The following is a 69,352-nucleotide window of genomic DNA, read 5'->3' on the forward strand; positions in this document are numbered from 1 at the left end:
CAATTTTATTATGGAATATAATATGGGAACCAACAAGGTGGATGCTGACCCACTTCATATCTGCCTTGTTTAATCCTTCAAAGATGGAAACCAGAAAATATAAAATTGAAAAAATGAAACGGAAACAAATGTTCTTGAACATAATTTGTTTTTTAGCTGGAACTTAAACATAATTTTCTGTCAATTTTAAAACCTTCCCATTATTGATATCAATTTTGGCAGTTGAAAATGATTGTATGAGGTAGTAAGATGGTCCACCGTCAAATTATTGTTTTCTTTTGCATAATTGCATATAAATTAGTCATCACGATGTTCTAATTATGTAGAGCGAAGAAATAGAGATGCATCTTCCATATAAAAAAGTGATAATAAGACAATTGTAGCAATAAAAAATTAAAAAAGTGATAAGAAGTCCAATTAATTAAAATTCCATTTTCATTATTTTTTTAAAGTGTTTGATAATCACCATGCATTAGTGTTAAGGATATAAATGGGCGGAGTCAAATTAAGTATTAGGATTTCAAATTCATACATAAAATTTTGAAATTAATTATTTAAAGTTAATTTTAATGGTTTATTAAAAGTTGGAGTTTAATTTAGCTTCATTCCTTACCAGATAGAAACCCAAAAATTTTGAATATATAAATTATTAAATATGTTTTCATCACTGTATTATTATTACATTTTATTTATTTCTTTAAATGTTTTATAAATTAAATATTAAAAATAATATTTATGTATTATAATTTTTTTATATATTTAAATTTATGATAAAATATTCTTGTACATGGATTAAAAAGAAAAAGAAAAAAGTGAACTCTAGCTGCTCCATGAACTATTTAACATTGACTTGGATATATATAAGTTTTATTTACTATTTAAGATTGGTCAATTTTTCATGGGTCAAGTTTAAACAAGCTTAAACCGAGCCAATTACGAGTGGATTTGAGCCGTTCGAATCCACCCTAGTCATTGTCATATCCGAATCACTAATTCCGTCAAGAAAAAGATTAAAAGTTAGATTTGACTTGAAGGCAGAGAGGACCACTTGCTCACTTCATCTTCCATACACATTTATTTTCTTTTTCCTAAACACATAAACCGCACTCCTGCAAAGCCTAGAATTTAAGTACGGAAGTCACAAAATAAAGGAACCCATCATTTTCATCATTGCAAAATTGAGATTATTAATTAATTTCTTAAAAAATCTAATTATGGGGTTGAGCTTCAGTTTTACAATTGACAATGCAACTATGGTCCTAACAGATATAAATTTCTACCGAAAACAAGAGTCCTAACAAATATAAATGATGTAACGTTTTTTTTTTTTTTAATTAATAGGTGTGAATGATTTGTAGGTTACTGGACCTAAACTGCATTCAATGTATTCCGTTTTGGATTTTTGAAAAAAACTTTTTGGAAAAAGTGAAGGAATCAACTTTTACTTTTACTTCCTTATATTTATTTTTTAGGAAAAAATAGAAAAAAAAAGTTTTATGCATTCTTAGTATTTTTTGAGTATGGTAATGTGCATAGAAAGTTGGTAGGGAAATTTTGATGGTGTGGAGTCAAAAGTTTTAAAATTTATTGTATTATGGAAGACAATTGTTAGAAAAACATCTATATTGATGGGAGGAAAATTATTTTAAAAAAATTATACCATACAGATTTTGAATTATTTTTCAATAAGCAGATTAAAGTTAAAAACATACAAGATTTCAATTTTATTTTATTAATTTTTTTATTTTTATTCCACATATATATTCATATATTATGTATAATTTTATCAACAAAATGATATACTATAAGCGATATTGATTTTATTTTGATTTTCCATATTCAATATCAAATATTTCCCTTTTGGCATTTGGGTTACCACAATATTGTTTAACTGTACCCTTCATTTCATATATGTATAATATATATATATATATTTTTTCAAAATTTCTGGCTGAGCTTCCATTAGAAACTTTTGAAAGCTCTATGCAGGCAAAGACTTACCATATGGTGTGGAAAAATAATAGAGATAAGAAAGCAAGTTGGATTTTTGTATTTTAGCACATAAAAGTTCCACCAGGATCACAGTTTCAAAGGACGTCGATAGTCGATTTGATGCTTTCTTTTTTTTTTTTTTTTTTTTGGGGTAAATCGATTTGATGTATCTTTGTTAATTGTTTTTGGGATCGGATAATTTATGCTAATATAGAGAAAGCTTTTTATAGTCTGTACGTCTTTTCAAACTCAAACAAATACGCACCACAGGACTGTTGGGACCAAGCCCGGTGGTGACTATCGGAATAGATACAATGAGAGCTTTGCGTCCACATGATATTTTTTTCATATATATATATATATATATTCCTTCCCAATTCAATATTTCAAATAAAAAATAATTTTTTTAAAAAAAATTAATGTCTAAGGGGCTTTTCTATAGGATCCTAATCGATATAGAGGATTATTATTAAAAAAAAAAAAAAAAATCGATATAGAGGATTGTCTATATTTGTGAAAGCAAATGCTCGATTATACCACTTTGTCAAAATAAATAAATAAATAAATAAATGCTATGTTATGCCTTTCAGGCCCAATGGTCCATTTTTTAGGGCCCAAGATTGAAATCCCAACAGATTCTGTTCAATTTGGAATATCCGGAGGAGCAAATTTCTAGTATTTATTTTTTGTCAAAAAAAACAAAATCTAGTATTTATTTGTGGGAGTACAAAATTTCAAGACGCAGTTCTTGGATTCACATACGGAGTCCATTAAATGTGATTTGAGAGTTTGTACTTATAGAAGTATAAACCATCTTTTCCTCTAATAGTTTGAAAACTATCCAAAATCCTTAATTGGAAATAGGACATTTTTTTTTCTTATAAATAGAATAATTTAATTATTCAATTACAATAAGAAAGCTTAATTCATATTTCAGCAGATATATTAAAAATATATGTATAGAGAAAATGTTTTTTAATTTCAACATTTTTGTCTTCAATTGTTTCTCGTAGAACAAATCATATTTTTATGAACCGTTTTTAGCACTTATTTTTTTTAATTTTGATTTTATGCATCTAAAATATTAATCTGTTTCTACCTTAAATATTGCTGTTCTAATTTTGAACATGGAAAAAAAACACTCAAGAAAAATTAAATATTAAGGTTTTTGGAACTACTGGATGTTGTCAACTCTCTTCATTTCTTGTGAAGGTGGAAAATGCAAAAAAATAAAAACCTATCAAATTCTTTACAATGTATATCAATAAATATAATTATATTATATTTTATGCTTTAGCTCTGGCTGGGCCTGGACCAAACATTCTGACAAAAGCCCACGTGAAAACGCACCGCATATTCTGTGTCTGAACGCTGAATTAATTGGTCCTTGTTGTGTGACTCCCTTGGTTTGAATTTTCAATTTTTCATTGTGCTTCCCAACTTTTGTGAACGAAGCCATTATGAAAAATGAGACCCATTTAAGCATTTATCATGAGCTTTGAAATGATAAAAAGTCTAAAATTCGACTGCAAAAAGCTAGCTCTATAACTTTTATTGTTAAGGTGGGTTTAGTATTTGTCCGAGTCAAATTTGCAATTGTTATAGCCATATATAGATTTTTGGATTTGATTCATATATATTTTCAAATACTTTTTCATCGTATTTAGAAAACTTACTTTATTAAAACCAAAATTAAAACTTCATTAAGTAGTAAAAAAAATTAAAATTAAAATTTACCCTTTTCGGATCAAGATTAAAACTGTTATTCATTTAAAGAAAAACATTATGGATTTGAACTTTTAAATAAATAGCCAAGTCAAACACAACTTTTGGATTTATGGGCTTTGTCTCCTAAAAAAAATTAAAACCTATACCTGTTTTGATTCGTTTTTTTCATCTGTTGTCTTTCCTCTGTGTTATAATTTGTTCTCAGATTCTTTTTCCATATTCACAGGTTTACCTTTTAGCATCTTGCTGGACATGAGATTGAAGTGATAAGGATGAGGACGTGTTTGGCAGTCTAGCATTTAAGTATTCCAGCATTTTAGATAAAACAATTTAGAATAAGATAGGAGGTAGCTTAATTTGAATTTGACCTAGAATATTTCCTTTGTCAAAATAAATATTAGTTTTATATTATGTTTCTATCTGGCCATCAATGCAATATGAACCCCAAGATGCTTTTTCACCGACTGGTTTTTGCGACTATATCCCACGGCTGATGTCCTTACTAAAAGTAATAATAAGTGCCAACACGTTTTCTCCAACCCATCCAAACGCTTGCAATTTGTAAAACTTCCAAATTTCATCGTCAAATTTTAACTTGGAAAAATTTGTCTTCCATCCTTAAAAAATATCCACAATATATATATATATATATAGATATATCTATTTTTTTTTTATTACAAGGGAAATCTACAATATATTCGTGGTACATATATTCTTACACTCACAAATGCATGTAGGACTAATGGTTTATTTATTTTTTAATAATATTTTCAAATAAAATCGCACCGTATCAATAATGAATTGGAATAGATACAAAATATCTATATATATATATATATATATATATTGTTTTAGCTCACACTTCAAATTATAAAGGGCCTTGCCATCTTATTTTGTGCCACAGTTTGGGCCTTGACCAAATGTTGTATAACTAAGATTTTTTCGAAAACTAGTCATTTTTGGACAAAAATATCCTTAACCAAATTGAAAATTATGCAATATGTTTTTTCTTACCCTTTCCTTCTTCCTCTACACACCCGTTCATGTTTTGTGCAAGGGTTTCTCTAACAGGCCATAAACATTCTTTGCATCTCATCTACTCTCACTCTCATTTTCTTGTATTTTCTTATTTCTAAAACTAAACTCAAGTAAAATTTTTATCCTTTTTCTTATTAGACAAAACTGAGGAATATGGATATGTATTTTTTTTTCTCTTTTTTCTTGTATTTTTTGTTAGTTTTGGAATTTTTAAGATTTTTATTCAATATGGGTATGTAAGAAATTAATTTATAAGCTGTTGTATGTGAGTTTAAAGATACTTAGGTGACATATGGTTTGAAAATGGGAGAAAATTTGTGTAAAATTGAAAAATCGTGAAAAACAGTAAAAATGGAGAAAATTTGGTGAAAAAGATGAACTTCCACCATTTTCCTCCAGTTTGTCAGTTTTCGCAAGTTTTCCGCTAATTTTTCGCCAGTTTTTTGTCAGTCGAAAAATTCTATATTTGGCTAAAAAAAAAAAATAGAATCGACTTTTTTAATGCAGTTAATAAGTTTGTTTAGTATTATTCAAATTTTTATATATTTATTGATTTAGTTTAACGTTATTCATTTAATTTTATAGTAAAATGGAAAATAATGATATTGTAATTACAGTTTTATACAATAGAACATTGGTACAAAATGATGGTGGTAATTGGGAATATCGAAATGGTAAAAATATAATGGTTTTCGTTGGCAAGAGATGCACAAAATCAGAGTTAAAGGATGAGATTTTCAATTCTATTGAGATAGATCGAAATGAATATTTGCTAAAGCTAAAATGGATATATGGACGATGTGCAGAAAAGTTGGATCCTATAGAAATACATTGTGATAGGGATGTGAAATGCTTTTTTCAAGAAGTGAGGAATGGAGGGATGACAATGATGTGGCCTCCATTGTATGTTGAGGTGATTTCGAAAGTTGAACATATATCTAGAAATGTTCATCAAACAATCTTTGCTTCGGATAGTGGGAGTAATCTTCATTCTTTTGCTTATCCTCCAATTGATGTTTGTCTACCACAAGTTTCCAGTACTAAACCTATTCAAGCTACATCTCAGGAAATTATGGTTCAAGAAATTCAGTTTAGAGATCAAGTTGATGTTCGTGGGGCCTAGACATCATTTAACATCCACGAAGGAGTTGATGTTGGAGGTGACTATGCTGAACAGTTTCTTAACAATGAGGAGTATGAGCAGTTGCATAATATTGATCATGATGAGAATTACAATGCAGCAGGGGATGATGTTGATCATAATGATGTAGATTTTGATCATGAATTGCCGGACAATGATAATGATATGCATCCTGAAATGAACAATAAAGGAGTTGATGATGTTTGGGTTCATCGTGCTACAAGTGACCACATATCATTGAGCAACAGAAGTGGTTCTATGGCCATATTTTCGTCAAAGTTCACTGGCTATGAGAGCATTGTAGTTGGATAATTATTTCGCAACAAGCGTGACTTACACAATAAACTGAGTATCTAATGCATGCGTGAAAATAAGGAGTTTAAGGTGACACGATCAACTACACGACGGTATGAGGTTGTATGCTTGGAAAATACTTGTAAATGGCGACTATGTAAAACCACATTTAAAAATAAAGAAATATTTATTGTGAGAATTTTTGATAATGTACATAGTTGCTAGTTAAATATTGTACATCGAGGACATAAGCAGGCCAGTAGCCGGATTATTGGGCAATATATCAAATCTAAATATGAAGGGATTGCACGTGTTTACAAACCCAAAGAAATTCAACATGATTTTTTGTAGAAATATGGGATGAATATAATCTAATACAAAGCATGGAGAGGTAAAAAATATGCACTTAACAGTGTTAGGGGATCTCCAAAGGAAAATTTTGCTAACTTGCCTGCCTACTGTTATGAGTTAGTGTCGAAGAACCCTGAGACTCTTATAGGTATCAAAACAGATGATAATAACAATTTTGTATATTCTTTATGCCGATTGGAGCAAGCATTAGGAGATTTATATTCCACATAAGACCCGTGTTGGCTGTTGATGCGACTACATTGAAAGGGAAATACAAAGGGTACATGTATATTGCATCGGGCATGGATGCAATAAACAAATATATCCTTTGGCTTTCGGCATTGGAGATGGAGAGAACGAGCAAGCATATACATGGTTTTTCCAAAACCTTAAGGATGCCATTGGAGATTTTCCGGATTTGGTGTTTGTGAGTGATAGACACCCCGCTATTGAAAAGGCATTATGCAAAGTTTTTCCCAATGCATACCATGCACTGTGCACGTACTGTAACACCCCGTACCAAAAAATATACATGATTAAACAAGTTCGACCAAATTGACTAAGTTTGACTAAGTGAACAATATATGGGTTCAAGTTGACTTTTTCAATAGCCAATATTTTTATTTTTACTGAGGTACCATTGTGTAGATCTCATCGATATGATTTCATAAACTGGTGGCATGCCAAATTCTGAGTTACAGATAAAAAGTTATGGTTCTGAGAAGTTTTAAGCATAAGTTTTAAATCAGTGTCCAAGCCAGTCCTAATTTTTGTCTGTTAGTGAACCAAGGCTTTATATAAGCTTAGGTAAGTATGTCAAAGAGGAAACAAAGCCCAAAATACCAATTTCTTCGCTAAAACCCGAGAAATTCTCTCCTCAAATCCGTGGGTCCGAACTGGGTCATTTCGACCCGTTTACTGTCGAACCGAGTCACCGCCTTTTTGCCCATTTCTGGCCAACCACCACTTACACGCGCTAGCCAACTAGAAAGTTCACTTGAAGGTGAGTTCAGCCGTGAAATTTCACAACAAGAAGCGGCCGAACGCGCCCAGATCGGGCCAGCGAAGTCCGCGGCGGCCAGCGAGGTGGGTCGCCGGATTTTCTCATTTCTTGGCCGTTTCAGGCCAACCCATACACCTTTTCCACTATTTTTGACCCCTTTGAACTCATTTCTGTGGTTATTTTGTCTAGATTCCTCACCGTTTGAAAGGTCCGACAACGGAAAGTTTGGCCGACGCTTCAACAGTGTTTTCAGGCCACCGGAGGAAACTTTGGACCAAGGTGAGTATACTGATGAGTTCTTTGTCTCTTGGACTTTCCATCAATATAAATTTTGTGAATTTTGGAGGTCGTTTGATAATTTTTCTATTTTTGGATCAATTAGTTAATTTTCAAATAAGTTGGGGACTGTGTTTGGACAAAATTGGTCAAATTAGTTAAAATTGGAGTTGAATTAGTGAAATTGGATATTATTAGGACCCATTAGGTGGTTCAATTTTGAAATATTAGGCTTCGGGTGAAAATCTCCAATTTTGGGTACCAGGTCCTAAGGACACGCAGTATAGTTGGACTGTTCGGTGTCCAATTTATGCAATTTTGTAGTACTGTAAATTATTTTGAGACATTTGGATTATACAAGTGTCTCTGGTTTAGTCGTTTGGAGCCTGAGAAATATTTTATTATATTACAGGCACTCGAGTTGAGTCTGGAGGCAATCCTGTAGAGGACCAGACGTGAGATCTACAGTACTGTGAGTAGTTATTAGTTTTAAAAATATTTTAGGTATATAGTATAATATATATATATATATATATGTGGTTTGATTATTTTACTTATAAATATCATTTGATTTGAATGTTCATTCTATGGATGCTTGAGGATCTGCTTTTACATATATGTGTTATCATTTTATATGACTTTTGTCAATATTTTAAACGTTTGGCAATTCTAATGAGTTCATGAATGAACTTGTGGTATTTAAATATTTTGGTATTTGAATTGAGGTTTTAAATCACTTTGGAAATTAATCGATTTGAGAAGGCATATTGAAAATTATATGATTTTAAGCATGTTCAAATATTTTATAAATTTTTAGATGCTTAAAATCGGTTTATGGTGAATATATTTCACTGTGGTATTTTATTATTTTAGTAAGAAATCATGATTTGAAGTTTTTTTGAAATATTTAGACAAGCGGTTGAGCGTGAATATTAAATTATGATTTATGATACGGTAAGATACTGTATCGATTATTTTAAATCGATGTACCGTATAGTACCAGAGTTTGGTTTAGTATTATATTACAGTGCGCTAGGTTTATCACGGTGCTGTGACGTTGGTTTCATCCAACGGTTATCTATTATTACCACAGACTCTGAGGTCGGATATATCCGATGGTTTATTATTATTACCACGGTGCCGTGAGGTTGGTATCATCCAACGATTTATTATTACCACGGACTGAGGTTGGGTACGTCCCGATGGTTAATTGAGATATCCACAACACTTTTGTATATTGAGGGTTGTGAGATGGGTGCCTTCCATGGGTTATAGATTGGTACATCATTTGGTACATTGTGTACGTTTGAACATATTGTTGATTTACAAACATTGTGGTGATTTTTGTATTTTCAGATTTATTTGGTGGAACTGTATTTATTATATTTTATGCTCAAATATTTATATCTTGATTTGAGACATTTTATAATATTACAATGATCATTCATTTTATATTTGAGCATCGATTTTATGATATAGTAAATTGGGATATAAGTTTGGGTTTTGTAAAATGATTTTTAAACGGAAAACTTTTCCAACGAGTGGAACGAGAGGTCTTGAGAGAAAGATTTTTCAGAAATAAATTATTATTTTTCTATTATACTATGCCACTCACTGAGATTTTTTTATCTCATGTTTTATTATTTTAAATTCATTCCCTTAGGCCCAGGTAGCTAGTCGCAGTCTATCTCGCGCACAGCTTATCATTTTTTTCCTTCCACGACATCAGCCGTATTTATCTTTCCTTTATCTACTGTTATCTTTTGGATTTATTTATTACTTATTTGTACTCCTGGACTTCGTTGATACTCATAGAATGCTTTGATTTTAGATATGAGACTCAGTAGAGATCATGGTACTTATGCGTGTAGTTATGGCCTGTAGTACAGTAGGCCAGTTGTAGACTTTACGCTGTTGTGGATTTATTCTTTTTTTTTATACATATTAAAGTATTATTGTTATCGCTTGTGTTTGTTGTCCATGTTTTAAGATAAGGTTCCATTGGATATTCTCTAAGGATTGTCCAGTGGGACTTCACTAGGCGGGGCCACTCAGGGGATCCTAGGAAGGTTTCCGGGGCGGAACCTGTCACGTACCATATAAGCAGAAATATTAAAGTAAATAGACATGTGAAAGATGAAATAATAATACAATATTTCATGCTTGCAGATAGTGCAAATTTGGTTGAAGATTTTGAGTTTTATATGAGACAAATTGAGGCAAAAAACAGTAGGACTGCCCAGTATATTTGATCATGTGACCCTACAAGGTGGGCATGTTTTCTTTCTCCATGTAGAAGGTACACTAATATGACCACCAATATTGCAGAAAGCTTAAATGATATTTTACTAGATGCTAGAAAGATGCTAATAGTAGCATTAATTGAGTACATACGGGATTTACTGCAAAGGTGGTTTTATGAGCGACGTATTGTAGGTGCAAAATTGACGAACCTGTGACTAACCATATGGAAGAGCAACTCAAACTCTGAAATTTGGAGTCTATCGGACTACGTGTGAAGGCCGTTGATCTACATGAATTTCTTATGAAAGGTGGGAGTTTGAGGGGTACAATTAATCTCCAATAAAAAACATGCTCATGTAAAGTCTTCGATCTTGATCAATATCCTTGTGATCATTGTATTGCCGCTTGCAAAGAATGCAAAATTGCTCCTTATGGCATGTGTTCTCATTACTACACCGCGGATGCATATCGTGCAGCTTATGCTGAGTCCATTTACCCTGTGTTAGATGAAAAACAGTGGCATGCTTCGGATGATATGGCAAGTCATATTGTTCTTCCACCTAGATGGACACGTAGGCGAGCCGGTAGGCCGAGGATGCCACACATACCATCCGAAGGTGAAGATGTTATTGGACGTAGATGTAGCCGATGCAGTGGTGTTGGCATTATAGGCAGAGATGTACGAATCCATTATCTTATGCTTTGAATTATGAAGTTTTAATTTAGCGTTATTGTTTAATATGTTTTGATAATTATTTTGTATCTTGGATATTATATTTTCTATTCAACGGTGGAAGATTTATTAGCCATTTTTTTTTTCCTTTTTTGAATTTAATCCCAAATGAAAAGAGGCTTTCTGGAGTGGATTTTAAATCTTTAGTTTAAATCTCATTTTATGAAATGTTCAAATGATTTTGAAAAGAAAAACAAATATATATTATTTTTTCTTTTCTTTTAAATGGTTATTGATTTTAAACGTCAATACATTTTTGTTTAAAGCCATCTTCATCTTATATAATATTTATCTCCACTCTCAATTTTTTTACCCCACTATTAACTTAAATAATCTATTAGAAATTGATTTTCCAAATGGAGGAAATTAGTTTCCGATATGAGTAAATATTATTCAACAATTTCCGCTTGGAGGAAATTTTTTCCAACAGGAGGAAAACGATTTCTGCTTAGGGGAAAAATTTTCCACCTGGCGAAAAAATATCCAGAAGCTTCAATTGACCATATGGGATTTCCGACTAGAGGAAAATATTTCCACTTGGAGGAAAAAAAATATCAACAGGAGGAAAACAATTTCTGCTTGAAGGAAAATCTATTAGAAAAATGCATAACCACCCAGCTTATATGCTTAGTTCTTTGTTGTAAGCCTCATGAGCATACTTTCTCCTGAAGAACTCTATGTCATCTTGTGTGAAAGTCAATAATAATCTAGCATGTAAAAACTCCATGGACTTGAGTGTAAAATTGCCACAGTCACCACTGCAACAAAACAACCCATACAGAAAGATATTAAGGATTACATTATGCTTTACAGTGCAAATTTTTTAAAAACTCCATTTTTTAATGTTGGTCATTTATTTTCGAATGCTTAGATCACTTGCATTGCAGATAACTTATTCCCATAATGGCTTCATTTTGGGAGTGACTCTGTACCTTCAAATCATACCGTATTCAATATTAATGCATTAATGCAGCATCAACTTGCATAACATTTTCTATTTTGTTCAAAATAGCAATTTACATTAATGGAAAACAAACCACCACTAATGCTTCTCTATCTCTTTATCTCTCCCTCTCTCTCTTTCTTTATCTTTGTGAGCAAGTATGTGTGTGTGTGTTTGTGAGAGCTTCAAATCCTTATTTTTTTAATTTTCTCAGCAGTCATTTGCAACCATACGATCTCAAATTTTGTGCTTCAATTTTGTGCTTGGTCCCTCACTTGCTCCTTTAGTGCTAAAAAAATAAAAAATCAATATTAGTAAAAAACTTAAATATTTATATATTTCTTAATTAAACTAAAATGAGTTAATTTTATTCTTGTATAATGGGTAGGTCTTATAATGTAACTCGCCTATTCTCTCAATATATCTAACTTATCGATAATTCCTCTTTCAGTTTTGATATAAAAAATAAAATTTGCGAGCCCAATTCATAGGTCTACCATAGGATTATCATTAATAGAGGATCACATGATTCATTAAAGGGGAAGCACTTATTTATCTCTAATCTTAAACTCTAAGAATAATTTGCATGCTAACTTTGTTGAGATTGGTTTGTAAAGCTAACTGGGCATAAAATTGTTTGGAAAAGGATCATAACAAATATAAGACACTAGCAGATACATAAGATGACTGACAAAGAACATTAGCCTAAATGCAGAAATATGTGCCACTAAACGCATCAATGGATTTCATTTTCTTTGTAGTAAACATAAATACATAAATAATAGAAATATAAAACCATCCCCACCTCCAAACTATGGATCACAAATAAGCAATCATCATGATAAGTCACAAAATATCATACATGTTAGAATTATGTTTAAGCAAATATCATTTTCAAATTAAGTTTCCGAATTACCATATTATAAACGTGGTTAGAGAGGGAGAAGAAGAAGCAGAAATAAAAGCAATAAATATAATTTGACATTTACCTGATTCTTTTGGGAACTAATGCTGGACTTTCTATCCTACAACTCTTTTTGAAACCAAAGTTGGGGGAAAAAAAATAGCAATTAAATATGATCCAATTGGTAAATGAGCTTTAATATTGTTTATGAAAAATATAAATCAAAAGATTTATATAAATCCAGAAAAAAAAATTCACTTCTTGCAATATAGCACCTAGTTGCTTACATAAAAATTAAAAAAAATAAATTGCAATGAAGTCGAGCTAATAATCTAAGCTTATATTAGTACTCAATAATTTAAGTATTTATGTAAATCATCCATCTTATACTGAAATCCCATCTAGACTCTACAGCCAAAACCACCTCATAGAAAAAATTATGCTTGTTTTCATCATTTGGGATCTTGGAAGTAACTTCCTTGTCTTGATGCAGTCAATGCACCAACCAAAGTCAACTCTTTGTATAATTTACTGCTCAAAGAACCATCCCTCTGTAAATCAATGCTTATGGGAGCCCGAGTTGCACCATTTTCACCAGTTGGCTGAAAGTAAATGAGAAATAAAACTTCAGAATAAAGAAGAAACTTCTACGCAGTCCTATCAGATAGAAAAAATAATAAAAAAGGATCCCACTCTTAAAATACAAATTCAACGTACCAAAACAGGATGTCCAATTAGACTGTTCAAAACTGCTGATTTAACAGCACCCTGAACATTATGAGCACCAAAAAATGTTCAAAGAAGATACATAAGGATCTCCAAACAATTAAGAGAACAACCAGTGTAATAAAATTGTCAAGATTTAACACTTTGCAATATAGACTAATCATCAAATAGCTCCTCACAGTTCATAAGGAAAAATATATAAAAAACTTCAATGTTTCAGAGAACCACCAATGCGAGCATTGGTACTTATAAAAAGAGGGAAAAGATCACGATATAATGGTTGGACCCATTTGATATCATTTTTCATACAAAGACCAAGTCTACAATTCAATAGACAAAACAAGTTGCGCTATTCGACTATCTCGGAAGGCAACAACATTTAATTCCTGAAAAATTGAAAAAAAAAAAAAACTAAACAAAACAAAACTATACTAAAAAAGAACTCTGAAATCAAATGAGTAAGAGAAAATATAAGATGTCCTCAAGTTCGAAGCTATCTTCCACTGCAATGACCCATTTCCTTCAAGTCCTCAGTTCCTCGCCAACAAGATAAATTTCGTATGACGAACTGACCTCAAAATCGAAGCAGTTATCAATCCTAACCACATGAACCAACATCGCCAAAGATCCAAACACAAGCCAGATTCAAAGATCTATACATTAAAAAGAGAAAAGCAAATCCAACCAAATTCTAATGAATCAATTTATGCTCTCTGAAAGTATAAAGACCTAACCACCCAAACTACTATACTAACACGAAAATGAATCAAAGGTAAGAGAGAAAACTAAAAATAAAAAATAGCATCGATAATTTATGGTATAGAAACCAGAAAAGCAATGATAACGTAGAAAAGGACTAGGTTCACTCACAACATTGCCGAGAACGACAACATTTAGGAAAGTAGAGACACATCGAGAGGAACCGTTCAAACTGGAATTCTCATCAACTGTGGCGACAATGGTGATGCGACGATGGTGGCAACGACAAATGACAGATCGGAGTAGAGCCGACAATGGTGTGTCTCTCCTTTGTCTCTTGGTGGCAACAATGATCTAGTTTCCGAAAGGGAAAGAAAGGGAAAGTAGAAAAAAGCCCTAGATGAGTTGATGGATTCGAAGGTAGAGGAAAGAAAAAAAAAAAAAAACAAGAAAAGAAAAAAAGAAGTGTTTTGACAGAGAGAGAGAGAGAAAAAAAAAAAAAGAACAAAAACCATTATGAAAGGGTATTTTCATCCAGGCAAGTAAAAAGTGGGCTACTTTTTTAAAAAAAAAAAATTGCTATTTTTAAAAAATGGGTTAGTGGGGTGGTTATTTTTCTAAAAAACCAGTATAACAACCATTTGATGTCCCTGATGATATCAACGGCCCATTGTTTATTTATTTATTTATTTTTTTACTTGCTTCTGTAATATTTAAATTCATTACAATACATATCAGATTCTTTGAAAATTTGTCATTGCTCATGTCTTAATGTTCCTAATTAAACATTCAGCTAATTTTAAGCAATATAATCATAGTTCCCCAACCAAAGTAGCCCACAGCTCTATTTTTTTCCCCCCAAAAAAAAAAAAAAAGTTTGTTTGGGTATCATTTAGTAATTTTACTTGTTAATAATTGTTATTTCTCAATTTTTTATGCTTCTTATTTTTCCTAAATAGTGAGAAGTTCATTAGAAAGAGAACAGTGTGGTTCTAAATCATGTTTCATATTCATCTGTATGTATATGTCATGTACTAATATTAACTTAGAATATACTTCCATGGTATTTTAATTGAAAGTTGTTCCATTTCTGTTTAATGTGTATGTCATGTACTAATATTAACTTAGAATATATTCCCATAGTGTTTTAATTGAAAGTTATTTCATTTCTGTTTAAGATTGAACTTAGAGGTAAACAAAAACTAAAAGTAGGTCCTTAAACTAGCAGGTACTAGAGACAACTAGAGACAATAGTACAACCAAAAATAGGTCCTTAAACTAGCAGGTACTAGAGACAATAGGTAGTAATACTAAAATCTACATCCTTTTGTTTGAGTTCGGACTTTGAACTTTGGAATTTTATTTTATTTTTGGGAAGAAAATATGAATGTCTTAAGAAGAAATGTCACAACAATTAAAGAATAAAAAGGACAACAATAACGTGAAGGCTTATGCAACCATACAAAGGATATATGCTAGCATCCTTCCTCAAGCCTCTAATACCATGATTATCACCAATCATCCCCCACCACCGATTAATATTTTTTTCCTTTTCTTTTCTTTTCTTTTCTTTTTTTTTTTTTTTTTTTTGGTTTTGTGGGGGGGGGATGGTGTTGTATAAAACACATGAATCTATATGAAGATTTACAATGTCAAGGAAGTTAAACTGTTGCTATTGTCTGCTATATGGTTAAAAGCCGGGAAACAGAAAAAGGTTGATATATTAATTTTACATTTTAAGTTAGTGTCTTTTAGTATCATTGTCTACGTGTGCATTGAATTCTTTAGCAAAGCATGCACCTAGTAAAAAAAAAAAAAAAGAAAAGGAAGATAATTAATGTGTTATTATCATATCATATGTTTTTTTTAAATGTTTTATTAAATAATATCAAATATCACAGATAATTTTAACAACTTGAAAATTATAAGCAATTAATTGGTTTATTATATAGTCATTGATATACCTGCTGGATGCGTTCTGAACAATTATTAGCAATTTTTTTGCATATATATATATATATATATATATATATATTTTTCCAAATAGTTTTTTGTTTGATGTTTGTTTTCTGTTATTTTTCATGTTGTTACGTTCCTTTACAATTTCAATAAGTTAATTTTTTAAGTGTTACCAGACTTTTTTGGCTGCAAATGTTTGGTTGTCAACTTCATTACTATTTTATTTGATTTTCAAAAAATCTGTTTTGAAAAGATTATTTGAGTGCAGAATATACATTTGGAGCATGTTGAAAATCTTTAATTTCATTGCTCTCGCTTTTAAATATCAAATCCACGTACCTTTAATGACCAAAAAAATAAAAATAAAAAAATCCACGTACCTTTTATTTATTTTTTAAAATATTTTTTTACAGAAAGTCTCCTATTTAATTATACACTATTTGATAAGATATTGAAAAAACTCTAAAATCACATAGCAGATGGATTAGAAAGGATATATATCTTTCATAACAATCCAATACCTCTCAAATTTTAGAATAAGCCAAAAAATGGTTTTCTTAGACCTACTAACTTTAAAATTTAAGGTATTCATAAAAGTATGCTGATATCCAAGCTCACAAAAAATTAAATTAGTGTTACCATATATTACGATAATGCTTTTTTTTTGTTTTTTTTTTTTTTTTATGTTATGATAATACAATATTTAACATCATTCAATTTATCTTTCTTCATTATTATATATAAAGCTTCCTCGTCCCATCTATACAAGCTCAAATCGCATATATCTATATATATATATATATATATATATATATATATATCTATATATATATAAATATATATATATATATATATATATATGTCCATTAATAAATTCACTTACAAAGAACCCTCTTAGTTATTTTTTTATTTTTATCTTTTTATGGTTTCTAAAACACTTGAATTGGTGAAAATGACTCAAAACCCCTTTAGCCTTTCCAAGTTAAATCTAGAACAAGCTATATCATTCACTTTGAATAAGTTGCCTTACAATTGGTGAAAATTCTAAATAAAAACATTGACTTTCATATATTTAAAATAAGGGCACGGAAGATAAGTCACATTTACATGAAAATCAAACCGGGCAAAAAATAATCGAACCAATTTGTGACGTTTTTCAATTATATTTATACATGCCATAAATAGAGAGAATCCAAAACCCAAAAAAAAAAAGACTTATGATAGTACCACTCAAAACCAATTAACTACTATTTCATTGTAAACCATTTGGTTGTGAGAAATAAAGATCATAGTCCTATAGTTCCCTCTGCTACAGTAACCCTTCAAAAAGAAAATAGCCGGTCCAACCTCATAACTCCGGTCCAATAAACCGGATTTGGTGATTTTTGCTTATATAATTTATTTTTCTTACATTTCTCATTTTCTTCTCCATCTCTCTTATCTTTTCGCTTTATCTCTCTCTTTTTCTTCTTCTCAGAGTTTCTTCGCTGGTAAGATACGAGGAGAAAAAAAAAAAAAAAAAAAAGGCGAGCTTCACGGATAACCCGAGTCCGAATCAAAACCCGTATCAGCGACGGCTTGGATTCGCTTTGGGGAAAGAAATTTGTATGGGGGTTTCATTGAGGAATATCGTTTGCCCATGGAGTATTGAATCTGTAAGTCTCCGTTGTCCCTCACACATTTGATTGAGGTGTAGAGCTCGGGAAACGGCACTATCCGTTTTGGGGAAAATCTTGAAAATTGATTGTTTATAGAGCTTTTGGTGCTCAGATTAAATCTTCTGATTATTTGGAAAAGAACATTAATGGTGGATTTAATTTTCTGTTTTTTGAAGGATTTTGGGATTTTGATGCTGTTAGGGTTCTTCGCGCATTGAGAAATTACTGTTATCCGTCAATTCGATTTCGAGGCGGGAAATTAGGGCTAGGGTTTTCGATTAGAAGCATTTTATATTTAGGGTCGGCGATTGAGGGGCTTTGTGTTTATGGTCTGATATTTTTTTAGGGTTTTGTTTTTATTGTTCTATTCGAAGACGGGGAAGATAGGTGTGGGTTAGGAGGATAATGTGTATACTCTGTGTGATTCAGAAGTGGTCTCGCCGGGTTGCTACGATGCTTCCTTGGTTAGTCATTCCACTAATAGGACTTTGGGCTCTCTCTCAGCTATTACCGCCGGCATTTCGCTTCGAGATTACATCACCAAGGCTGGCTTGTGTTTTTGTGCTTTTGGTTACTCTCTTTTGGTATGAGATTTTGATGCCTCAGCTATCAGCTTGGCGTGTCAGGAGGAATGCTAGGCTTAGGGAGAGAAAGAGGTCTGAAGCCATTGAGTTGCAGAAGCTTAGGAAGACAGCCACTCGGCGATGTCGTAACTGCTCGACTCCGTATAGGGATCAGAATCCAGGTGGGGGTCGCTTTATGTGTTCATATTGTGGGCATGTTTCGAAAAGACCAGTTTTGGATTTGCCTGTACCACCTGGGATGGGGATTTCGAACTCCGGGTTAATCAAAGATTTGGTTGGAAAGAGTGGCAAGATATTGAACGGCAAGGTTTGGTCTGATAATGGGTGGATGTGTGGTCAAGATTTGTTGGAGAATAATGGTAATTGGGTTGGAGGTTCTATTGGGGGAAAATCTACTTATTGGAGGAAGAATGGAAGCAGTCTTTTTGGAGGAGATGAAGATTGTTTGGCAGAGAAGTCGTATTCAGGTGTAGTCATTTTTGCCTACAAGGTTTTGAAATCTTTTTTCTCGAGCATTAGATGGCTTTGGAGAAAGATATTTAGCATTAATTCGAGGGAGGATGCTTCTTCTGATGCAGAACATAAGGGATTATTGGCTAAGAGGGGTGAGAATGGGGGTAACTTCCATGAAAGTAGAGGAGAAAAAGCACGCCGGAAAGCAGAAGAGAAGAGGCAAGCTAGGATAGAGAAGGAGCTCTTGGAGGAGGAAGAGAGAAAGCAGAGGGAGGAGGTTGCGAGGTTGGTTGAGGAACGTAGGAAACTGAGGGATGAGAAAATGGAGGCAGAAAAAGATCGTGGGAAATCATCGCCACCCAGCAGGGAGAAAAATAGAAAGAAAGAAGCAGAAAGAAAGCGTCAAGAAAGAAAGAAAGAGAAGGACAAGGGTTCTAGCAAGAGCAATTCTGATGCAGAAGATCTGGAAAAAAAACCAGGTAAGGATGGTGAAAGAAAGCGGGACTCTGATAAGAAGAGTGAGATTGATCGTCGGGAACATCTGAGATCAGGGACAGATTTTGTTAAGAGTCAGAGCACTGAGGTGGGCCATGGGATAAAGAACGTTTCTTCAAACAATTTGAGTCGGGGAAATGCTGGAACTAGGTACCTGGATCGTATGAGGGGTACGTTTTTGTCTTCTTCTAAAGCATTTAGTGGCGGTAGTTTCTTTGGAAGAGGTGCTAATACTACCGCTGCTGTGACAAAAGAAAACAAACCAAACAGTTCTGTAGATCATGTCCATACTTATACGCATAGAAGAGATATATATCCACCTGAACGTGTAGCTGCAAAACCTTGTATAAATGGAGATGATAGGAATTTCAACCGTCCTGTGAGTATTCTTGCTGTGTATCTGATTTATATGGATTTTTATGATGAACTTCCATTATTTTCCTTATATACCTGCCTAAGGTCTAAGCTTAGCAATTCATCGCTTTTTCCTATTCTGGGATTTATGTTTTTTATCCTCTTTTGAACTTTTCCGTCATACCATGTATTTACGTGGTGTTTTTTTAACTTTTAGATATTTTAATATCTGCTTATTCTATTTTGAATCATATTGACAATTGTGACTTGTAGTTTAACAATGTTAATTAATTATGTTATGACCTATTTTTGTATGAATTTTAATCTGTTTTTTAATTTAAAAAAATAAAGGAATACAAAGAGTTGATAAATGTGCTTACAAGTATTTGGATTTAAAAATATGTGGCATTGTTTTAGTGGTCTGTATTTGTTTCTCACTTTCTTTGCACATAACTAGCGTTCTATTACATCATTTGATATCTGAAAGTTGGTATGTATAATATCACTCTTACCTAATATTGTGCTTAACACTGCTTTACTTAGGTCTGCTCTCATTAGGCAAGTCATCTGTCCATTTGTGACCCTTCTGGTTTGGTAATTTTTGGGCCAATCAGTGACAGAGAAAATTAGATCTTGAATTTGTTGCCTTATTTATGATGATGATAGGAATTAGTTACAAAATATTTGAGATGATCAATGTTATAAACTTGAGCTGCACACTGCAGGTAATCTCCGAACAACAGCCAGCAGCAGCACCTAAAAAGTCATGGCAGCAATTATTTACTCGATCGGCATCTGTTACTTCATCCCCAAATGTCAATGTCATAAGTAGACCAAATACAAAGTTCCAAGTAGAAGCTCAAAGCCCACCATTATCTGGTCAATCATCATCGTTGCAATCATTTGACAATCCAATAAATTTTGGGCTACCATCACCATTTACTCTTTCTACCTATCCAAACGGATCAACTAGCACTAGTCTAGGCTTTTCACCTGCAATTGAACCCATATTCCCTCGTGTTGGAGAAGGGCCTCATGAACTTATACCAGAAGAGCCAGAGCTTTTTGAAGACCCCTGTTACATTCCTGATCCAGTATCGTTGCTTGGGCCTGTTTCAGAGTCACTTGAGAATTTTCAGCTGGACCTGGGGACTGGCTTTGCAACAGATATGGGATTGGAAAGACCTCATACTCTTAAGAATTTATCTGCTACTTCGGAAGTTAACAAGCCATCTCCTATTGAGTCTCCTATGTCAAGAGAGAAGCATAACAGTTCTAATCGCTTTCCAACCACACCAAAGACCCAAAACATGCATACTTTACCTGTGGATGATGCGAATACAAATGAAACATTGACGTGGCAAATGTGGAATACTTGTCCTCTTGGTCAGGATGGTCTGGGTTTAGTTGGTGGCCCGGCAAGCTGGATTCTACCGCCAGAACTGAACAGAGCAAGCAAGGATGATTTTGTGCACCCTTCGTCACAGAAAACAATGGCCTCATTGTTTACAAAAGAGGAACAAGTCCCTTCAGGCACTCCTCCTCAGAATGTTTTTCTTGGTAATGGGCAGAATGGGACATTTAGCCCTGGTACTGGTTCAAGTGATCCTGATCCTTGGTTGCAGAAAGCTTTTTTTCCACCGTTGTCAGCTGGTGAAAACCCTTTTGTTCTCAAACCTCAAGAGGAAATTGCTCAGAATGAAATGGTATATGGGAGCCCTAGCAGATCTGCTACCAACCATCCATTTGAGCTGTCTTCATCCAATTGTTGGTCCAAGTAAGTTCATCTATCTTGATGATCCTTTTTATTGAAATCTCAGGGTCCAAGGTGTTGCTCATTGTTGTGGCTTATGTCATGGTTGAAAATTTATACATCGACATAAATGTGCTGTGCTTATGGTTGCCATGTAAGATGGTGATATGTAAAGGTTGGGAGTGTTTCTGCCAGCCCAGATTTATGAGGTTCCCCTGTAGTAAAAATTATTCTGCAAGTTTTCAACGACTCATTTTATTTAATTACTTCTGTCTTAAATGTTTGAAAATATTAAAAAATGACGTTATATAACCTTTGTAGTTTGCATGCTATGTTTTAGATAGGTTTGAAATTATCAATTAACTTCTGAAGTAGTCATCACACATCCTCTTACTACGAAACTGGGTTGTAGTTTCTTGCCTACCAAATGCTTTTTTGAGCATTTTTCGGGTTGAATTCGATATGTCTACTTCTTTTCCCCTTTTATTTGAAATAATATTTGAAAATTTTTCATTGTCCCGCTAAAGAATAAGAAAAAGCAAATGAAAGTCAAGCATAGGATGAATGTTTTGTAGCTTTTGATGTGTTAGATGCCCTCTTGTAGTTATTATCTCATGTTGGCTTTTTCTGCCACCTCGTTTGGATATTATATATGCTGTTTATTGCATATTTTCTTGTTTCTTCATTACGGGCAGACTTGGATGTAGTAAATTGGACTCATGACCTTGAGGCAAGTAGTTAATCATTTTAAGAATGAAAAGGTGTTCTTATTAAATGAAATGATTGTAAGGAGATTTGATTAATAGTCAGGAAGTTTGTCTACCACTACATTGAAGGTTTTCTAGCATAAGTGAGTCTAAACTAAATTGTGATGAAAAACGACCTTTTCTGAATCTTTTTTAGTGTTTTTTTTTTTTTTTTTTTTTTTTTTTTGGATAAAGAATCTTTTTTAGTGTTTGTTATATATTAAACCTTAAGGAAAATATTGACAATCATATCTGTCAAAATATGTTACTTTGCCTATTGCAAAGATTTAATAGAAAAATGGATTATAGTGACTTGCATTTGAGGTTCTTGTCCTTGCTGTTCTTAATATGTTAGCATATCATGACTTGGATAGTTGGACTATTAAGGCATAATAATTTAATGATAAATGAGGGCCGTGAGTTACATGGATCACTATGAGTCTATGAGTGATAGCATATAGAGTGTCAATTAGATGCATGCAGGTTTGGACATCTAGTAAACAGTAGCTGTTGATAATATCCATATCTAATGGCTGTTTTAAAGCAGCGAGCCATCCTTTATTGCTCCCTCCCTCTCTCTCTCTCTCTCTCTCTCTCTCTCTCTCTCTCTCTCTCTCTGTGAAAATGATGCTATCTTTTAGGCTTGACACAATTAGTGGTCACAGCTAAGATCAAGCAAATTATTTCAAACAAAATAATTACACCGGACCCAAAGATCTGCACTTTTTTAATTTAAAAGGATTAGGCCAAATCTAGAAATATTCTTGCCACTGTATGTAATGAGATGTGCATAGCTTTTTCATAGGGCAGGCAGCCAACCTAGATATGCAATTTCGCTGGCAGACTTCTTTTGTTGAGAAATGAGAACTTGTAGTGTTAAAATTATGTTTGAAACAAATATGTGAATTTGTCAATTATAGTATTATTGAGGGATCTTTTATCCTTCTAAATTTATGCCTGTTGCATGATGTGCCCGAGGATTTTATGCCAAGTTAAAAAAAAAAAAACATCTCTCATTCGATTTTGTGATCTGCATTTAGTTTATTTTATGGTGATGTTTGAATCTCTTGTGTTGCTAAGTTTGTGTCAAATGAGATTTGTAAAACCTTGCTGTTCCTTTAGAATATGCATTAATCTTTCTTTTCATTCAAGTTACAGAGAGTCTTTTATTGTCAGATGATCTTTACAGCCATGTTGAACAAGTTAAATCAATCAACCTAGAGCATGAACTATTTATATATTTTCATTAGGTTTCAATGGAAGTAGTAGCAAGCTTGGTTTGTTAACAATTGAATAATAAATTAGTCATTAGCTATATGCTTTCGGATCCGTTAGTACAGAGAAATGCTATTATAATAAATTTGTGCTCTTAGAATGGAAAAATTGGGAAAGCTATTTAGAGGGAAGGATAACTATTAGGTGAAATATTTAATTGTTCTGCTGATGCATTGAAATTAATTAAATGCCACGACGGAATCTGGAACTTAAATAATGCCATGCCGTTATATAAATTTTACTATTCTATTGTTTGTGGTTGAGTCTCTGTTGGTTTTCAATAAAATGTTGGCTTTGCTGTTCTTGGTTTCTTAGTTCGATGAATGTCTTTCCTGGTGGCTTTTCCTTTATTGTTGATCAAATTGCTTTGTTGTCAAAAATGCGGTCAAGCAATGCTAATCTAATTTTTCAATTTTTTGTGTTTGTTTCTTCTGGCAGAAAGGAATGGCCTGTGCAGAGTACAGGAGAAGGTATTGGGAAGCCCTCCATTTCAAGGCCACATGTTGGTGGTCTATTTCCCGCCCCAGATGTACAGCCACTTTGGTGATTTGATTAAAAACAGGGGAAAAAAAAAAAAAAAAAGTATGAGGGACTTGAATACACCTCCTGTTCTCTATTGAGGCAAATAGCCTCTTTTGGAGGAGAGTTTAGAATACTGAATGCATTGTATCTTCCTGCTCGTCTTTATAAGGGAGATTGATGTTTACTTCACTAGAATTGATAGGAATACACGTGGCATGCATGCATATGTCTGTCAGGTAACAGCTAGGTCTCTAATACTTTTCTTTATCTTTCTTGGGGAGGAGGAGGTGTTCCATTTTGGAGGAATTCTTGACCTTTTTTTCTTAACATTGCAGCGAATTCCTCAGTTTAAGTTGGATTGAAATCTCTAGTGAAAATATATGCTGACATGGGTGGGCTTTGTCTTCAGAGAAGTTTTTATTCTGCCCAATTTTTTTTTTTTAAGTCCGTGGGTTTTGCTGTTCGGATTACTCGAAAGACCCTCCTCCCCCCTCGTTTTTGGAGAAACAAACCTGATGAACACAATGGGCTATATTACATAGGGCTAGAAAATAATCTCATTTTAAATATATGCGAGTTTATATATCTTTAAATTGCTAATTACCAAATTAGACTTTGCTTTTCATATAATGGCACACCACTCGTCTCCATGCCCATTTGCTCTTTTATTTTACATACGTTACGATCCTCAGCTATAGATGAAATCTCCTTTGTCAATAAAGTTACTGGTGGATAAGTTGAAATTTAAATTATAATTATGGGACATTTTGGCAGCAACAAGAACGATCAGAAGGGCAAAACTGCTGCAATTCAAACATCCTATGGTTTTTCGTTGTAGTCGAGATGACTGTTAATACTCTCTCTTCGTTGCTATTTGGGGTTTAGCTATTTGAAAGTAACCGATGGGTTTCTTATTTCTCTTAAATCTGAAAAAATCCAAGTGAAATTAAAAAAAAGAAAGGAGAAAAAAAAAAAAAAAGAGCATTATTCATGAATCATAATCATGCTTTAAATAAGCTTTAATAAATTTTAGTTTAACTGGTAGGAAATGTTGGCCAAAAATTACGTCCGACCTGCCGGATTCGAACCAGCGACCTAAGGATATCTACTTGGCAATAAACCAACTACAGTCCTCCGCTCTACCAACTGAGCTAAGGTCGGATTTGGAAAGAATAGAAAATAAAAACAGTTTCTAGTGAGAACCCACAGTTCTCCAAACCAAGTTGGAAAAACAAAATTTTCTAAACAAAATATAAACAATATATTTATCATTTATAATATTTAATTATTTTATTTTATATTTATCTATCTATTTAAAAATTTATTAATCTAGATTATATTAATATATTAATATGTATTTTTTGATAAATATTTTAATATTTAAACAAATATCAAAGTATCGGAGCAAACTAAATTCCAAATTTTTTTTATTTATTTAATAAAAAATTGGAATTTGTTAACTATTTTAATTTGTAGTGTAAATATTTGTAAAGTATCAATATTGTGTTTTTCCCTTTTTCTGGTTAATGTTTATTTTGGTTAGTATAAAAAAAAAAAAGAAAGAAAAAGAAAAAAAGAAATTATGTTGAATGTTGCAAGGTGCTAAATATAATTCCTCAAAAAAAAATGTACGGATGTATATAGCAGTATGTTGAATGTTGGTATATACATGCCCAAATGACACAGTCGGCGCATTACAAAGAATAAATAAATAAACAAATAAAAATAATACTAATAATGACAGGATCGGTATATTTGGTCTTTTTCATTTTTTTATTTTTATTTTTATTTTTATTTTTTGGATCTCACCGGGTTTATTTAGTTTGTAGATCATTACAGTATGTATCGACATAAAATGTTCTAGTGTATTTAGAAAAACAATGAAGATTGCCGTACACAAACCACCAAATTACAGGTGTATTTAGCAGTATTCTAAAAAACATAAGGAGACAATATCAAACCTTAAGTTTTAGAAGCTTATGCGTGGAAAAATATTTTATAATTATATTATTATTTTAATTATTATAAAACTATTAAATAAATAAAATAATTTATATTTTAAATAATATATATATATATATATATATAAATCTGTTACTTTTGTATTGAGAATAAATATAAATTAATATGTAATTGTTATAATAAATTTATGAAAATTTATATTTTTAAAGTTTTTAACAACAGATTATTTTTAAAACATATATATTACAAGTCTATAAATATCTAATAATTTCTAGATTAATACATATTTTATCTATTAACATAAGTATAACTCTTATCTAATTCTTATTGGGATTCCAATTCAATATCTATATTTTCATCAAACTTATCTTCCATACCATTCGATATAAAATTATTTTTTTCGGACTCTCTAATTTCAACTTGAACATTTTTTTATTTTATTTCATTTTTTCCTTTTTTGGATTAAATTTTCTCTCGAATACCTTAATCCTTTCATTATGTTTTCATTTCTTTTGTTTAAGAAAAAAATTAATCTTAAAAAAATTTCCATTTTTAACAATATTTTTTATTTTTTTATTTTTTTAAAATTTTTTATGAATTATTTTTTAATTTTTTTAAAAAATAATCTTAAAAAAAAAAAATCTTTGAACAAAAAAACCCGCATCTTTTAACATCTAAACGCACTTTAGATGAGCAATATATAAATCTTGCTACTATATGTGAGATATTTATCTAAAAGCGCTGCTATATGTGAGATATTTATCTAAAAACAACATGCCTAGACGTGCTTTTTCCCGCAGGAACACCATCATTTACATCTCTGCAAATTATTACTCTATACACCCATTCCAATTCGTGTGGTGTTTATTATTATCCTTGTTAGGTTAAATTGTGTGGTGTTTATTTTGGGTAGCTTCTTCTCAGCAAATTATATATATATTTTTCAGATTTCTAGGCTAAAGTTTATTTTGGGTCTCCTAAAAGTTTTACTTTACTCTTACCAGCTCAAATTCCCAGAGGCAAAATATGAATCATAGAGAAGCAAGACGCTGCAATACAAGGAGAGACTTTTGAGACCACGGCATCACAATTCTGCTACTTAAAAAGACCTACCCATGACTGAATTATAACTCATATAAGCTCTAAATCACGGCATGAGTACGATAATTGCCATTCTTTGGATAATCATCGGTGTAAAACTTAATTTGAAGAACATGCAAAGTAATAATATACTTGGTAAGATAGCTAGGAAAATGTGAATAGCATTTTCGTTACATCTACCAGCAACCAGAAACCATTTTCAGCAAGTTAAAATCTTGTTTTGAGTTTTAAAACCATATAAGACCACCAAGAAATAAAGCAAAGCAAACAAGGAGAATTTAACTTGTTACAGGTTCAGCAGTCTGTACTGATGCAGCATTCACTGGAAGCGCATGAGAATGCTTTTGTTCTTGTTCCCCTAGATGAGGAGGATGTTGCTGTTGCTGCTGCTGCTGCTGATCTTGTTCTCCGATATGTAGTGGCTGTCTCTGCTGCTGCTCCCCTTGCCAAGTCCAAACAATGTCCTTGAGAGCGGGTCTTATGTCCTCTTTCAATAGCTTCTGATACTCCAGCGTATCTCCATTTGACTTCTTCATTTCCACCAAATGAAAAAGTGGGGTGATCTCAAAGATCTCTGCATCAATGCCTACACGTCCTTTCCTGCCCTCCTTTGATCCCTCCAATTTCAACAACCCTCCATCCTTCTTCATTATTTTCAATTTCAGACGCTTGGCAATGTCTTCCAGCTTAGAGATAATCGATGAGGCTGGCTTGTTGGAAGTAAACCGCACTTCTTTTTTACGTTCGGTCTCCTCAAACAAGCCAGACAAGTCAAAGCCTGCAGAAAAGGAGATGATATCAAAAGCATTTAAGTTATAACACGGCTTTGCCAATTCTTGCCTTGGTTCGGCAACAGAACTAGTATTTTCGCTGGGAGAAAAAATTGCATCAACATCCAGAAGGGTTGGTTGTTTCTCTTCCTTCTCAACTATCGGTTTGCGTTCTAATCCCTTTTTGAACCAAGAACTTTCCATAATTTTGGCCATGGATATTCGGGTATTTGGGTTTGGATCCAACATCTTTGTAATTAACCTGCGTACATCTGGTGCAAACCAGTTGGGGAACTTAAATTCACCCTTACCAATCTTCCTATACATCTCCATCAGATTCGAGTCATGGAAAGGGAGATAGCCAGCGAGTAGAACATATAAGATCACCCCACATGACCATATATCAGCTTTGGCACCATCATACCCCTTTCTGTTGATCACTTCTGGAGCAACATATGCAGGAGTACCACATGTTGTATGGAGCAACCCATCTTGACGCTTGGATTCAGCAAGGGCACTCAATCCAAAATCCGACACCTTCAGATTCCCATTCTCATCCAATAGTAGGTTTTCTGGTTTTAGATCTCGATGAGACACTCCTCTGCTGTGGCAATAATCAACAGCACTAATCAACTGTTGAAAATATTTCCTTGCAACATCCTCCTTTAGTTTTCCTTTGGCAACCTTATTGAAGAGTTCACCTCCTTTAGCACATTCCATAACAAAGTAAATCTTGGTTTTGCTGGCCATTACCTCGTAAAGCTCCACCACATTGGGATGTCTAATCAGTCTCATGACAGATATTTCTCGCTTAATCTGATCAATCATTCCAACTTTGACGACCTTCTCTTTATCGATTATCTTAATGGCTACACTCATGCCAGTTTTAAGGTCTCTTGCATAATGGACCTTGGCAAAGGTCCCTTGGCCTAATAATCTCCCCAATTCAAACCGTTGCATTAACAAACTCCCTTTGTTTTCCATTGTAAGCTATGACTTCTGTACAAAATTACAAGCAACTTAACCTGATAGTGTAGTATACAATACAGTAACTGCTACACTCAAGAAGATGATAAAAGCTTAACCATCTCCACAATTATCGTATTCTGACAAGATGTGGTCTGTTGAATTTCTTGCTGCCTTGGGTATTTGAGTATATAAGCATATCCGGCAGTAAGTTAGACGTCCAACCTCATCATTGATAAATGATGGCAGCCCAAAAAGAGCTACAATCTCATCGATCTTTGAGGCTAAGTTCTCAACTTTGAAGCACATCTTTCAGCATTCCCTGGAGTTTTTGGATCAGCTAGAGAATATATAAGAAGATGGAGTTACCGAACCTTTTTTGTAGAGCAATTGAAAACAGAGCAGGAATCAGTTAACAAGTTCCAATTTTCCAGCAAAAGTACCTGGCGTTCACCTGGAAAACAACATGTAGATATTATTAGATTAAGAAACATAACAAACCAACAAATTATATCATGGAAAGTTGCGAACATTGATAATGAACTAAAACAAACAAAATCATACCAAGATTTAAAACTTGTTGCTAATTAAAAGAAGAGGAGGGCAGGGGTGACAAATACTTAACACAACTAAATAAAGCTAGTTCTTAATGAACGCTGAATAGAGTCATTCAATTCATATTCAAATACAAAATAGAAAAACAAATTGATTCCAGTACTACTTGTTGGCCTTCACGTAATTGAAAATTCTGTTTTACAAATTGGGAAGAATAATAAATAGAGATTTTTTTTTATTTTTTTTTTTATAAACAAAATCAATATAAAGTCCATGGAAACAACACAAATATAGAATGGAAAATGAAGAATATGCCATCGAATTTGCAGCATATCCTGCCTTATTCCCAATATATAAAATTCAGGAAAAACTTTGAAAAATTCTTCTATGAAGGTTCAAAACCATGTCATTTCAAAATATAGAATAGAATATGAATAAATAAATAAATAAACCATCGATTTCAGTTACAATATTTACAAACTAAGATACCTCCTCTACCATCACAAAACATTGAAATTGATGATGAACAATCTGTTTCCCTGGAAGTACAGAACCATGCAAAAAAAGAAAAGAAAAAAAAAAGGCAAAATTTCGAGAAAACATACGCTCCACTTGTCTAAATTAATATCCAAAGAAAGAGACAGAAAAACAACCAAACCAATCGAATACTTTGTTTGAGAAAAAGGAACCGACACGGTTCCAAAATTTTCTCGTGAACCAAAATCACACACAAAAAATAAAAATAAAAATAAAAATAAAATTTAAGAAAGAAAATTAAATTGAAAATAATCGATTATATTCATAACTTTACGCCGGAAGAAGAACTGCAAAGTTAAAAAACCAAAAACCAAAACCAAAACCAAAACCAAAATAGAATTGATTCTGATAGTTTAAAAAAAAAAAAAAAAAAAAAAAAAAAAGTAAGTAAAAATATCAGAGATTACCTGGCAACCGAGGATGAGAAAGTTGAAACTCTCACTGTGGAAACGAAAAGAGCATATACTGAACCGACTGCTTTTAACATGTAAAGAATAAACCCTCGAGCCTCATGACCTTTGCGTCTTCACTTTTATACCCCGCCCTTTCCTTTGCCAACCAACTAAGTGACAATTATCACGTTTGCATCCTTGTGATTATCTTATTTTACCCCACTCCCAAAAAATAATATAAAAAAATTTGTAATTATCCTTTTTATTTTATTTTTTCCTAATATTTACTATTTGTCTTTTTAACAATTTGTTATATCACAAAAATCCCTCTCTTTCTCCTTCTTCTATTAAATAATTTAAATTAGGTTTAATTGGATTAGACTATTTTAATTTTATCCATTTAAATTTAATATAATTTAAATCAATTTTATTTAGATTTAAAATAATAATAAAATTTTAATTTAATCCAATTTAATTCAACAATGGGTGAATGTGTCTAGGTAAATTACACTGTGAATTAACACTGTGAATTTTGAATTTTCTTTTGGACTATATTTAGAATGTTTTCAATTTGGAGAATAAAATATAACTTTTCTTTTAATTATAATTTTCATATGAAATACACCTTCTACAATCCAATAACAAAAATCCATCCACTATTTAAAGTAATACTTACATAATAAAGAACAAAAATATTCCGCAATTTTAAATAATTAAATTATCTAATTCTGAAATTCAAGAACAAAGTCTCCGAACTTTGAAAGTATTTTAAAATACCTGCTCAACTAAAAATACTGAGTTTTATTTATTGAAAAAAAAAAAGTACATCTTATATATAAATTAAGAAAGTTTTAGAATATGAAGTATTCAAATTTGGCATCATTTGCAAGGAATGAAAAGCAAGGCGGTACAGCTACAGTATAAACCGGGTTAGATGTTATTTGGTGGATGGATGAAGTTTCGTCCATCCACCAAATAACATCTAAGCACTTGAAACGACAGTCGTCTAGTGAAATCCAACCAATGAGAAGGTGACACCAAGAAAGTCGAAATTTCTTATCGAGTGCAGGGTACGACCTTCCTGGGTTACTGTGCTGAAGGTCATGGAGGCGTCAACTGCATCTGCCACCATACACGTGTGCATCGAATCGTTAGCCTGAAGCCACGCAAGCCGACAAGTGTTCGTAATGTTATGGTCTGCTGCAGTTTGTTTGGGACCCACTTGGCCGGCCAGATTCTAGATATCTCTGTCTTGGAGCGTTACGCATGGCCAGGCTCAATTACATAACCACCCTTGTAACTAACGTAATGAGCATCCGTATGTTGGAGGATCTTTTCGTCATTTAATTTAATCTCTTTCGTTTTCTGCTTCTTTTTCTTAATTATTAGTTATTTAAAACGTCAAAGCTACGTAGATATTAAAAGTTTTTGTTTTTGTCTTTTTTTTTTTTTTAATCTTTTATTTTCACATAAAATCGAGTGGTCTCAGCAATTCAACATGCAAGGACCGTTGTCAAGTTATATGTTGCAAAAATTGATTATTTTTCTTATTTTGGTTTACCTTTGAAAATCAAAATAAATATGTGAGACCGATTAATATTAATTAAGATTTTTCATAGGATTACTTTTACCAATATTTCGTATGTTTTAGGAAAAATAAAAATATTAATAAAAACAGAGAAAAATATAAATACGTAAATAAATAAGCCATAAAAAGAACACTCCTATGGCCAAAGTCGTAGTCAAGATAGCAGTAATCATTCTTGTTAAGTATCTCACTGTGGGTGGACACAAAAAATTAAAAAAGAATGCTCCCTTTCACCTTCCTACTTTAGCTGGTTTTAAAGGTAGAAAAGTGAAACCAATTCGTACATATTTGCCAACCTAATTATAACATATATAATTGGTAAATAGACATTCAATATTTTTATTTAAGGTCATGACTCATGATTATCCTTTTTACAAACTGAAAATTGTAAACCTAAAATTGGTGAGACTAATATTCCTTAAATTGATCATAGAAGGAACAAATTTTGGTCTTATTATTTGATTAGGGATATATATATATATATGTACGTATGTATATTCAATGTCCTTTAATGTTTTACTATACACTCAATGATGAGCTATCAAATAAAAAAAAAAAAATACATCAATGATGAAAGCTTATTGAGAATATTGCTTAACGTCTTAAAAAAATGAATTATTGAAAAAAATAGTCTTAAAGAAATGAATAAATGATGATGATGTATCCCCCACAGTAGTATAAAATCCCTGGAATCTAAAGAGCCTTCATTTTCTTTTTCTTTTTTTTGATTGAATAAAACCCTTTTAATCTTTGTAAGTGAAAATGACTCAATTAACATGCCAGACACATTTATATTTAGGAGGATATTGAATTCAAAACATTCAAAAAGGAAAATTATTATACATTTTTTATAAGTTATAATTATCAAAATGTTTACTGCATAATGTAACATATTAATTAATTTTTTCTATTTATTTAGCCATAACTAAAAATTTACTTATTCATATATAAGTTATATTAATATATATTATATTAATACAAGTTACTAATATGGTACTATATTATTTGGTAAATAATTTTATTTCTATACCAATAATGACCCTGTTAATATAGACATTCAATGTTTTTGTTTACGCTTCTTTTCATTGATTGCCTATATTGATAATTTGTCACGATGATGGGGATTAAAATTTACCTTGAAGGAGAAAATAACACTTCTCTTGTACCGAGAGCTTTAAATAATTACGTGGAAGAGTTCTCACTTTCAAACCACGATACTTAATTTTATATACTTGTCATGTACATTATCATATGTATATGTATATGTATAATATAATACAAGAAATACACCTTCTGTGATATTATATGGTTTGCGTGTTTCACACTCCAAGCCATGGGACCTCTAGTCGGATAGCTTGATAATCATACATTCTTCATATATGCACGAAAGCCATTACATCTTTACGATCTATTCAGCTTAAAATTACTAAAGTTGAATTACGATAATTATTTCGATGTATTTTTCAACTCAAGTACTACGTTCAGTTTTATTTGTGGGACATATTTATGTAATATTTGGTAGGAATGAGAGGGAAATCTCCTTTTTAATTGCTTTTATCGTTTAGTATTATGTATATATATTGGAAGGAAAAATAATATTCATGAATTCATTAAAATTTGCAAATATATATATTTATATATAAATATATATTGAGACAAACAAAAAAATTGTAAATATATATCACCAATAAAAATATATTATAATTACAAAAAACTTTATCAAAAAGATTTATGCTTAGTTTTAATGGTATCACTAGCACTCGCAAACAGATTCTAATACTATGTATTAAAAAATAATCTAAATTATTTCGTATTAAAAAAAGTAAAAAATTTAAATTATCTTTTTTATAAATCAAAAGATTATCTATGAATTTATCATTTAATACATTTTTTTCTCGAGAAAATATTCCACCCCCGCTTCTATCCTTTTCCCTTAATCACTAGCTATATTTACACTCTTCCTTTTGTTCAATAAAGAAAAATTTTCATCATTTTCTGTTCTTCTCTCTCTACCTATTTGACTATTTCTTTACTCCATTTATTCCTCCTACAAATTAATATATCCTTGAGAATCATTACATGCATGTCAATAATATTATTATGTAAATTGTAGTAGTTAATGATGACCTAGAACTTAAGTTGGAATATATATAATTATAATCACTTTGATTATAAAAATAAAAAGTATTCCTTTTTGCTATTGATTGAGGAAGTGAAAAGCAGTAGGGCGCCTATCCCTTTTTGCTATTGATTGATGATGAAAAGCAGCAGGGCTCCGATGCGATTTGAACAATGATGGTTTAGTTTATTTATTTATTTTATTACTATTATTATTATTTATAATTTGCTTGCAAAAGAATGAATAATGGCCACCTAAATCTTATCTTACTATCTCACAATTTTATTTGTAGTCTCCAACTCACATACGCTAGCCTTTCTCTTTGGCGTTTAGGTGCTTTTATGACTACTAGAATTGTATTGATAAATGACATAATAAATGCATCACACAAAATAAATAATGACTTGTCTAACGTTCTGTTGTTAAAGTCATAAGACAACAAACGACACAGTATGAGAATCGCCTAGTTTTGAATTTTTAGCGACGCATATTGATTTTTAGCGACGTATTCTTTCAATCAGCTTATAGCGATACATTATTTAGCAACGCTTCATCACAATGTCGCTAAAAATATATTAGCGATTATTTCATATAGTGTCGTTAAATATATTCGTCGCTAATGAATCACCTATTTAGCAACGCATTAATAGAGTCTTCTATTTAGTGATGCATCTACGCTTTTAGCGACCATCTCAGCAATGTTTCAGATTTGATGGTCCACTTATAGCGATGCATTATTTAGCTACGCTGTTCGGAAGAGTTGCTAAAAAAAGCTATTAGCGACTTATTTTAAAGTATCACTAAATATATGAGTCGCTAAAAATAGGCAATTAAAGGTCGTCAAATATGTTAGACAACGTTGTTAAGTGTTAATGCGTCACCCCTTATTTTTTTTTTAATTTTTTTTTAAAATTTTGTGAAAAGTGATTAAAATAGTAAAAATATAAAAATAATTAAAATACAAAAAAACTAAAACTAACTTCATCCAAAATAATTAGAATACAAAAATTTAAAATAAATATTTTTTCATAACAAATTAATTATCAAATAAATTAAATATTATCTTATTGACATATTTTTACATAATTTGTAAACTATTGTATTTTTTCATAACAAATTTAATATTAATTAAACTTCCATGAATGTACACTCATTGAGATGGAAGTTAACGTCCTCTTGTTGATGATATTACACCCTCATACTGTATATAAAATAATTAAAAAAGTTATTAACATTTATGCAAAATAAATAAAATATTAATCATTATTAAATTTGTAAATTAATAAATGAAAATTTAAAGAATATTACCATCGTTCTTAAGATTTGGCCGGACGCATTTCTCCTAATTAAAAGTGAAAAACACATAATGAAGCGGATCAAAAAAATAATTAAATGAATAATAATAAATATTATAAATATTACTTAAAACATAAGTTAATAAATATACGTACTAATTTATTTAGAAGATATTGTTTATCCTAGACCTGGCAATTTGGATCATGACACGGTGACAAGACTCGAAAACGACACGGAATAAATGGGTTTGGGTTTATTATAAATGGGTTCGGATCATAATCGGGTCAACCCGTTTAACATGATTATTAATCATGTCATTTTCGGGTTGACCTGTTTAACTCGAAATTGACCCATTACGATTGACTCATTACGACCCATTTATTAAACGTGTCAGTTTCAACCCAACACGATTATATACCTATTACAACCCATTTAAATTTAATTTTAAATTAATATTTTATCACTAATATAATATTTAATAACTAAAAAATATTATAAATTAAAAATTTTATAAAAATAATTTTCTATTACTAATTTTTTAAAAACAAAAAATACATCTTTAATAAAACAAAAACATAAAAATAAAAATAAAAAATAAAAAATTTTCGGGTTAATAGGTTAATTTTCGGGTTAACGGGTTAATAGGTTAGTTTTCGGGTTAATAGGTCAATTTCAGGTTAACGGGTTAATAGGTCAACACGACCCGTTAAAATAATCGTGTTAAACGGGTCGTGTCGTGTTGACTTGTTTATAAACAGGTCGAGTTAGTGTTTTAGATACCTGACACGATTAATAAATGGGTCGTGTTCGGGTTAGACATTTTTGACACGATTATTAAACGGGTTGACACGAACACGACCCACCAACCCGAATTGCCAGGTATAGTTTATCCATATCCCTTTATAGTCATTACAAACATAGTCATTCTCACATTCATCCTCATTATCATTTTCATCGATACTTGGCAACTATATGACAAATGGATTGTGAGCCATCGTAGTATCTCCAATAACATCTTCTTCAACAAAAGTACGATGTTATGGTGAAGTTAAAACAACATACCATCTCGAATAAAGTTGCTCTTCAACATAAAATATTTGTTGAACTTAGCAAAACAATGTCAAGCATATCACAAACAAAATTTCTAAAAAAGCAAGATTAATAAAACCCAACGAACCTAACCTGTGCTTAAAATAAAAAAAAAAAAAAAAAACCAACCCACCACATGTCTCCGCCAACCACAAAGAAACAAAAAAACTCACCTAAACGATGGAGACAAAGAAAGAAGAAACCCAGAAAATCACGCAACACAGAGAAATCCAACTTCTTGGCTGACGACAACATAGGCAAATGAAAAATGAAATTTGAAATATCCCACTTATTAAGTCTTTCTTAGATTACTTTCAAATATAATATTTATTAAATAGTATACTTGATGTAGTTTTAAAAAAGAAAAGGGATTCAAAGGCGCGCGTAAAAATTTTAAAACACGCCAAAATTTTCAAAAAATAGCAAAAATGCGTCTTTCCTCTCAATTTCATTTTTTTTTCTTTGATTAAGTTTTTAGTTTTCATCTACAAATAAAAACTGAAAATATTTTTTAAAAATGCGCAGCAAAATATCGAAGATTGTTATTTATTTTTCTGTTTTTCAAATACTTATTTATCCTTTATAAAATTTGCATATCTTTTAAAATTTTTATTTTTTTTAATTGAGAGAACAGGCGACGCATTTTCTTTAAGAAGGGTTGCCTATTCTTGAATTGTGGGATCAACTGACGCATTATGGTCGAAAAGTGTCGCATGTTCCAATTTTTATATTTTCTTTATAATCTTTAAATAGTTTTTTAATTGTTTATCTACAAATATATTCATGTAGCAATCCAATAAACATAAATTCCATTGATCTAAAAACAGAAAATAATTTTGTCAATGCTCTTATAAAGTATTCACATATATTTGTATAAACAAAATACAAAATATCTCAAGATCTAATTTGAGATAGGGTACTGAATATAAAATTCTAATTCAACAAACATTTATTGATCAATTTATCTACATAAGTATATTAAATGAGCTTAACTTTCATGTGTTTATGGTCAATGATAGCTTATTTGTTTTTAAAAATTGAAAATCTATTAAATTGCTTTTTTTTTAAATAAAAAAAAAAATTGAAGGAACAGGCGACGTAATTCAATTAAAACACGTCGCCTATTCCATGTTTTATTATTATTATTTTTCAATTTTTAATTAGTTTTGTTGATTACTCATCTACAAATAATAAAAAAAAACATATTTGCAAAATTAAAAAAATTACTAAAAACAACTTTTAAATTTAAAAAAAGTTAAAAATTGGTTGAGTGAAAAGGAGACGCAGTTGTTGCAAATGCGTCGCCTTTTCATCTATTTGGTGATTCTTTGTTAAAAGAATGTCTCGCCTAAAACTATATTAGCTGGTTCTTATTGTATAACATCCAAGTCATTTGCCTGGTGGTGTGGTGATTCCTTCAGAGTGTAAGAGGTCCTGGGTTCAAATTTTTTTTTTTTTTTGGTTTTTTTAGTCAATCTAATTTTATTTCAATTATAAATAACCAGTGAAAACATTAGAACAACATAACTGAGCTAGTTTTCTTTTTTTTCTTTTGTTTTTAGATTTTTGTAACAGGCGACGCACAATCTTATTCTCTTTTTTTTTTTGTTCTTTTAGTTAATCTAATCTTATTTCAACTACAAATAATCAGTGAAAATATTAGAGCAACATAACTGGACTCCTTTTTTTTTTTGTTTTTAAGATTTTGGTAAGAGGCGACGCATAATGAAGCATGTGTGTCACCTGTTCTCCTTTTTTTCTCTGTGGTTTTTTTAGTCAATCTAATTTTATTTCAACCACAAATAACCAGTAAAAATATTAAAGTAACATAACTGAGCTAATTTTTTTTTTTTTCATATTTTGGTAACAGGCGACGCACAATGAAAATTGTGCATCACTTGTTCTCCTTTTTTTTTTTTTTTTTTGGTTCTTTTAGTCAATCTAATTTTATTTCAACTACAAATAACCAGTGAAAATATTATAACAACATAACTGAGCTCTTTTTTTTTTTTTTTTTTTTTTAGATTTTGGTAACAGGCGACGCACAATGAAGGTTGTGCGTCACTTGTTCTCTTTTTTTTAGTGGTTCTTTTAGTCAATTTAATTTTATTTTAACTATAAATAACTAGTAAAAATATTAGAGCAACATAACTGAGTTTTTTTTTTTTTTTTAAGATTTTGGTAATCTGTGATGCACAATGAAGATTGTGTGTCACCTGTTCTTTTTTTTTTTTTTTTGTTCTTTAAGTCAATCTAATTTTATTTCAACTATAAATAACCAGTGAAAATATTAGAGCAACATAACTGAGCTCTTTTTTTTTTTTAATTTTTTTTTTTATAGATTTTGGTAATAGGCGATGCATAATGAAGCTTGTGTGTTGCCTGTTCTCCTTTTTTTTTTTTGGTTTTTTTAGTCAATCTAATTTTATTTCAACTACAAATAATCAGTAAAAATATTAGAGTAACATAACTGAGCTTGTTTTTTTTTCATATTTTGTTAACGCACAATGAATATTGTGCGTCACCTGTTCTCCTTTTTTTTTTTTTTTTTTGGTTTTTTTAGTCAATCTAATTTTATTTCAACTATAAATAACCAATGAAAATATTAGAGCAACATAATTGAGCTCCCTTTTTTTTTTAGATATTGGTAATTGGTGGACACACAATGTGCGTCGTCTATTACTAATCGGAGACGCACAATGTGCATCGCCTATTGCTAGAGTCGCCTATTACTGACTGGAGACGCACAATGTGCGTCGTCTATTACTAATTGGAGACGCACAATGTGCGTCGCCTATTAACAAAATCTTTTAAAAAAAAAATAGCTCAGTTATATTGCTCTAATATTTTCATTAGTTATTTATAGTTGAAATAAAATTAGATTGACTAAAAAAATAAAAAAAATAAAAAGAAGAACAGGCGACGCGCAATCTTCATTTTAAGTCGCTTGTTACCAAAATTTGAAAAAAAAAAAAAGAAAAAAAAAGAAAAAAAAGCTTAGTTATATTACTTTAATATTTTCACTGATTATTTGTAATTGTAATAAAATTAGATTGACTTCATTATGCGTCGCCTGTTACCAAAATCTTTAAGAAAAAAAAAAAAATTCAGCTCAGTTATATTACTATAATATTTTCACTGGTTATTTGTAGTTGAAATAAAATTAGATTGATTAAAAAAAAAAAAAGAGAACAGGCGATGCATAAAGGAGATTGTGGGTCACCTGTTACCTATATTTAAAAAAAAAAAAAAAATCAGCTCAGTTATGTTGCTTAAATTCTTTTTCTAGTTATTTAAAGTTGAAATAAAATTAGATTGATTAAAAAAAAAAATCAGTTTAGTTATGTTGCTTAAATATTTTTACTGGTTATTTGAAGTTTTCAAGAAAATCAGGTTGATTTAAAAAAAAAAAAAAAAAAAAAGCAGAACAGGCGACTCGGAATGATTTTTGTGCGTCGCATGTTATCAATATCTTTAAAGAAAAAAAAAATATTATTTAAAAAATTTGAAAGAATAAACTGTACATGAAAAATTATATAATTGAACAACAATCTCGTATAATTAAATTTTATTATTATGTAAACATAGATAAGTAGATGATTAATCTAAAAAATCAATTAAGATGGCAAATAATAATAATAATAATAATCATAAAGAGGCCAAAGTTGTGATGAAAAAATCTTATTCTAAATTTCTTATTCATTCAAACTGATGAAAATGTAAAATTTAGTCGCAAAACTATTGTTGTTTTTTGTTTAATAATAATTTTAAGTTTGAATCTTTAATTTCAAAATACCTTCTTATTAGATTCTTATTATTTTCGTTTTTGGTGGTTGGGGAAGATGGTCCAAGAAAAAGAATAATAGACAAGATGTACGTAGCCATCTTAATTTTGGTAACTTGTATGTTGAAGAAAGATAACAAAAAACAGACCGTAGCGATCTCTTTCATATATATATCTATATATATATATATATGGTACATATTTAGCAATCAGAAAATTGCCAAGACCCAGTAACGCTTTACCATAACTCCAAATTAGCTGCATGAGACTTTGAAACGAACAACGAAGTCGCCACTATAGATATCCACTAGAACATGATATGTTTTGCACGTGTCTGGTGATATGCATATCTTTTTTTTCACTCAGCAATTGAGGTATCTATCATATGAGCTCCAAAATATTGTTACAAAATACAAATAAAGTTGTTTTCAAGTTAATAGATTTTTTTTTATTATTATATAAATAATAAAGTTGTGTGGTTATGATTTTATTTGAAATTTTGCATCTAGAAAAGGAACAATGATTTAGAAATTGAAAAAGGTTTTCAAAAAATTTTGACCACACAATCTGTTAGTGGTACAAAATTATTTAGTTTACAGGGAGAGTTCAAAGCTGGAAATGATATATAAATAAATAGATATAATTATAAATATTGAATGTGCTTGCAAACAAGCATGTGAAATGACAACTGCATGATTGTAGCCATAAGATCAAGAAAAGGGATTTAATGATTTATGAGGTGGGTTGGTTAATCAAAATCTAAAGTCTTTGAAACCGTAATCAACAAAATACTATCCTCAGCAACTATATACTCTGTAGAAGTACCTTCAACTAGATGCCCAGGACAACCGTTTTCTCATTTTCTTGATTTTAAATATCCATAACTCCAATTTTATATATATATATATATATATATATATAGAGGAGAAACAAAAAGCTGTAATTAATTATTTCTTATTTATTATTTACTTATAATATATTTGGATAAATATAAAATTAATGGGAATCTAATTTTTTTTAGAAAAATGATAATTTTTTTTTTGTTTGGATATTTACTGTAAAGTGAAAAAGTGTGGGTTTGAAGAATTGGATTTCTATCAAGGTAGAAAAATATGTAAAAAAGTTGTTCCTATCTGTATAAGTGTTATTTTGAGAATCTTAAAGAAAATAGTTTTAAATTTTTTTTAAAATACATATTTATTCTTAATTTATTATACAATATTAAATTTAATTATTTATTAATCCCAACTTTTTCATTATTCACCAAACAGATAAAAAAAAAAATAATTCTCAGAAAACTAAATTCTAAAAAATTAATTTCAAAAATTAATTTTTCTCTTAATTTGACACTTCCCAAACAACCTGTAAATAGTTTCTTGTAGTTTAGGCCAAACTTTATTGGGTTCAGACAATGTCAATTGATTGGCTTGCTTCTTCTTCTTCTTCTTCCTCTTCATTTTCTTTGTTTTTTTTTTGTTTTTTGTTTTTTTTTTTTTTTTTGTTTTTTTCGGAGTTTGGAGTCTGTTAGACTTATTTATTAGAATTCAAGTGGTTTTTGCTTAGAGTAAAAAAGAAAATAAAAAAAAAATTGTGCAAAACGACAAGCATTGAAAATCTTAGCGAGTCACTAGGAGCCAAGTAAAAAACAAAGACTACTTTAGATATTCTTCGAATTGGTCCATGAAAGAGACGATACTCTTTAACGCTTGCCACTACTTACTGATATACAAATCTAGGGCAGAGGAAGAGGTCGCTGAGGGAAGCTTCCACTAGACTACAAAATTCATGGTTACCCCAAGCAACTGTCTTCGGTTTGCGTGCTCCACTTATCATGTCAAATGCTCTATATCTGTTTGAGATTGTACAATCAGTTTTCTTGTAAGAGAAAAAAGAAAATAAATGAAAGCTGATAATCAACTGTTCAAGATATAGATGAACACTTTGTTTTGATATAGATGAGCACCTAGTTTTCAGGATACATAGGAACTGTATAATGCCTTTTACCATATACATATGGTTTTAACTTTGGAAGCTTGTCAATGTGGGAGCATTAGAGCTACTCTTGGCCGATTTACAATTCACTGAACGAGTGACTTATCACCATTTAAATATACACCATAACCTGTAAGAAATCTGCCTCGGACAAAATATACAGGACAAACACTTCAAAAAACACTGCTTTACAATTTGCAAGAATTCACCCACTTGCTTCCCTCGGTTTCCCACATGGGCTTTTGTTTGTTCTTTTGTTAAGAATGACATTTTTATTCCATTTTCAATTACGGAGAAAGACAGCCCATTTTCACCATTTCACAAGAGAAAAAATAATGTTGTTTCCACACACAAAAAGATCTAAACTAACAAATATTATAACCTTTCAGCAAAGGAAAAAAAATTTATACAATCATGTTTTACTCTTTAACGGAGGATATTTGTACAATTAAGCACAATAATTTCTTTCTTAGGTTTAGTTATTGTACAGAAACACAAGGTAGTATAAAAAACATATGAATATCTTCTATGCGTGCATCTCCAATCCACTCCACCTTTTCTGCAATAGTAATTAAGAGTCAGACAGTTCAGGTACTGTGATCAATGGCACATCCGAGCTACCAGCTCTGCTTGAATCACAGGCGTGAAGCCTGGTGCAAATGTCCGATGTTTCCAGGAACTTCTCTGCATTTGCAAGGACCAGAGGTCCATATTGGAAAACCATCCTCTTGCACTGCAAAGAAATTATATATCAGAGAACTAAATGAAGTTAATAAAAGACCCTGAAACTTTTTATAAAACATATCTTTCAAATAATATGCTTAAGTACTGGCAGAGTGCCTGGAATAACTTAAAAATTCTTCTTCTCGACTCTCGAACTTAGAAGTAAACGGAGAGAAACATCACAGGACTCTCATAATTTTCAATCACGTTTAAAGATTTAAGGGGAAAAAAATGGAGACTGGAGGCCCAAGGCAGTGGATTAACATCTGACACAGTCAGATTTTCTTTTCAACAGTCTTAACTTACCAAGCCAACAGATAGTACACAAATATGAAAATGTTCCTATTTAGTTCTCAAATCGTTTGAAGAATGAAAATTATTTGAAACCTCAGGGCCCTAGACATTATTTAAAAATTTAAAATCTGACAGTGGATAATTATTTGAATTTAAACAAGCTGCCGCCAATATATATGCTTACCAATTTAATAGCATTGGCCACTGATCTTTTAAGTACAATACGCACTTTTATGGATTAAAATAGAATAAACCATTCACGCCTTAAAGTTTATAAATTTCCATTAAGTTTCCGAATTTAAGTTTCATTGTAGTTCTTACCTTTTTCACATAGTTCTCCACGGTAGTACATGCCTTCAAAAGTATCTCAATAATCTCCAGCTGAAAAAAAAAAAAAGAAAAAAAAAAAGGGGAAAGAAAAGAAGATAAGTTTCATAAATATTTAAAAGTAAGCTCCATGGAATAAAATAAACCCATATATAGTTGAGAAAGGTTTCTCCAGTGATCCATGCATGATACACACAAGTATAGTTCAACTTTTGACCCCTTTCACTGCACAATTTAAAATATCACACGTATTTGACAATTAAATTTTATCATCAGGAATGCATCTTTTCTTGTTCTCTTGAAGATCCATGGCATGGATTAGTTACACCTACAGTACTCAGTCACCAAAATCAATAGTGATATTTAAGCTCCTTTCTCAGTAGCGCTTTCTGAAACATAAATAGTTCCACAACATAAATAAATAAATAGAGGGGAAAAAAAAGTCCAAGAAAATTTGCCTCCCAACATTCAGGGGCCACTGGCTAGTTGTTTTGAAGCACCAGTTATTTCATTCATTTATTTGGCTCTACTTGAATGTCTCTCTTCTACTTTTACATAGGTTTGTGGTGTGAAGTTACACTTATGATTTGAGGAGGCCGTAAGGCATTAGTAAGAAGATACTAGTGATCAGATGGCAAAGATTTTCAGTCTGGTCTCTTGCCCTTTGTTCCTAGTTTATTAAGAGTGATTTACATGCATCATGAACTCCTTAAGAAACTCATTTCTCATGTGCAATATTACTGTTGACCATGCAAACAAATTCATCATCAATTATTAGAAAGAAGCATGCATTTACATCAAATTTTTGTTTTTAAATGTGAGAAGTCTGAGAGTATGCCATAAAATCTTAAGTATAGAAAATGAGTTCCATAATTACGTATAATTAATTACCCAAAAACTGTAGAAATCAAGACCAATAAGTTACCAATTAGCATCTATAGATTTTAAAATTCTAATCTATTCCCAAGATGACATTTTCTTATGATAGCGAATAATAGAAATACAAACCTGTGTATCAGGATCCTTCAACTTAACTAAAACTTCTGAAACAGCATGGTGACATAACTCACAGCTATCTTCATGAAGTTGTGCAAAGAACATTGAAATTTGCTGACATAGGTTGACCTTTTGACAGAATTCTCCAGGTTGAACTGTGGAAACCTCTAAGAAGAAGAGAGGAGCATAATAGTCCACCAAAGTTGTACACTGCCCAAAATATGAAAATAACATTCAGAACAAGAAAAAAAAGAACTCTGAGAAACTTCTAGTAGTTCTATTTCAACTGTGTACACTAACTTAAATAATGCATACAATCACCTCATAGTACTTATAATTAAAGTAACCTATATAGTAATCTGAGAGCACTTCTAAGTCATAGTTCACATCATATCAACAAGTACTTACTAACTCATTGGCTACCCAGATATTGCACATAAAGGCCATTCAACCTACTCATCATGCTCACTCATAATGACTTACCCAACATGGCATATGTATCATGATAGCCATCTAGTCATCAAGTGAAAAAATATTTATATTGTTAAGACTGTAATGAACTATGGGATCCTCCTTTTTTTTAATTCCTAGTTTACACAGTTTCTTCGAAGTTATCAAGTTGTAAAATGTTATTACCTGCTGCTTCAAAGAGTGCAATTGAGAGCATGCATGATGGAGGATTTCAAGTATCTCTGTCTGGGTCTTGTTTTCATTAAGGTAGTCAATTGCCTGAGCAGCAAATTCCTTGCACAATGTGCAGACTTTTGGATTCCCGGTAAATTCTTTTGAAGTTTGGGTCTCACCATCTTGTGTTTAAAGATATGTACAACAAAACATCACATGTCATCAAGTAAGATATATTTACGATATAAAATGTTTTGAATGCGTCAGACCCCAAAACTTGTCTATTCTCATTATAGAAAAGTGAAGGAAATAACTTTGCAAGCATCACATGATTTTGAGACCAATAAAAGTATACCTTCATACATTTTCATAAACATCAAGCTAGAACAATGTCAGAAGGCATATCAAAGTTTAGCGAAAACGCTACATATTTGAATTGAAAATTACCACGATATGACATTCAGAAGACATGAATAAACAATCAAAAAAGGATATTGTTATGCTTTGGTAACTGATGTTACAATTTACCATCCATGCATGCTTCTCTTAATAACACTTAGATCTTTATTGCAAACATAGCCTTATTTTTACTTTCACCAAGAAAAGATAAAAAGAAAGCATATAAAAAAGAAGCCCAACCCAACCCAACAGACATGCATCGTCTTTGTGGATTGTTCTAGGAGTGAAGTATTTAGTGTTAATCAGTTCTATCTTATTACTGTTAACATATAAATTATATAGCCAAATGGATTTCATCAATCCACAAGGCCAACGTGGAGCTCTTGTCAATTCCAGAACAACACAAGGACAAATGTGAATCATGGATGCCAAAGTAGTGAAACATAGTGTGATCTTGCATAATTTAATATAAAGACCCAACTCCAATATCAAAGAAGATGATTGGATCCAGTAAGTAGGGCATGATGTAAGTATTTCTAGCCAACTCTTGTACTAGTTATACATAAAGCTTTATCTAAATACCAAAGGAAAGAATTGAAGTCTCATGAAGGGTGAAAGCAAAAGAGGTTATAAATTTACCTGATATATATTGCTTTGCCAACTGCCTAGCATCACAAGCCCAGTTAGCACCCAACACAATAAGAACCAAGAGCCCAACTCTCACATCCATTATGCTTGAAATTATGACTGTTCAACAATGTTTAGAGCCTGTAAGTTAATATTTGATACTTCATAAATGTATTTCCAACCACAATTAATTATAGTACATAAACATATTCAAAAACCGATCATATACATAAAGGACTTTCCAATTCAAGATTGTTGATAGGACTAAATATGTAAGCAGAAAACTTCTGAAAGACTTTATAAGCTAGCTCTAACGAGGAAGTTACAGTCTCAATTTCGTAATTTCAGCTCATTGAAGTGCTATTTGAAGTTCTTTTAGCGACTTGTGTCAGTCATCACAGTTTAATCCAATTCTAAATACATAAATATAATCATTTAAATATGCAACAAAAAGCCCAAATTATGAACCTAAAGGAAACAAATAGGTTTACAGTGACAGAAAACATAAAAAGGAAAAAAAAAGAAAAAAAAAAAAAGAACGCTGGCTCCTTGTTGAGGCATTATAACGTGTAAAAGATTATCAATTGGACTACAAGAGGTCCAGTAAACATACCAAGACTCTCTATGAAAAACCTATATATACATATATATACACACACACATCTTCTCGAATATATTCAGCTATCCTTGTTAGCGATTATAACATACAGACCAAAAACGTTATTAGAAACCAGATACAGAACATATATAACATCTAACAGAAAATCTCCTAAAACAAAGAAAAAAAAAAAAAAGCATTCTTTTTCTTTCGTCCAAATAAAGTAAGAAAAAGAAACCAAATCAGAAAAATACATGGAACAAACAAGAACATGAACATCCAGTCATATTAAGGAAAAAATACATGCAGAAAAAAATCCTAAGACAAAATAATAAAATATTATATGGAGGATTTACAGAGTTGAAGAACAAGGATTAAAACCTAGAAAAGCTCGTTGAGTGTTTGGCAGCTGAGAAAAAACGTCGTCAGAGAAAAAAATAAAAATAAAAAAGTAGTATTTGAAAAACAATATCTTGGTCTCTTTTTTTTTTTTTTGTAATAAAAAACAGATGCAAGCAATCGAAGCACGAAACAATCGCAGAAGATTAGGAATGTTTTTATTATTATTTTTTTAGAAAAAATAAATGTATATTTATAAGTTAATAAATTTTTAGTTTATATATTTAATTATTTTTACCTTTGTTAGGCTAAAAGACAGAACGGAATCCAGAGAAGGGAGAAGAGATTCGTTTGAGTGCTGGGTTAGGCAAATGCGTGGCTGGAAGGGTCGTTGGCTTGCTTTTTCAACTACTTCCCTATCCCATTCCACTTCATCTCTCTATGATACGCTCAGGAGCACCTAGATCTTCTAGATCTTCCCTGTATACTCTCTCAGATCTGCACGTGTCACGATCAGGAATTACAATCCCAAATCATGATTGATCTTCTCCGCTCTATCATTTTATTTTATTGGTTAAAAATTTAATATAAATTAATTTATAAATATATATAAAAAAAAAACAGATTAATTAAATAATAACATCTCGTTTACATAATTATCGCTTGTAAATAATGCATCGTGAGAAAGACATTATTGAATTTAATCTGTTCAAATATATAAACACAAATGCTCACCAATATTCTTCAAAAAATAAAAAATAAAAAATAAAAAAAAAGCTCACCATAAAAATACAATTTTATTTTTAAAATTACGCCAAACTTAGGACAGTTATATATATATATATATATATACATATATATTTGTTTCTGGGGCTGTCATAAAAATTGCAACATTTTATGCACTCATTATACATATGAAGTTTTGCTGGTTGTGATAACTCTCGGAGTACTGGAGAAAAGAAACCAATAACAATCAAAGGAACATTCCGATCAAGTCATTATTATTATGCCTAAGCATTTCCAGACCAAGCAAGTGAATTAATATATATATATATATATATATATATATAAAATAAACAGTATTATTTCTAATAAAATATTTTTTTTTATTTTTTTATTTTTTTTCTGGCTTCCATTCTCTTTTCAATATTTTTAAGAACAACAGGTATAAAAGAGCGATGTGTACGAGTCGTACGTGATGGTTCATAGTCAAAATTGTAACGCAGTGGAACCCATTGGCATTTTGTAGTCAAATTTAACGTGATGGTTCATAGTCAAAATTGTAACGCAGTGGAACCCATTGGCATTTTGTAGTCAAATTTAAGCCCAGCCCTTTAGATAAGAATCTTCAAATTTAAGCCCAACCCTTTAGATTAGAATCTTCAAATTTAAGCCCAACCCTTCAGATAAGAACCTTTCTTTTTCCACAAATAGCGCCAGAAAGTATCTCATTCCCATTTGAAATAATCCTTGGTGCCAAATACAGAATTAGCCACCCAGGGGAGTACTAAATAATTCTGCCTTCCTTCCAAAAAGGATGGACCCAGTGGAAATAAAGATAAATGATATTAGAAAAACCAACCAACAGAGGAAAAGTCTCACAGTATATATATATATATATATAATATAAACACACATTTTTACAACCAAGCCTAAATATGATAAATATTAAACAGATGCAGGATTCGATATAAGCCTAAGTAGAGATAATTCTAATTAGGAACAAGCAAAGAGGGTTGAGAATGGGAAAAAAAAAACAAAAAAATGAAGGAAAAAGAAGCAATTAGAGGTCAGAGCCTGATTAAGATCAACCATTGATCCTTTGAATTTACCTCAAGTTCAAAGTTCCCTTCTTCTTTTTCTTGTTCTGTTTTGTCAGAAGCAGCGAGAACCGGGCGAATCCAAACTTCTTCCTCTTGGCAGAGAAATGCTTGTGGACGTTTTCTTTCTCAAATTTCAAAGAAGATGGTAAATCACCATTTTGATCACTAAGCATTTGACCCAGCGACACCTTCCGTTTCACGGAGCTTTTCTGCGGTATCCCTCCTGATTCAGCTTCCTCTGGCAGAAGCAATTTTCTGCTTAGTATTTGTCCAATGGATAGTGTTGGCTTCAAAACAGGTGTTGGACCATCAGTGACCAAATTCAGTCCATTCACATCAAGTAGACGGGAATCTCTTCGGTGGTGAGATGGGCAAGAGTTCTTAAACTTGGTGGAGTTATGGACAGAACGTCTTTTTTGACCATTCTCCGATCTCCATTTGCGAAGAGCCTCTTCAACTGCTAGCTTTCCCTTATTTGCAGCTTCCACTCTGCTCAGAGCATCTTCCAACGCCTTTTTACTGGTTTTCACTTCTTCAGTTGCTTCCTCTACCCTTTTCAAAACTTCCACTTTTGATAGATTTGCATCATCAACCTGAAGCATGGCATCTACTACTCTTTTCCTAGATAGCTCCTCAGCATCTCGAGCTTTGCGAGTCAGAGATGAGTACTCCTCGTACGAAAGAGTGATTACTTGCATTTGATTAGGTTCTCCTGATACGCTCTCATGGTTTGACAGAGCCTTGATCTCTGCAAAAGCAACAGCTTCAGCTGCTCTAGCTGCCTCTTTCATTTTTCTAGCAGCCACCAACCTAATTTCAGCTGTTTTTATCTTAGTTTTTGTCTGTTCGATCTCACATGTAGCTCTCAAAACCTCCAATCTTGCAGCTTCTCCCATTTTTTTAAACTGCTCTAACTCGGCACTCAAGCGTTGGAGCTCCTTTGTAATATCTAATGGATATTCTGAGACACCTTTAATTTCAGCATCCTTTGCCAAGTGTAGCTTTTGCTTTGTTTGGTTTAGCTCCTCCTCAAGAGATGATATTTTGGAAGTATTCAAAGTTAACCTCTCTCGAGTTTTCTCAAGTGCAACCCTTTCCTTCTCTAACTTCTTGTTAAATGTTTCAACAGAAGTTCGAATATCAGCAAGATCATTCGTAGTCCGGTTAAGGTTCAACTTAGCCTGTTTCAGTTCCATTAAGATTAAACCCGGAGCTGAAGAAGGGCAGGGGTTCACGCTTTCTATTGAAGTACAATGACCACTTTCATTCACACAGTTTTCCTTGTTTGCATCGTTGTCCACAGGAATCATGTTACTGTCACCTACATGTGCCTCGAGTGTCAGATTGACTTCGGATGCTTCTTTCTGTAGCTTCTGTTTCATTTCTTCAATGACCTTTTTGGTTTTCTCCAGATCTTTTAGAACATCTAATGTCTCCCTTTCTTTGACAATCAGATCTGTCTCCAGATGTACTGCCTCCTCCTCTAGTTTTGAAATGTCAACCTCTTCTGAGTCATGCTGCTAATAGGACAAACTTGTTACAATATAGTGAACTAAGGAACATAAAAAAGAAGTAAAGAACTAGTACTTCAGATATTGAAAGTGACACTAAACATTAAGAAAGAGGGACCTAAAAGGAAGAAAAGAAAATATCTAGTAGTCCTTAGAGTTTGGGCTATCCAAAAAATGCACGGATATATAAAGTAAACAACATAAGAACAGCTAGATTTGGAATTAGAAAAAGAATGTTCCATGTAAAGGAACTCAAAACAAACAATTCTTCTCACACCATGCCCCGAGAAGCAGGAACTCCAATTCCAAATGCATTCTACCCAACTTGAACTCTCGAAAACTAATCATGTGACATTTATAATCTCAACTTGAATTTGATTAGCTCCAAAAGACACAAAGGTACGAGATTCACTATTCTCTTAGACAATATGCATTATGGAAGTAGTTCATCATGGGAGAAAGCAAAACATTTTCGCCTATCTCTCATTCAACAAAATCTATCAATGGAAGTAAATCATAATAATAATAATAATAATAAAAGGTACAGCAGTTTACAATGCAAATTAGATGTATCAAGAATATTCACCCGAGACCAGCAACAATAACATCCAGTAAATTCAACAAATGGGTATCATAAGCACATAGAATTTACCATGCTTAGGCTAGAGATACAGTCAGATAACTCCAATCCACTTTGCAACTAAAATACCCATTACCCAGAAAGGAAAAAATAAAAAAAATAAAAAAAAGGGAATGTATGTTTATGTGTACTGTGTTACATAGAAGCAGAGATAGAAAGAACCTCAGGTTCAGGAAGCTTGGTGTAGGAGGGTGGTTTCCAGTAACCCACACCACCAAAACGACTAACAGCTTCTTTCACGGACTCAAACGGCGCCGAAGTATCGATCTCAGCTCTAAAACCTCTCTCCATATTCATGCACCGACCCACTTCACTCCCACTCTTATCCGTACCCATTTTCACACCCAAATCAAACACTCCATTGGTACCAGTTTCAGCTCCTTCATGTACACTCAAGACCCCTCCAGATCCGCAATCTAAGGGTTCCCCCATTGATGTATTAACAGTTAAAAAAAATAAAAATAGAAAAAGCAAAGAAGTTAGCTGAGAAAAAAATGATTTGTTTGGTTGGAGGGGGTTTTACTTTGAGATTCAGAGAAACAGACAAACAAACAATAGACCCACAAAGCAACCAACTCCTCTCTATAAAGAAAAGAGTTTTTGAACAGTAAGCGTACCGTATTGATACAGCCTTAAGAACAGGTTCTGAAACCAGACTGAAAAGAGACGCTCAAAAACTGGTAGAGAAATGAAAATAAAATAATAATAATAAGTAAATAACAATCGATGAAACTCAAAAGTGTTAAAGAGTTTGGTTTTTAACGAATTTACGGAAATAACCATAAGAATGTTAGAATTTGATGGTAGTTTATGTGGGTAAGGGAGGGGAAATAATGGAAAATTTTTAACCTTGGTGGGAAAAAGAAATGTATAGTGTATGCATTTGAGTTGGTGTTTGAAATCAAAGTGGGGACAAAGAGTGTTGTAATGAGCGTGCATTTTTGGTTTTCCAATCCAACGGAAACATCTTAACGGGCTCATCCTCTTTGTGTTTTTTTTAAAAGGAAACACAGTCAACGCCTCTTTTTACTCTTCAATTGGGCCGTTGGAAATTGTAAACTAGAAATTTTTCACTGCTTGATTACTTTCTGAAACCGACAATACAATCTCCAGTGTCTTTTTTTTCTTTTTTCTTTTTTCCTTTTTTTTTTTTTTTGGGGGGGGGGGGGGGGGGGGGGGGGCGGTTAAAATAATTATTTTTTCTTTTTATTTTTCCAACTCCTAATTTGAAACTTTATGGTATTATCTTTTTGGGAACCCACTGAGATTACAGAAAATAGTCAATTAGTAAATTTTGAAGTACGTTCTCCAGTAAATTTAAAGAACAATAATATTAAAATTATCAAAACTTAGAACGTTATACCGGTTATTATAAACTATACTGTTTTAAAAAGACATAAATATGATATTTGTTAGCTTGCTATAATGCAGATTATATATATAAATGACATTATCTTTGTTAGGTAAATATATTTCTTCGAAGTGAATTATGGTAAACCATTTTTAATTGAGAAACTGAAAATTAATTGTTATGTAAAACGTCATTAATCAAATAAATATTTTGTCTTTTCCCTTTCAGGTTTTTGAGGGTCCATTATATTTAAGATTTCTTGCCTAAAGATGTCCATTAGTGAGGAAACGGTCCAATGTAAATCTGCAGTGTATTATTTGGGCCTACTTTAATTTGAACTTGTCTATCATTGATGCTACCATGTAGAAACGGCTTTGAACTAGCTTTAATATTGACGGCCCACCCAAAATTCTCTTTTATTGTGGTGTTTGTCCTCTTTTTTTATATTTGGTTCAACCAATTACTGAAACAGAGAAACAAAATAATAATAATAATAAGAAAAAGACAGAAAGAAAAAATGCAGATGAAAAAAAAAAAAGAAAAAAAGAAAATGGAGAGTGAAAAAATGTAAGATTGGTGGGGCTCAATTCAGTATCTTAATAGGGCATGGCATTATTCGTTTGCCCTTTCCTTTAAGTATAACCTAACATCATTAGCTACCCGTTTGACACGTTGCGTATGCGGTCAAAGCAAGTATGCTCTAGTATAAATCATTCTAAGGAACAAGAACAAGAACAAGAAGAAGAAGAAGGAAAAAAATGTCTAATTCTAAGCAAATATAGTTCTTTTGAGATTTGAACCCAAAAATATATATAAATAAATAAATAAAAATATTGAAGGATATTAACGTCTACTCCAACAAATTATTTTTGCTTTATATTGTGCACCATAAGAGAAAAAGAAATAAGAAAGAAAATTATTCCACCGATTGGATTATTAAAATGAGTGGAAAGGAAAAAAAAAAAAAAAACATAGAAATTTGATTATACCTATTTTAATCAATTTATTTTTGAAAAATATTATTTAGATACATGGGCTCCACATATGCACAAGGCTAGCATGGGATCCATTTGTAATGATTATCAAAGTGATAAATGGTATAAGTTTTTTGAGTTTTATCATTTATTATTATTGGTGATAATTATTATTTTATATGATAAGTTTTAATTAAAATATTTAATTTTAATATTTTGTTATATTAAAATTTTAAACAGAATTTTTTTTAATAGTAACCATTTAAATTATTATTTATATTATTAAAATAAAATTTTAAATTACCATCTTATATATAAATTCTATTAATAGTCATTCATAAGAAATAACTTTTTTGAAATTTTTTAGTTTTTTTAATCCAAATTTAATAGGATAGATTGAAAGGGAAAATGTTTAATAAGACTTTTTAATGTTATAAAATTACCTATGCTAATCAATCGCAAATTTGATTGAGAATTTTGTATAAAGTGTATTTTTGTCAACAACATAAATAGGCATTTATTGCCTTGACATCCCATCCTATAATGGAGCTCGATGCAGGGCCATTAACCAGAGATTTATGATACTATCACGATATTGTTTTTTATTCCTACCAAAAAAAAATATTGTCATTAATTTTTATTTTTGTTTATATCTTATTTACTTTATATTTGTAATCATCCAATCAATAATTATTATTTATAATCACTATTGTTTCTTTTTGGCTTTTCTTTTTTCGTTAAACTTATAATCTCATTCAATCAAAATATAGTGGTAGTGGGGAAAGATAATCCTCACTAGAAGCAATTTTAATTTAGTTTCCGTTTGGAAATGATTTCTGGAAATCATTTTTTTTAGAAAATTATTTTTCAAAAATCACCTAATTGATATATTTTTTAAAATTATAAAATATTTGATTTTCCAAGAACACAATTATCAAAAAGTGATTTCATATATATTTTATATTTCGAAACCCTATATGGGAAATGCTTCTAGCTATTTGAAAATGACTTTAAGTTTTATTTTATTTTTTGTTTTTGCATGAAAGTGATTTTAAGAATTTAACTCGCACTTAATATCCTTAACTGCCACATCGGAACTTTAAATTTAATTTTCTAAAGTCGAAAAGAAGTATAGGTTCTTACACATGAAAAGAGATACACACATAGTCTACTATCTATACGTCGTAGATTTTCTATTTTGTTAATGGAAGAGCCTTGATTAATTACGGATTCATTAATTGAAGTGTCAGGTTCCAATGTTCAATCAAATACTGGAATTTTGTTCCACCTTCATTCCACTCTCTATTCCATTCTATTATTTATCTATTCCACCAACCAAAGAACCAAGAATAATTTCATTTCCAGAAAATTATTTTTTTTTAAATACCTATAAATCATTAAATATGTGATTTTTCAAAAACACAATCATCAAAAAATGAGTACATATTATCTTACCAAATACCATAAAAATGATTCTATATGTTCCTAAATAATGTAGAAATTTTAAAATCACTCTCAAATGGAACAACTATAATATCTTTAACGACCACAACAAACTAAATTTAAAATTAATCTTCTTAAGTGAAAAGAAGTATAGGTTCTTTTTTAGCTTCCAAGAAGTGTAGGCTCTTACACATGAAAAGAGGCACAGCCATAGTTTACTAGCTATATATATGGTTTTTCTAATTTGGTAATAAGAGAGCCTCGACTAATTAAGCAGCTCAAAATGGTTCTCAAAAGCTGATCAATTGGGTGTAAAATGTTCAATATGTGAGAGATCTGGTTTAGAAATGTGCTCAAATATTACCAAAATCCAAAATTAACATTTAATATCTTTAACATAGATTTATAATCGAATCCAAAATGGCCTTTTGTGGTTGCTAGCTAGGTTACATATTTGGGGCTGGCCTAGGGGGTTAAAGGACACCAAAGTCCAAACAAACAAGTTATCACGTATCATTATCATCACCATCATAGAGATAACATGCATTTCAGATAGCACATGGTCGGCCGTAGCAGTCACTTTAAGCATTATGGAAGCTCTCAATCATTTTGCTATATACACCAATTTGGCTTCAGATCTGCCATTGAAATTGCACGTCTACTCGTTAATGTCCTTGTGGGGTTTAAACTTGATCAATGGAGTACACATTGTAATTCTCAAGCTCACTTAAAAAAAGGAAAAAAGAAAAAAAGAAAAAAAAAAAAAAGAATGTTGCTATCAAATTCTAAAACATGTGCCTCAATATCATTACCAATGACGTCCTTCGCCATATTATTCTCTTATTAATTTCTTGGTCGTGTAGCCTTTGCAAACCACATAAAGCCAATTTGATAACACAAGAATCTAAATCATGCTTCATGCCTCTCCAAGCTGATACCCTTTTCTCAATCGAAAGGTAAAAAAATCAATAAATTAAAATTTTAAAAAAAGAAAAAAAGAAATCATGACTGGCTTTGTAAAATCAAAAAGTTGCATCGCTTTCCTATTAATTATGACAACTTTGTTCAATTTCTAATCTTTTTGACATGAAGAGCCAGAAAGATAGGAATGTTTAGTGTTATTTATATTTTTATTTATTTGCATATGGGTCTGTGGTTATGACTTCATCATATACAGGCGTATTACCCAGTAATTAATCTAAACGTGAAATCGAAAATATCTAAACACAAATTTTATAATAAATTGTGTCATAAATCAACGGTTTGTGACTGTATGCAAATGGGACTTTAAGGACTTTGAACAATTCCTCTCCATGTACATAAAATTTGTTAATTAATTATTTTAAATATTATTTTATTTTTTGGCGTGATGTTTGTTGGAGTGCTTGCATCATCCAGGACCTTCTACTTTGCACTCTGTTTTCAATTTACTTGCCAACTACGAAAAATGTGACCTTACAGTTTGATTAACTTTCAGAAAATTCTTTATTAATCTCTTCTATACTTGGCTATATATATATTTTTGTTTCTAGATATATATTCACTATATGTCGATCAAAGTAAATATACTTCTGCGATTAGCTCAACTTACCTTTTGACTGTGAAAATTTGACTAATATACTTCACCCAACTGAAGATTAATTTTTTAAGGAATCGTTGTTTAATATTTAAATTTTGTGGTTTCTGCCAAAAAAACAAAAAAAAAATAATTAGTTTCGTGGATGAATAATTAATTTTACCAGAATTTGATAGAATATTTCAGATATGATGAATTGTATATGGTATAGTACTTTACTGAAAGCAAGATGACTTTGAGGAATAAAATTAACACGAATGTAATATATCAAACAAAAATGAACCCATTTTTTTTTTTTTTTGGGTCTTGTTTGTGGTCATTGACAATGGTGCTTTTTAACAGCTGTCCTGATCATTAAGACTGTGACCACTGTCTATCAATTGCAATAGTTAATGTTCTTCGGCTGAGCACTGCTAACCCATGTCAGTCTGTTATAATGGCGCGCGAGCACACACACACACAAATATAGTTATTATTATTATTTTTTTTTGGCACTTATATACATACACATATTTGATTTTCCAATTGCTATTCCAAGAATGATGATAGTAAAATTTCCAGCCATTTTCCTCTTTTCATTGTTTTTTCCACCTTTTTCTTTTATATTGCAATTCATATAGTCATAGGCCAAAAAGAAAACATAAAAATTTCATATAATTTGTTTAAGATCCAGATGGGTAGTACTGTTAGTACTACTACTTAATTCCATATATTTGTATTTTTCTACCGCTCATAAGTCATCATTGTGACAGCGAGTAAACATGTATAGTGGTTTTTATTTTTATCATCATTGTGACAGCAAGTAAACATATATAGTGGTTTTTATTTTTATTTTTTATTTTTTTTTATTTTTATTTTTTTTAAAAAATGTTTATTTTTTTCCAAAGTAGATCTGTAACCAAAAATTATTTGAGAATATAGTTACCGCTTGATTATTTCAAATGAACAAATAGTCGTATAAATGAAGGAGAAGATTTACGTTTCATTAGTAGCAATTAAGGAATGGTATCAACTAATTTTGGGGATAACCTCTATTCCATACCTAACTGCAGGTACTTGGTGGAAACTAAAACAGAAACACAAGGATAAATACATAATTCCAGAGAGTAAATAACTTCCAACTGTAAAAAATATAAATAAATAAATAAAATAAAAGATTGATATAGAAAGTTTTATCATTTAAGCGCTAATGCTGAGAATGCTTTCTCTCAGATAAATGTTAAAAGTCAATAATCAACTTGGCATGTGTTATGCAACCTCTTTATAATATATATATACACACACACACACATACACACATGTATTCTTTCAACAAAACAATAAAAAAATAAAAAAAAATAAAAAAATTATAAATACACACTTGTATTCTGTACATGGTTTCAGTGTGGAAGGATCTTATTTAATAAGAATTAAGAAAGCCAAACGAAAACACAAAAAAGGGTCTCTTCTACTCCACCTTCTCATCCCAATCTTAATTCCCTCATTGTCAAGTCGCTGAGAGACCCCCAACAAACTCCCTCTAAAAAATTTGCCTCCCTAGCTAAGATGTTCAGTGCTAATAACCCTGCTGAGATTCCCCAAAAATCACTCCAAATTCAGCAAGATGACAAATTCTTCTCTCGGCTTTTGTCCAAAGAAAGCTCCATAGCCAATCCTTCTCTAAGAGTCTACTATGGAGGACTACCTGGTGCTGTGCCATTCCTTTGGGAATCTCAGCCTGGAACTCCCAAATACAAATTCTGTGATGACACTCTTCCTCCTCTCACTCCTCCTCCTTCTTACTACACCAATTCCAATAAAAAAAAGCCAGCAAATAAGACCTCAAGATCCAATCTTTTACACACCCTTTTCACAAAAAAGAATGTTAATGTCAAGAAAACCTCCAAGCAGCAATCTTTGCCTTGTCAATCATCACCTGTACCATCATTCTGGTCTTCTTCGTCATCAGATTCTTCTTCGATGGTTTTTCCAATGCATACGACAACAACAACAAAGTATCAAGGAGGAATGAACCGGTTTTCGAGCAAGAGCTCGTCTTTGGAGTCGCTTCTTGGAGATGATGATGGAGAAATGAGAGTTGGGTCGTCCACTTCCACATTGTGTTTCGGTTTCAGTAGAGTCTCTAGTTCTGTTGGTCTGCGAGGTTGCCATGACCGGTCATGAACAGAGACAACAACATATATATATATATATATATATATATATATATATATATATATCAGAAATATCTATTCATGTAAGTTGGTTGACCATGAATCTGCATAAAGGTTATTTTCCCTTGCTTAGGGATCGATGTTTCTATATAATCTATTTACTTGTTTTTTTTCTTCTTTAATTTTTTAGGAAGTCTTAGTATCGTTGGTAACAACCTGAAAACTATGTCCAAAAGCTTCATGAAACGTGTGGTGGTAAAGGTTGTTTATCATAAAAAATAACAAGTTTGCATTTTGAGGTACTGTATGTAAATCGTGTAGTTTACCCTTTAATTACTACTTAATCTAGGAACATTTTTTTTCCCCAAAATCTAGAAGAAAATTAGAATGTGGTTGATACAGAATCTACAGTTTTTTTTTTTTTTTTTCCCTATATATGCATATATAAAAAGCTCAATACTTCATTCTGGTCAAAGAATTGGTTTAATTTCTTATATTCATTTAAGTACCCATTAGATGGATAAATTAAAAGGCATAATCTTCTGCATCTGAAATATGCAAACCAGTTTTGTTCATTGCATGATGGATATCTCAAGCTCTCTCACCCAAGTGAAACTCATGAAAAGACTAGCATTTTTTTTAGCTGTACTTGCAATCTCTGATTTTTATTAGCCAACAAAATTTTATTTTATTTATTTATTTATTTATTTTTTTGGCCTTTTGAGGCGTGTGCAATTTGGTAGTTAATGAGGAACACGGTGAAGTTCTATTTTTTTTTTTTTTTTGGTTGTTTTTGGTCTTTCTCTCATTGGATATTAATGCAAAGGAGGATATTAATGCAAAGAAAGGCAGATGGATACAGGTTTCCATCATGGTATTGAATTCTGCCCCTGTTTCTGCTTTGTGTGTGGAATCTTTTGGGGTCTGCTTAATTTGTCTGTCACATTTTTTGATAAATATATTATACAAAAGCCTCTACTTGTATTTAGTTACCAGTTGGATACATAAAGTCAAGCAGATTATTTCCACACATTGTTTTTCATTAAAAAAAACAAAAAAAAGAAAAGAAAAGAAAAGAAAAGAAAAAGAAATACCCACTTCATGAAATACATGCATTCACTGAACAGTTTTACAATATTAAAGGAAAAAAAAAGACCTTAAAGCATATTAAAAAGAAATATATAGAGAGATTGAATCTATGTAAATGACTTGCCCTGTCCGCCATAACAAACTGTGTGGTACTTAATGGACTGTACTTTAATTCACATTTTGTAGCCATAAAGTCTTATTTACCATTTTTTTCTATCCAAACCTTTAATTTGTCACGAACTCATCAATTAGATTCCAAATGGTGAAAAATATATATTAATTTCTGGAAAAAGAAAATTAAAGTATCTGTCTAAGCAGACCAACAAAGCTTCGCAGTAAATTTGTTAATAATAAAGCCAACAAATTTTAGAGAACGATCACAAAGAATGGGTCATAAAAACTGTGTTTTGGGACATTATTTTGCTCGTCTTGATTTTCACTAAACAAAAGGGTGATAAAAAGATACATTTTATTATTGCTATTGGGTCCGACCCTATGGGTTGTCGTTTCAGTACCATTGTCCCTCATATGTACTAGGATGAAAAATTCAATTACCAAAAACCACCCACCAAATGATTTTATTCTTTGGACATTTTAATGAAGATAAAGCTGGAGCAACCTGACCTAATATCCAGCAGAAAACAAAGACAGACACAGAGAGAGAAGGAATTTAGAAAAACAATCAAACACTAAAAGTTGTTATCTTTTACATCTCTAAGTTGTCGGCAGCTCTACCGCCCAATGAAAATGAGTCTCCTCAGGTAGTCCATGTGACTGTGGACCCATCATTTGTCTAGTATATTATAAAATATAATAAACCTACAGAACACAAAATAAAAATTGAGAAAAAGACCATTTTATTAATTACCATACTTTGCTGCTTCCAGTAGTTCCAACCCCAAGTATCTCTGTGGGTTGTCACAGCTCACATAGTATGCTGTGAACCCAAGCAATTTTCTTTGACTCGACCATATTTGTTTCAATTAGACAGATCTTCTTCCTTGTAATCCACCAAAAATATATAAAGATACAAACACATCAGAGACTGGTCATAAATTGAGACATTAATGTTTTATATAATTCAGTTTTTGAGTTAGAAACCCATCAGAGATTTGTCATAAATTGACCCATTAATGTTTTATGTAATTCAGTTTTCAAGTTAGGTCCGTTGTCAAATTGTTTTCAATCAGACATTTCACTTATAATAAAAAATAAAAAAAAATTGTTTTCAATCAGATAATATAGAGAGATATGTCCAAAAAGATAAAAACAATATTGCAAACATTTTCAGAAGCAATTTAACATGTTCATTTTTCTTCTTCTTAGCAGTGTATTTCCACCATTACCATTTGTACTTGCCAATACCTTATCAGAAACAGTATAGTATTCTGACTTTTTATATCGGTTAGGCAAAAAAAAACCAGTACCTTTCAGGACTGTTAATGTCGGAACAAGGCTAAACAAGGTGCAAACAAACAAGAAAGGTCATGTATCATAATGCAGCATTGTATTGCTTTTATTGCCTAGATTGCTTGTATCCAACTTCTACTCTACGTAGAAACGACCTTTGTTTCTTGTTCCTGACTGCTCCACTTTCAACTTTCAACTTTCAACTTTCAACTTTCATTGGAAGCAAAGCCAAGTGAAAAGGGCTACCTTAGGGGATTAGATACAACTGAGCTATTAAGATACTGATACTACAGATCTTTTCAAGTTTTCCTGATTACAGCATGTGACTTGATGTATTGCATTTGCCAGGTAACTCAAATTGCCTGATGTTACACCTGCCAAGCTGACAAACATCACCATACAATTGAAATAGCTTGTATTAGTATCATATCCGTTCAAAAATTGGGGGGGAAAAGAAAGGAGAAAATCTAAATGATAGGATTTGATTACCTGATTCGACCATCACGAGTCATATATACATGGAATTCTTTTGCTAGCTGATCAACATGATTGGGGGTTAACCCGGAAAAGCAGAACATACCAACCTGTGTTTCCATAGATGTTAGGGTTAGGTATTTTTTTGCCAAGCAAACTTAAAAGCCAAGTTAAATCTACTTTTTAACCATGGACCAAAATAACTTTTAACTGTTGAACAACCAACCTGTTTAGTAATGTGTTCCCAGTTGAAAGGAGAACCCAATTTCTCAAGACTATCTCGTAGAGCAGCACGAATTCTTTGAATGCGATTCATCATGACCTTTAAGCATGACGGCATTGTTAAAGAATATTAGAATTCAAAAATGCAAAAAAAGAAGGATGCTGGAAGCAGCTCAGACTTAGTAAATTCTTACCTTTATCTCTCTGACCCAAAGTGATTTAATATCTGGATTGCTCAAGATTGTAGAGACCAGTAAAACTCCATGAACCGGAGGGCTGCTGTACATTGCCCTGGCAATCTGCTGCAGCTGGCTTTTAATTGCAACCACTTGCTTTGTATCAGAGCAGAGAACACTGAGAAATTTTGTAGATCATCAAGAATTGACAAAACATATATAAGATCCAAACCATAAGACAAATTGAGATGTTAAAGCCTTAATGATAATAACAACATAATAGCATGTTCAAATTCTACAATGAATTTTAAATTAACTAACAACTTTGGTAGCAGGTTGTTAACTTTTACACCTGCTTACTATTTTTTAGGATGAAAAATTTCATAAAAGCTGCGGATAGATATCACTAACAATACAAACAAAAATTTAGATGGTTTGCTTGCCTGAGACAACCCACTCGATGTCCATATAATCCCATATTCTTTGCAAAGGACTGAGCACAGCCTGTTACATGTCCATCTTCAACAAAAATCCGGATGGCTTTAGCATCAATATCAAGATCCCCACTTGCAAAACCTTGATAAGCCATGTCAAAAAATGGGAAATGATTTTTAACCTGACAATTTTGATGTAAGATTCACAGTTGATATCTATAAATGGAAAAAATAAGGCAAAACAATACATTTATAGTGAGTACCTTAAACTGATGAGAGATTTCTCTCCACTGATCTTCGTCAGGGTCAACTCCAGTTGGATTGTGAGCACAAGGATGGAGTAAGAAAAATGAACCATCCGGGGCATTCTACAGAAGCCACATTAAAAAAACAAAGGATATCAAAAGTTTTTCCATACCTCGGTTACATGATTCAGATTTTATTGATTAAGAATCTAGAGAAACATATACTGTGCATAATTCATGCTTCATAGCACATATTCGTGTGTTGTATAGCACTCATAAATGAAACGATCAGTTAAGGTTCAAATTCGATAAATAACCACGATTCATGATTCACGAGCAAATAGACTTGCATTAGGGAAAGGAAGCGGTTTGTGGAAAATCTAAACAAAATGTTCCTTCTAAAAGGTATTCTTTCTAACATAAGATGGCAATCAGGCAAGAAAATAAAGCATGTCATTTCTACTGAATTTTCAAATTTGAACCATCCAATGCTTATTATAACCAATTCAGGCAGGCTCTTCTTATACCTTGACATCATCCAAAAGAGCTTGAAAGTTCAAACCCTTTGAATCGCGGTTGTAGTAGCGGAAAGTTCTCTGTGGAACATGGGCATCTCTCCAGATATTGTGGTGGCTATGCAGTACACATGATTGATTATTTAATAATGAAAGGATAACAAAATCACATTATGCATTACAAAAACCATATATATATATATATATATATAACAAATGGAAGAAGGGTTTTTGAACAAGTATTAGAAACTTACTTGGACCAAGTTGGGTCGGGTAAATAAATGTGTGATTCAGGGAAAAAACGATTTTGGAACTCAGCAAAGAGACGGCATGCACCAGTGCCAGAAAGAGCTTGAACACCAGCAAATCTCCCTTCCCTAATAACATTTGAATCCTTTCCATACACCAATTTCACACTTTCTTCAACCAATTTTGAACTGACACCGGCAGAAATTGACTCCCTGTCTCAAAGAGAGTCAATCATTATCAAAAGCAGATAAAAATAAACAAATAAACTACAGCATTAGCAATAAAAACAACACAGGCATTGTGATTAAATAAATGGGCTAGCAAGAATAACAACAAAGATTTCAGTTTCTGTTAGCAAACGTTAGCTACTAGTATGACGGAACAGAGCAAGGGAGTCAAGAAAGAACTGAAACTCACAAGAATTCGGAACCACCAATCTTCGCCTCGGCTTCTCTAACACATTGAAGAACTACAGGTTTTCCCTCGTCATCCCTGTAAGCCCCCTAATAATATTGTATAAAAAAAAAAAAAAATCCAAATATTTATATTTTCATACCCAAAAAAAGCAAAAAAAAAAAAAAAAAAAAAAAAAGGGTGATAAAATCTAGTATTCGAATTAGTTAGAGAGAAAGTACCACTCCAAGATTGATCTTGTTGGGGTGGGGGTCAGCAAGAAAAGCTTCGGTGACACCAGTGATGGGGTCCCTAGGAGCTGGTTTAATGCGGTCCCACCAGCCAAGGACACTGGTTGTGGTTGAGCTTGAAATACACCTTCTTCTTGTACAACTCGATGCCAAGCATGATTTGAACATGGTGATACTGATCTTTTCCTACACAAAATTCTTTGGGTTTTGGGCATGAAGAAGAGCAAATGCATTTGGTGAGGCATTTGTAGAGCGTAGTAGGAGGAGGTTGACTAAGACAAGCGCTCCTCTTCCATGGTTTTGTTTTTTGGTTTGTGTTTTTATTGTTCCGGTGGGCCGTCCTTGGATTTCTTCTTTACCGAAATATTTGATCAAATCTCTCTGCTTTTCTTCTCTTTTCTTTTCCTCTGTGGTCAGCCTAAATGACATTGTTGTCAAATTTTTTTTATTTTTTATTTTTTTTTTCTGTTCTTTTAATCGTTTACAATATTTTTTTTAATTTTTAACTTTGATATTTCCAATTCATATTTTTTTAATTATAAATATGAATAATTTAATAATTAAATTAATATTATTCAATTTAAAGACATTGTTATAATTTCACCGTCTATTGTCTAGATTTTGGATTTTTATTTATTTATTTGGTTTGGAAGCCAGGTTTGAGAGAGAGATAAAATTAGATGGATATTGAAGGATCTATTTTTACATGATTTATAAAAAAATTAACAATAAAAAACTTAAATATTAATTCACATTAATTATTTAAAATTATATCAATTAAATTTTATTATATTATTAGAAATTTATTTTAAAAAAATAGATAATTCAATAATCACGACCACGCAATTTCTTGTCCCAAAAAGTAATTATTGGAAAGAAGGCAATCAGCCCAACTCTCGAAAATTCACGTTTGGGCTGGCACCGTTAGATGCTATGACATGGCAAAGTGCAGGTCCCAGTCTTCCACGTGGCACCCAAAATTGGCCACTAATGGCTAAATTGATTTTTTTTATTTAATTGTTTGTAATTGGTTTAGCTTAAATGGTTGATAGGAATAATTACAGTTTATTAACATTTTAAAAAATTATAAACAAAAAATAAATAAAAAATAAAAAATAAACATATAATTTCAAGTTGCATTTAGTTTAGTGTTTATGTGTTATTTTATTTTATTTTATAATTAACTAGATTCTAAATAAACTTTAATTACTATTAACTAATACTTTTTTAAAACAAATTACACACATTTTGGTATAAAAACAACCATGACACCGGCACTCAACTTTTTCATCTTTTGATTATTTTTCTACATATTAATATGGCTAAGAAAACTAGTAACACGTTGGATTCTTTGAATAGAAAAAATAAAATAAAGCTTGGATTCTTTTTATATTTTGTTTTGTTTTTCTAAGAGGTTTGAATTAGTCCTTGGAATATTAATCGCACAAAGAAAATTGAATTTAATCATAATTAAATATATGAAGGCAAGGCAACCATGCTCCGGTTTGCTTCCTAACCACTGTATGTTTAACTGCAATTCAGTTGACCATAAAATTTACCTTTTTTTTTTCATTTTTTTTTTTTTCATAAACACCTCAAAATTTACTTTAGATAACCATGTGACTACTCAGTCAAGTTTCCAATTGATGGCCCTTCAAAGATTAAAAAAAATAATAATAATAAAATAAAATAAAGTAAGATAAAATCAAAATAAGGTGTAAAATTTTATGGAAAAACAAAGAACTATGAATTTTATATTTATTAAAAAATAATTAAATATATAAAGGCAATGCTCCCCAACCATTGTAGTTTAACTGCAATTGGATTGACATGTGACTGTTCGATCAAGTTTCCAATTTATGGCCCTCAAAAATTGGAGTATATATTTTATATAGTATTTTCAATTAGTATATATTTTTTAATATCATTATGAGTATAAATGATTTATTAATCAAGTCAATATTATTATCATAACCAATTTTTCAGTTACCAAGAGTAAACTCTAACCAATTTTTCGTTTGATTACTTAAGAAGTGCTTTGCCTTATTATCATTAATGTCGTTTTGGTGGATTTTCTTTTAACCCAAATATTTAATCATTGCATTTTTTTAAATTTTTAATTGGCTATTTTAATAATCTTTTTATAAGTTAAATAATACTAGAGACATAATAAGTTTTTATATGAATAAGGTTGATTGATAAGTAATTTACAAAAAAAAAAAAAAAAAAATGGAAGAAGTTTACCGATAAGTATAACAGAGTATTATTGCCACCAAACAGAGAGACTAATAAGAAGAACAGAGCACTATTAATATTAAAATTATTCCAACGTAGTTTAACAACAAATATAAGTCACTAATCAACAGCCCCATCCATACCCTTAACCCATCTGGGACTGTAATTATTAAAACTAAAGCAAATTAACATGTAATTATTATTCCAAATATTAGCTCTATGTTCTCTTTATTCATGAAACTAACATAGTCTAAATGCTTCAACTTGAATTAATAATTCATGATTTTTAATCCTGCAACTGATTAATTAACTTCAGCTTCAGTGCAAACCCATTGACCCACAAAGATGGAGTCGCAATTGATATTAGGATTCATAGAAAGGAAAATGTCAAAAGTGGTATTTAATTTCTGAACGATGAGGGAGCAAGTGTCACCAGCTTCTACTCCATAAACTTGTAAGCACTGGAGGGTTGCGTCTTTCTTTGCAATCCCATCTGCATGCATCAACAGAAAACTATCTTCCAAATTTATAATAAAATACGTTGTAACATGACAAGATGTTAAAGGTTTTTAATTTGCTAAACTAGATTTTTGATTTAAATTATTAATTAATGTATGTGTCAATCATGGCACATATTGCATGTTAGCTAGCATTTCATTCAATCTAATTTGGATTATAGTTTCCACTATGTAAAATATATATATAAACTCCAAAACTTAATTTCAATTGAAATATTAAAAAGGCATGAATATACATATATATGAAAATATTAATGAATTGTATTGTGCATGTAAATATGTATATATATATATATATATATATATATATATATCTTATAACTTACTGCCAAGCTTTCTACTTTCAGCTGTGGATAACATGAGAACAACAGAGAGTAGCAGAACCAAATTAAGAAGCATTGAAATTTTGTTGTTAAATTTAGCCATCTTGCTTAGTCTATTTTGCTCCCTGCTTTCGTTCTCTGAACAACAAATAGATTTCTTGGATGGCTTGACAACGCTTGAAAGCCCTATTTTATAGGAAAATTTAATCCCTTGGGAGAGACCAAAATGGTTATATTTTATTAATTAATTAGAAACTGGCCGGCATGTTAGATGCAAAATATGCAATCTTTGTGAACAAGGTAGATTTATTTTTTATTTTTACATTTTGGAAAATGTGAACAATGTAGGTAGATTACCAAAGTTAAAGCTGGATAAGCATCGGAACTTTCCCTACCGAGCAGGCCCAGCCGACTTTAGGTGTTAACATCTATTCACAATATCTTCTTTTTCTTTTTCTTTTTTTTATGTCTAAGATTGATTAATTGTATTTTTGCACCTTTTTATTTTTAAAATTTTATAATTTAAACTTCAAAATTTTAAAAATAATAATTTAATTTTTTAAATTTATTACAAATTAATCTAATCTTTAATTTAATAAATTCTTAAAAAGAAAAAGATTAGTCTATGTGGGTCTTAAATGACCCATCCATTTATTTAGGAATACAACTTTTAGAGCTCGCTGCCAAGCATTTCAGCATGGTGATCTTTTCCTACACAAAATCTATGGGTTTTGAGCATTATGAAAAGCAAGGATTTGGTGAGGCATTTGTAGAGGATAGGAGGAGGTTAACGAAGACAAGCCCTCCTCTCCAGTGATTTTCTTTTTGTTCGTCTTCGTTGTTCCAGTGGGCAGTCCTCGGATTTCTTCTTTACCAAATATTACATGAATCTCTTGTCTTTTCCTCTGTGGTCAACCTAAACCACACTACCATCTAGATTTTGGTTATTTATTTATTTATTTATTTCTTCTTTGGTTTGGACGGTGGGTTTGGACATTCCTCAGCCCAATTCCTGTAATTTCATGGTTGCACTGGCACCATTTAGATGCTACCACATGGCGAGGTGCAGGTCCCACTCTGCCAAATGGCACACCAAAATGGGCCTTTAATTTCAAAATATGTAATTTGGTAAAATGGTTGGTTCTTCATTTGTATATTTTTGGACCTAATTATATATAATTTATTTATTTAATTGTGTATAACTTATTTATTTTAAGTGTATATTAATTGTAGTTATAGTTTATTATATATTTTAAACAATTATAATTTTAAAATAAAAAACGATAAAATCTAAAGTTGTACTTAATTTAGTATTTATATATATATTTTTTTTTCCTTCAACTTTTTTTTTTTTTTTAACAATTGACCTAAATTACAATCTACCCAAAATCCTTCCCTTACCCCTTTAACTTTGTTGTTAGTTGGATTTCTAATAGATACTAACCATTGCTAACTAACATTTTAGGTAGGAAAAATTAAAGAAAAAAATTTAAAACTAATCACATTACCAAAAGGTACAACTATTTTTTTTTTTTTTTGGTTTATTTCTTTACATTAGTATGCCAAAGGAAACTTGCAATGCCTTGGATTTTTCATTACAACACATATTGTTTTCTATAGTAGAATCCCAAAATAAAATAAAATAAAAACTTGGATTCTTTGTAAAATAAAAACACGTATTCTTGAAAAATAAATAATTTCAATTATTTTTTCTATTTTACAACCAAAAAAAAAATATAAAAAAGATTATTTTATTTTATTTTTTAATTATTTACTATTTTTTATTTTTTAATATATTAAATTATTATTATCTTACTAATAATTATTATTTTTCATTATATATATTAAAATAACTAGTTTTAATATATATTTAATACTCATTTTTTTATGGATATATATATATATATATTTTTTTTTAATTTATAAGGTATTATATATGATATAACAAGTTTATAAATTTTCTTTTTACATATTTTTTAACCAAATTTTTTTTTCTATATTTTTAAATAAATAAAACGATTTATACATATCATATTGTTTATACATTTTTATCATCTCATATTTAATTAATTATGATTTCAATAATCCTTTTATAAGATGAATGATACTAGAGGCACTTATAAGTTTTATACGGATATGGTTGACTGATAAGTAATTAAAAAACAAAAAAAAAAAGAAAGAAAAAAGGTTGACTGATAAGTATAACATATATCATTACCAGCCAAACAGTGAGAGACTAAATAGGAAGAACAGAGCACTATTTATATTAAAATTATTCCAACGTAATTTAACAAGAAGTTTAAATAACTAGTCAACAGCCCCTTCCATACCCTCATCCAATATGGGACTGTAATTATTAAAACTGAAGCAAATTAACTTATAATTAATAATCCAAATA

The 69,352-nt window shown here is 31.2% G+C and overlaps 6 protein-coding genes and 1 non-coding gene across 12 annotated transcripts; 2 read left to right on the plus strand and 5 right to left on the minus strand.

The window, feature by feature from the left end:
- Positions 1–17,457: 17,457 nt before the first annotated feature.
- LOC107431020 (uncharacterized) lies at positions 17,458–24,066 on the plus strand. The gene is made up of 4 exons (XM_016041898.4): positions 17,458–17,686; positions 17,866–19,600; positions 20,301–21,352; positions 23,788–24,066. Exons 2-4 carry the CDS (start codon positions 18,095–18,097, stop codon positions 23,894–23,896), a joined length of 2,667 nt encoding a protein of 888 aa, XP_015897384.3. The 5' UTR covers positions 17,458–17,686; positions 17,866–18,094; the 3' UTR covers positions 23,897–24,066.
- An 872-nt stretch (positions 24,067–24,938) lies between these two features.
- TRNAY-GUA (transfer RNA tyrosine (anticodon GUA)) lies at positions 24,939–25,032 on the minus strand. Its single transcript has 2 exons — positions 24,996–25,032; positions 24,939–24,974 (listed from the first exon to the last, which is right to left on the minus strand). It is a non-coding gene; the product is annotated as a tRNA-Tyr (tRNA).
- A 2,023-nt stretch (positions 25,033–27,055) lies between these two features.
- LOC107431022 (CBL-interacting protein kinase 18) lies at positions 27,056–30,328 on the minus strand. Of its 2 annotated transcripts, none has more exons than XM_016041900.4 (2): positions 30,170–30,328; positions 27,056–29,124 (listed from the first exon to the last, which is right to left on the minus strand). In XM_016041900.4, exon 2 carries the CDS (start codon positions 28,686–28,688, stop codon positions 27,213–27,215), a length of 1,476 nt encoding a protein of 491 aa, XP_015897386.2. In that variant the 5' UTR covers positions 28,689–29,124; positions 30,170–30,328; the 3' UTR covers positions 27,056–27,212. The 2 variants fall into 2 exon arrangements, with proteins under 2 accessions (XP_015897386.2, XP_015897387.2); XM_016041901.4 differs by lacking the exon at positions 30,170–30,328 and adding an exon at positions 29,715–30,036.
- A 12,051-nt stretch (positions 30,329–42,379) lies between these two features.
- Positions 42,380–47,388, minus strand: LOC107431023 (uncharacterized). 4 transcript variants are annotated; one of them, XM_016041902.4, is made up of 6 exons: positions 47,248–47,388; positions 46,025–46,132; positions 44,999–45,168; positions 44,375–44,572; positions 43,361–43,420; positions 42,380–42,755 (listed from the first exon to the last, which is right to left on the minus strand). In XM_016041902.4, exons 2-6 carry the CDS (start codon positions 46,113–46,115, stop codon positions 42,594–42,596), a joined length of 681 nt encoding a protein of 226 aa, XP_015897388.3. In that variant the 5' UTR covers positions 46,116–46,132; positions 47,248–47,388; the 3' UTR covers positions 42,380–42,593. The 4 variants fall into 4 exon arrangements, with proteins under 4 accessions (XP_015897388.3, XP_024934746.3, XP_024934747.3 ...); XM_025078978.3 differs by lacking the exon at positions 47,248–47,388 and adding an exon at positions 46,992–47,167; XM_025078979.3 differs by lacking the exon at positions 47,248–47,388 and adding an exon at positions 46,992–47,167 and having other exon boundaries at positions 46,025–46,153.
- A 1,148-nt stretch (positions 47,389–48,536) lies between these two features.
- On the minus strand, positions 48,537–51,729 carry LOC107431271 (WEB family protein At2g38370). Of its 2 annotated transcripts, XM_016041897.4 has the most exons (3): positions 51,541–51,729; positions 51,086–51,339; positions 48,537–50,289 (listed from the first exon to the last, which is right to left on the minus strand). In XM_016041897.4, exons 1-3 carry the CDS (start codon positions 51,704–51,706, stop codon positions 48,778–48,780), a joined length of 1,932 nt encoding a protein of 643 aa, XP_015897383.3. In that variant the 5' UTR covers positions 51,707–51,729; the 3' UTR covers positions 48,537–48,777. The 2 variants fall into 2 exon arrangements, with proteins under 2 accessions (XP_015897383.3, XP_015897644.3); XM_016042158.4 differs by having other exon boundaries at positions 51,086–51,718.
- A 5,908-nt stretch (positions 51,730–57,637) lies between these two features.
- Positions 57,638–58,722, plus strand: LOC107431279 (uncharacterized). Its single transcript, XM_016042170.4, has one exon. It carries the CDS (start codon positions 57,813–57,815, stop codon positions 58,428–58,430), a length of 618 nt encoding a protein of 205 aa, XP_015897656.1. The 5' UTR covers positions 57,638–57,812; the 3' UTR covers positions 58,431–58,722.
- Positions 58,723–60,771: 2,049 nt separating this feature from the next.
- LOC107431017 (aspartate aminotransferase, mitochondrial) lies at positions 60,772–64,293 on the minus strand. Its single transcript, XM_016041894.4, has 10 exons — positions 63,870–64,293; positions 63,652–63,737; positions 63,240–63,446; positions 62,998–63,103; positions 62,489–62,593; positions 62,235–62,407; positions 61,810–61,969; positions 61,620–61,715; positions 61,409–61,503; positions 60,772–61,301 (listed from the first exon to the last, which is right to left on the minus strand). The coding sequence occupies exons 1-10, from the start codon at positions 64,044–64,046 to the stop codon at positions 61,193–61,195; spliced, it is 1,314 nt and encodes a 437-aa protein (XP_015897380.2). The 5' UTR covers positions 64,047–64,293; the 3' UTR covers positions 60,772–61,192.
- Between the last annotated feature and the right edge of the window lie 5,059 nt (positions 64,294–69,352).

This window comes from Ziziphus jujuba, chromosome 6 (assembly GCF_031755915.1).
Source record: "Ziziphus jujuba cultivar Dongzao chromosome 6, ASM3175591v1".
In the NCBI taxonomy this organism is placed as follows: domain Eukaryota; kingdom Viridiplantae; phylum Streptophyta; class Magnoliopsida; order Rosales; family Rhamnaceae; genus Ziziphus; species Ziziphus jujuba.

Coding starts and splice junctions, on each gene's coding strand:
- LOC107431022 (XM_016041900.4), bottom strand. CDS start 28,688: ATGGAAAACAAAGGGAGTTTGTTAATGCAACGGTTTGAATTGGGGAGA.
- LOC107431020 (XM_016041898.4), top strand. CDS start 18,095: ATGTGTATACTCTGTGTGATTCAGAAGTGGTCTCGCCGGGTTGCTACG. Junction 19,601..20,300: donor ATAGGAATTTCAACCGTCCT/GTGAGTATTCTT, acceptor TGCACACTGCAG/GTAATCTCCGAACAACAGCC. Junction 21,353..23,787: donor TCATCCAATTGTTGGTCCAA/GTAAGTTCATCT, acceptor TTCTTCTGGCAG/AAAGGAATGGCCTGTGCAGA.
- LOC107431271 (XM_016041897.4), bottom strand. CDS start 51,706: ATGGTTATTTCCGTAAATTCGTTAAAAACCAAACTCTTTAACACTTTT. Junction 51,340..51,540: donor CTTAAGGCTGTATCAATACG/GTACGCTTACTG, acceptor GGGAACCCTTAG/ATTGCGGATCTGGAGGGGTC. Junction 50,290..51,085: donor CCAAGCTTCCTGAACCTGAG/GTTCTTTCTATC, acceptor TCCTATTAGCAG/CATGACTCAGAAGAGGTTGA.
- LOC107431023 (XM_016041902.4), bottom strand. CDS start 46,115: ATGGATGTGAGAGTTGGGCTCTTGGTTCTTATTGTGTTGGGTGCTAAC. Junction 44,573..44,998: donor TGCACTCTTTGAAGCAGCAG/GTAATAACATTT, acceptor TATTTTGGGCAG/TGTACAACTTTGGTGGACTA. Junction 42,756..43,360: donor TGGAGAACTATGTGAAAAAG/GTAAGAACTACA, acceptor ATTTCTTTGCAG/TGCAAGAGGATGGTTTTCCA.
- LOC107431279 (XM_016042170.4), top strand. CDS start 57,813: ATGTTCAGTGCTAATAACCCTGCTGAGATTCCCCAAAAATCACTCCAA.
- LOC107431017 (XM_016041894.4), bottom strand. CDS start 64,046: ATGTTCAAATCATGCTTGGCATCGAGTTGTACAAGAAGAAGGTGTATT. Junction 62,594..62,997: donor CTCTTTTGGATGATGTCAAG/GTATAAGAAGAG, acceptor TGGCTTCTGTAG/AATGCCCCGGATGGTTCATT. Junction 61,716..61,809: donor TTTGGGTCAGAGAGATAAAG/GTAAGAATTTAC, acceptor TCATGCTTAAAG/GTCATGATGAATCGCATTCA.